The 72,089-nt window shown below is 38.9% G+C and overlaps 2 protein-coding genes across 2 annotated transcripts; both read right to left on the reverse strand.

Annotated features, from left to right (window-relative positions):
- Positions 1 to 7,891: 7,891 nt before the first annotated feature.
- On the reverse strand, positions 7,892 to 30,327 carry LOC109239046. The gene is made up of 15 exons (XM_019405549.1): positions 30,185 to 30,327; positions 30,017 to 30,104; positions 29,286 to 29,387; positions 29,075 to 29,175; positions 28,751 to 28,972; positions 28,350 to 28,609; positions 23,850 to 24,003; positions 23,154 to 23,263; positions 22,958 to 23,045; positions 11,152 to 11,487; positions 11,001 to 11,075; positions 10,135 to 10,745; positions 9,153 to 9,261; positions 8,878 to 9,057; positions 7,892 to 8,474 (listed from the first exon to the last, which is right to left on the reverse strand). Exons 5-15 carry the CDS (start codon positions 28,913 to 28,915, stop codon positions 8,298 to 8,300), a joined length of 2,265 nt encoding a protein of 754 aa, XP_019261094.1. The 5' UTR covers positions 28,916 to 28,972; positions 29,075 to 29,175; positions 29,286 to 29,387; positions 30,017 to 30,104; positions 30,185 to 30,327; the 3' UTR covers positions 7,892 to 8,297.
- A 7,674-nt stretch (positions 30,328 to 38,001) lies between these two features.
- LOC109239035 lies at positions 38,002 to 38,766 on the reverse strand. Its single transcript, XM_019405537.1, has one exon. The coding sequence runs from the start codon at positions 38,764 to 38,766 to the stop codon at positions 38,002 to 38,004; it is 765 nt and encodes a 254-aa protein (XP_019261082.1).
- Between the last annotated feature and the right edge of the window lie 33,323 nt (positions 38,767 to 72,089).

Consider the following 72,089-nt stretch of genomic DNA (forward strand, 5'->3'; position numbering starts at 1 on the left):
GTTTCCTTGTTGTTCATCATGTATTTACTCTTTGTTGCCTTTATCGCTTAAACTTCCGTTGTTAGCTTATATTATTGAACTGTTTACTTGTCAATTACTTCCCCACCTTTCATATTTAGACTGTGATATACTCTGTTAGTTCTCTTTTATCCTATTAGGTATTTTGACCTGGCCTCATCACTATTCTACCGAGGTTAGACTTGATAATTACTGGGTACCGTTGTGGTGTACTCATACTACGCTTCTGCATATTTTTTGTGTAGATCCAGGTACATCTGCCTGTGCTGGACGCTAGTGATTGATTGATTAGATGCTTTCCGGATACTTCAAGGTATTCTTGCTCGACGTCCGCAGGCCTCGGAGTCACCTTCCGTTATTTTCTCATTACTTTTATTTTCTTTATCAGACAGTATTGTAGTAGAGGTTTTAGAATATTCTGTAAAGCTTATGACTCAGTTCCACCAATTTTGGGAATTATGTTGTTGATGTTCTATTTTGGAAACTTATATGAGCTTATCGGTTGTATTTTTAATATCTCAGTTTAGTTATTTCTGTTAATCTATTATTAAATGTTAGGCTTACCTAGTCTTAGAGACTAGGTGCCATCACGACATCCTAAGATGGGAAATTAGGATCGTGACACTGAAACTCTAAATATGTATTTTTATACGAATAAACTAGACGAATATCTATAGTATTTATGTAGTTATTATGCATATTAAATTGAAATGCTTCTTATGATATAGGAAATGTTAACCCAAATCTTTCTTCTAGTTTTGCTTTTACGTATGCTATTATTGAGGAAGATGATGGTGTTGATGGTTTTGTAATTTGGTCTACACTGTCTTCTACACAAACTAGTAACATGAATATTGATGAACTCCAATTCTATTTGCCAAAGCAAACGGAGCCCCACACAAAGAAATTGCAACTATTGGCATGATACAAGGACAATAAAAAGCAGTTTTCTGTTCTTCGGTAATGGCCCGGAATGTGCTAAATATACCAATTTCAAGCGTTGCATCGGAAAGTGCATTTAGCCAAGCAAGGCAGTAGCTAGGAGACACCCGTCACTCATTGGGAAGCAACGCTTTGAAAGTTCTAGTATATGCCAAAGATTAGATTAGATTAGATCGGAGCGAAAAAATTAAGAACATGAAGACGTAGATAAATTGGAGGATGAGGAACGTGGAAATATATTAAGGAATGATTGACCATCTAAATTAAACACTCAAGATGCTGCCAAGAAATTCATATTGACATGAAAGAACTACAAACGATGATGCAAAACTTTTGAAGACTATATCCAAATTTGAATGTACTCTTTTTTTAATTTTATTTAGTTGTTGTAAAATATAAACTTTAATTTGCAAGAAAAACATGTAAATTATAAATGAGAAGATTTTCATGTTTAAGGCATTATTTTAGTGAAATATAAGGCTTTTAAGCTTTTGAAGTATTTATCCAAATATTATTCTTAGGGGTCGTTTGGTAGGATGCATTAGAAAAAATAATGCATGCATTAGCTTTTGGTATTACTATTTCCTTGTTTGGTACCTTTTTTCAGCCTATTTATTACTAATGCAAGTATTAGTTATACAACAACAACAACAACAACAACTCAGTGAAATCCCATAAGTGGGTCTGGGCCGGTAGGATGCACACAGTCTTACCCCTACCCTGGGAGGGAAGAGAGATTATTTCCGATAGACCCTCGACTAAAGAAGATGGAAGAAGCATTGATAGAAATTCATAGCAAGACGATATATTTAGAAAACTAAATTGAAGATAGCGGTAAAGAATATAAAAGAAGTACCGATAGCAAGTAATAGCAAGACAATCTATTTAGCGAAACTAAATCTGAGGTCTGAGAGCAATAGAGAATATGAAAGGAGCACTGATAGCAAACTAAAGCAGTAGTAGTGACAAGTAATAACAGAACAAGATATGCGAAAATAGCAAACTCGGGATAAAAGGGTACCATACTAACACTAACACTAACGAACTAATGAAGACAAAGAAAAACGTACGACTACCTACTACCCTAATCCTCAACCTCCACATCCTCCTATCCAGGGCTATGTCCTCGGTTAGCTCAAGTTGCACCATGTCCCGCCTGATCACCTCTCCCCAAGACTTCTTTGGACTACCTCTACCCTTCCTCTTACCTCCCAAGGCCAACCTCTCACACCTCCTGACTGGGGCATTTGTGCTTCTCCTCTTAACATGCCCGAACCATCTCAGCCTCGCCTCTCGTATCTTTTCCTCTACAAGGGCCACTCCCACCTTGTCCCAAGTAACTTCATTCCTAATTCTATCTAACCTAGTATGCCCACATATCCATCTTAACATCCTCATTTCAGCTACTTTCATCTACTGGATGTGGTAGTTTTTGACTGGCCAACACTCTGCCCCAGTCGGTCTAACCACTACCTTGTAGAACTTACCCTTAAGTCTCAACGGCACATTCTTATCGCACAACACACCGGAAGCGAGCCTCCACTTCATCCACTCTGCCCCAATACGATGTGTGACATCCTCATCAATCTCCCCATCATTCTAAATTATAAACCCATATACTTGAAACTCTCTCTCCTGGGGATGACTTGCGTATCAAGCCTCACATTCTCATCTGCTTCCTGGGTAACACCGCTGAACTTACACTCTAAGTATTCTGTCTTGGTCCTGCTCAACTTGAAATCCTTAGACTCCAGGGCATGTCTCCAGACCTCCAGCCTGTCGTTAGTTATACAACCTATTTGGTATTATCATATGTATAATTAATACGTAGCAAATCATGGTATTAGCAATACCAAGGCTATTAATACATGCACTAGCATGGTTAAAGACAAAATTGTCTTTAAAGTCCCTTAAAGCTAAAGAATATAGATGGCATTTTTGTAAACAACTAATGTTCTTAAAAATTATGCAATGCATTTTAATTTTTAATATACCACACTAAACAGTGGATAAGAAATAATCTATGCATAACTAATGCTTGCATTACTAACTCATGCATTGTTATTCTTGCATTAGTAATACACCTTATCCAGCACTATTCTTATACGCCCTACCAATCGGCCCCTTAGTGGTTACGTTTTAAGTTTACTTAATATAAATTAAAATTATTATTTAAGACTTTAAGTTTTCAATACTTTATTCATTGAAGTTTGATGTTTAATTTGTTTATTTATAAGTTAGAAGTTTCATAACATTCAAATTAAAATTACATTTTATTATATTTATGAACTTTATAACAATATATATATGTGTTTTTTCCAAACCCGACCCATTCCAGGCCAGATTTAGCACCTAAAAGATCGGGATCAGTTGATCCTGGTAAGATCAACCCGGTAATGGACAGATTTCGAGACCGGCCGGGCTTTTTTTCCAGGATTGGCTCGGATCGGCCCGACACATTGACACCTTTATTTTTAGCTTCTCCACATTTCTTGGAGATAATTCTTATTAGAAATATATATACATAAGTATTAGAACAATTTTGTTTCTTTCATGTTCCATGTGATGTGTTGTGAAACGTTTAGATTTATAGCGGAAAGTCAATTGGTCCTATGTACTAAAACTGTAGCTCCACATGAGTGCATATGTGGTAAACTAGGACTATGTATTTACAGAAAAAGTAAAAATTAATCACTTTCCTAAATGTAAGTCTATTAAGAAGAATATAGTATTGTCTTTATTGTCTTAGACATATAAGTTAGAACACTTCATCACATTGATACATACCTTTCAACTCCTAATAGACAAAAAAATAAAAGTAAATAAAATAACTATTCCCTTCTTTTTACTCCACAACCATAGCATGGATGTAGACTATTCATTCCTGTGGTTTGTTTTCACAAGAAAAAACCAACAAGAGTTGAAGGAGCTTCAACAAGACAGGTGGCAGTCAACTATAGGTTCAGAAATTTTGTCATTTTTCATACTAGTACCAATGCTTTTATTTATTTTACTGTTTTGGTAAATAGACGTGGAATTTCGTGTATATTTGTCTTCTTTTCCTTTGACCTCAACAATATGGAGTTCATATATAAATTTCATTTTCAAGCCTCACGTGAACTAAAATAAGTTCTTGACAAAAATAATTAAACCTTGAAACAAACACATATATTTGTGTTAAAACATATTTTCTTAAGAAGTCATTCAAACGGACACATGTTAGCCGTAGGAGGTATGGTTCCGAAAGTGACATTGGTTCGCCAGTTCAAGCTCAACTCCTCGCTTTACGTTAGCAACAGAGACAGGATTTTTGCCAAGGGTTCAAAAACAATTAAAAGAGAATATGGCTAGCAGGAATAGAACCAGCAATCTCAGAAAGGTTTTGAACTTCCTTGATCACTATGCTACAATTTTAGGCTGTATCAAAGAGATTCAAAATATTTTTTATATATATATATNTGTTCAGCAACTGCAGTATTATCTATAAAAATAAAAAGAACAATGAAATATATATATATATATATATATATATATATATATATATATATATATATATATATATATATATATATATGTTCTCCAAAAACCTTTTGAATAACTTTTTAAAACTAAATCCAAAAGCTACTTCAGAAATCAGAATACTATATTGAATCATCTTGCATAAATTGTACATGCTCCTATTTTGGATAATTAATTTTTTTTTTTTTACTTTTTCTAATTTCCAAACTAATTTAACAAAAGTCTGTCTTGTAGTTGTGCTTAAAGTTGCATGCCCTACTAATTTTTTTTTGGGTTGAAAAGTAGCATGTCCATGTGAAAGAACACTCAATGATTAATCTTTTTTTTTTAAGGAATAATAATAAATATATGAAAGTCAAACGTAAAACCCTATATACGTAGAAGGCGTACAGTTCTATATGTAATTATCTATTTTTTTTTAAGGACTAATCTTGGATAAATTATAAAATATACTCTTACAACTTTGCCTTTTAGTTTCTTTGGGACCAAAAGATAAACTCACCCAAAAGGGAGAAAAAGGCTGTCAAACCAACCACTCATTATAGATTATTGTATCAAAATGGATTCCTTTTGCCTTAAAAAAATTAAACAAATGAATTAAAGATTGTTTGTAGGAATCAATGATTATTTTTGGGGTAGTATTACTGTATTTGTACCTTTACACGTGTATATTGAAACTGCCAATTTTTTCGAAGCCCTTCAGAAAAAGTCCTTGGAAAAATAAACTACTCCAAAAAGTTATTTAAAATTCTAAATTTTTTCCTCGAGAAAACTCCATATAATTATTCCCCCTCTAACTTGGTCAATGATTATTATGTTCAGCAACTGCAGTATTATCTATAAAAATAAAAAGAACAATGAAATATATATATATATATATATATATATNATATATAATTTCTCTCGATTAGTTTATTCCCTCACAGCATATAATTTTATGCACCAACGAATGTTGGTAATATATTTTATTTTTCTTTCTCATAATCAACTCTCAAAGAGAAAATTCCAAAAGTTATTTAACATAAAACGTAATATTCAATGGTATCTGCTAAGAATTTTGGTGCGGTATGTGTATACCTAACAAGAAATGGAAAAAAAAGAAAAACATTTTATTTTCAAAATGATCTAATATGCCAAAAATAATATTAGGCTGCCAGCATCATTCTGTTTCTTTCTAATTATCCAACAAAAATAGAAGTTGGAAGATATAGGTTGTAACCTTTGGCTCCACCATTATTCATACAGACAACTGACTTACCAACTATTATCATACCAAACCTTATTATTAACCTAATATATTTATTGAAAATGACCACTCATATGTCTTAACAAACAGGCTTTTTCTTTTTTTGTTCTTTCTCTAATTCTTTCAATAATTGTACAAAAATAAAAACAATAAAAATAAAACGTCAATCGTGAAATTTGAGGTTTTATATATTTTTTACCGCAATGGTATCGGCGAAAAACTCGATTATTCCACTTAGTTCTTATTATCTCCATTAGTACATGTATTAGGTAACACTATACACCACACTTTAGGCACGTGAAAAAAAAAATCACCCTATGTTTTGTCATTGTTGGAATTTGACACTGTAATTTTCATGTTTGTTGCACTTTGTTGACCGCGTGACCACGTAAATACATATGTTCTTAAAATAAATATTTTTCTTTGTCCCATCGCTAATATTTTTTCAAATTTGTTGTGCTTATTCTGGATGGCTTCATGTATTGATTATTTACACTATTCCAAATTTCCAATCTTATTAGCAAATGCTTTCGTTCGTCGTTATTTTATTGAATTGGTATCTTTATCACTATAAAGCAAAAGGAAAATAATAAATATAAAATATTAGAGTTGCATGATTAAAGTATCTCACCAAAAGGCCTAGATGTTGATGTCAGTATCAGCTAACTAATAAAGGTCACTAATTGTCTTCTAATATACTTTCCATAATAAGTCCAATTACATCACACTAAGATACTATTAAAATTTTAAACCACCCCCCCCCCCCCCCTCCCCACAACCCAAACCACCCAAAAGAAAAATTAAATAAAGAGAAAGGCAGAAAGCTGCTGTACAATCAAAATCAGAAACTATTTACATTAGTTAGTCGAAAAAGTGTATAAAATTTATATAATTTTTGTATATAACATACAAAATGTATATATACAAAAGATATATATTTATTTGGTTATTATTTTGAGAGCGGCTATACAATGTCATTTTCCCGAAATAAATTATTTTTCTTTATTTAAGTATTGTGATTTGATCTTTTTTTCTTTTTGCTAAATCTGGCACATAATTCAATAGTCCATGTTACTCACTGTACAAATAGTTGGTATAAGTTTCTTTTTGGTGTTAGATGGAAAAAAATCAGTCCATATTACCAACCATTTTTTATTTTTATAAGATAATATAAAGAATTATGATCTCTATCCCACCTAAATGTTAGAGGATGTGAGGAAATCAATCGAACCACTAGACTATGAATACCAGAATTTCAAATAAAAACTTTTCTATCTTAAATTTGTACTAATAATTTATCATCTTTTCCAGAACTGAAAGGGAAATCACTTGAACTCGTTTTTAAATTCTCTACTAATAAGTTTTCCAACATATACTTTCTTCTAATTAGTATTTCTGTTTTTTTAGTTTTATATAGACTAAGAAGATGGAACTTCAGAAAATTTGTCGGTGTGCAACTCTGGGGGTATACGACTTCCTTCCTTTAGGCCTACTTGGCGATTGCATAGGTAAAATATGTATAATTCCTATGAGACTTGAGGTAAATATGATAAGTCTATACAAAGTCATGAGTGATGGTAAGGAGAACTTTAACCCCTCCATGGACGGGGAAAAATCAGAAATAACCTGATCTACAATTGCTAATTGAAAATTAGCCATAATTTCAAAAATAATTAAAATTTAGCCACTTTTCATGTAAAAATAAAATCCAAACAGAAACACCTTAAAAATCTGAAAATTTTCCAGCATAATATAATAAAATTCGATTATATATATATATATATAATGTGATGAGTTCCAACACAATATGCTGAAAGTTTATACGCAGTGGAGCTCCATAATCCATCATATTGTGCTGGAACTTTTCGTGTTTCAGCTAGGGTATTTTTATCTAGATTTTATCTCTGCATAAAAAAGCAGCTATTTATTTAGGACTTTGCAAATGCTGGCTATTTTTCAATTATCAATCCGAAAAACTGGCCAACCCATGCTATTTTCACTCCATGGACCTACTCGGCGAATATCGAGTGACTAAACAAAAAAGAAAAAAGAAAAAAGAAAATATCACCTCCACTGCAGCCATAGACCTACAACACCAAAAGACGATTGTACAAAATTTGTTGACAAAGACAAGTTGTTAAAAGGTCACTTTACTATTGCTGGGAGTTCACGAGCAATTAGGTCAATTTCACATCTAATATGGAATTAGTGTATAAAACATGTAAGTCATTTTCTTCATCACAACAGTACATGTGTACCCTTCCCCATCCTCTACCCAAAACATCCGACGAAAGGGTAAAGAATCTAAAACTTAAAAATTCAAAAGTAAAAAAAAAAAAAAGGAGTAAATTACTACATTCCTGTCTTATTAATCAACACATGTTCCAAGTTTCCTCAAAAACCCTATAGCTTATTTATGTCTGTTTAGCACAAATTTACCTGCATTATCTGGTTCTACTGTGCTTGCATGAAGTCACAAGGGTCATCTTTCAAAACTTTTGGACACTGAACAAAAGGTTGGTCTTCATGGGGGAACAAAGCGTTCAACTTTTTGATTTATGTCAAGGTGGCCTCAAGCAGTAACCACTGAATTTATCTCAGCAAGACAACGGCTATATTTTTGGTGGTCAGTAGTGCTATTGAACCCAGGAATGAAGTCTGAGAAAAATCTAAGAACTGCAGCCAGGTGTTGCGAGTCATTAGAAGCATAAGCTGCTTCAAGAAACAATGAAGGCTGAACAGTATTCACCTGAATAAAACTCAATTATGTCAGAATCCTCAGTCGTACAAGAATTTTTTTCTCAAGTTTTGTATAGAGTAAAATCACAACAGAAACGGAAGATAAAGCCCAGCCAGAAACCAAATAATATTGGCACATTAGTGAAACAGTGTAATCAATAGATGTAAAGTACTGTTGAAGTGGTCAGGCAGGTGTAGTGCTAATCTCAACAAACCAATCCCAAATCCAACATTGGCATCAAGTACAGAAGACTTACAAGAATGAAACCTTCAGGCTTTCGCACATGTAAACTTAGCATGCACATATAAAAGAGCTGAACTCAAGGTTCTTTTTTATCTTTATTATTCTAGTTCTTTGACAAGATTGATAGTTAGGTTTTGGAATTAGCGGATGCACGGAAACTTAAGAATACCTTAGTTTTCCGGGCATAACGTAAAGCTTCAAGATAGTATCCATCTTGAACAAGTAGCAACACATAGTCATGGTGTAATGTGAGCTCTCTGAGCATATCCAGGCCCAACTTCTTTGTTTGAAAATTCTGCCTGCCTGACGCCAATAATTGCATTGCAACTTCTTTTGAGGGCTCAATTATCTGAAACACAATAAACACAAGTTTAGGGCTCATATAAAGTGTTTATCACAAACTCTTGGCATTTCTTAAAATATAGACTACCACAATTTGCTAACCTTATTCATGATCAACAATCCAAGTTCCGCATAATTTTCGTTCCGTGCTAGCAGCTGTATCATCAATATATAAATATTCGGAGGCACTTTCAACCTTTCCAGGTTAGCACTGAAAGAATGGATACATGATCTATAAGATACAGAAGAACAGTTTATGCATCAAAAGAAGATAACTGGTCAGAAAGAAGAACAAGCAACTTTTTGTCCTTTTACCAGCAGTAAGAACATGGTAAAACTGTAGCAGTTCAGACGGATGAGGATTTAGTTATAGACAAGGTGAGTCCTATATTTTAGGAGAAATTTTGGATGGGGTTTGAACAGTTTGGTGGTAAATTTTCTTAATAAGTTTTCTTTCGGAAAATTTTCTGAAAAACAATCAGTGTTTGGATCCAAAAAGGATTGGATATTTTAACGATACTAAAAACTAATTGGCAATCATTTATTTTTTAAGACTATCAATCAAACATCCACATTACTAGTTCATCTAGATCATGTTAGCATTGTAACAATATTCCTGAACAACCATTAGACTAATAGTAAATTTCTAACATAAAACAACATAAAAAGAAAAATAAAAAGAAAACAGATAGTAACTTTTCTTTTAAACAAATACATGAACTGGAATAAATTATAAACTTTTTTGATTATAACAATATGGATATAATGTAGGTAACTTTTTAAAAAGGATAATAACGTATAAGAAAGGGAGCAAGGGGAAGAAGTGATATCATTTAAATACCTGTGACCTACTGTTGAGGTAAGATTGGTTTGACTCAAAACTTCCATTGAAAAAGTCTTGTATATTTTTTTCGGGGTCAAAAATGGATCCTCACAGACGAACTATCTTTTATTAACAGCAGAATTATTGCATCCTATATTAGTGAATGTAATATTCAAATTTTTTCTTTCTTTCTAAATGTGATTAGATAACGATGGCATCATGGCAGTTACTTATTTATGAGATAGCTCCGAGAGAGTGTACCTGCGTAGGAACTCAACAATGACAGCAACCAAGTAAGACGAATCCCCGGCTATTTCTTCTTCTACAGGAGCAAACACAAAGCTGCACAGATCATCAGGGGATATTGCAGCAGAAGTTACCAGAGACTCCTGCTGCTCATCAGTTCTTAGGGGAGTGCTACCTGGTCCAGGAGCTTGAGGTCGTATAACAGAAGGCTGAGCTTCAACACCAGATATATCTGTGCCCACCAAGTAACCTCCATCTTGTTTACTACTAGACAAATGGACATTTTTAGATTTGCCTCTATTTGGTGCAAAGCTAACATTGTCCTCAGTGTCCGACGTAAAGGAAGAGGAATTGACAATAGACTTGTCGTGCATGCCACTAGCGCTTTCTTGTTTTAGTGACTTTTCAGATGCATCTGCTTGATCGATGGATTCACCAACAGCACTATTAACATTAGAACCACTGGCTGTTGAACTTCTCTCCACTTTTGACCCTGCCTGATATATTCCAGTTTTTATTGAAAGAGAGAAAAAATTCACTAAGACGTCTATTGCCCTCGCTACCATGGGCACAGGTCTTCGTTCGAGAATAATTGTCCGAGCAATTGCCAAACACAACTGTTTAGCCTGAAACAGACAATTTCAGATGGTGAAAATATTAACTTAGTGCAAAATATTCAACAGACATTTCTGGGAGGTGCTATTGATACAAAAATATTAATGTCGCGATGGAAACTGCTTCTATCCCAACAAATAAACCAGAGCAAATCGTCCATTATTTTTTGCAACACAACATGTTCATGCATAAAACAGGAAAAATCAACATTTGTAAATGCGCAAGCAGCAGCTGCATTAAAAGAAATTAGAACCGAAAGATGAGACCTTATTTGCTTCCAATTTCCTCCTCTGCAAAAATTCAAGGATTGTTTGCACTTCTGAGCTGCTAGCAGAAATGGCCTGCAAAAGATAAAGACAGTAGTACAGTAACTTCCGTATCGTGATATTGACTAGCAATCAGAGATTCAGAATTTACCTCCAGATCTAAATGGATCTTCCACAAAACTCCATTAGCAATATCACATATAAGGTCTGGAACGAGAAATACCCACTCGTCTGCATAGATGACTGTTTCACCATGATTTGAGTCCTTTCCCGCCGGACCTTCATCATTTTGGCACATCAATTGAGAGGCTGCAGCATTTGCTCTAGAGAAACCTCTAACTAATAATGGAAGTGGAGCAGATATAGGTGCTCGAGAATCTGCAAATATATCATACATAATAACCACCTTCGCATCCACTTGGTGAACAAGCAGTACATTGTCTACCACACTGACAGCTATCTTATTGGAATAAACTGGCAAAGAACCCTGGAAGTATAATTAGGAGTCATCAGAGAAGGAAAAGTTATTTCCGACAAATATTAAATAAAAGTTGGTATCTGCCAATATAAATGCAAGCAGAGCAAATACCACATGAAATCCTCCAAAGTGTAACTTTCACCTATATCATTACGTTAATGCATTTATTTGACCTCAAGTTCTAGAAGAAAGCCAACCTCTCAGTAATACAATCAAAAAGCAGACCAATATATGTTTTAAGGACAAGAAGCTCTAGAGATGAACTAGAAGTACAAGCAATTAAACACAAGACATCATTTCAATTAAACAAAACCCAAAAAACTACAACAGCTATGGCAGGTATCTAAGAATTGAAGTTTGGGTAGGGGAAAGGAAAAGGGCAATTACCATCCCAGAGGTGGTCCATAAACAAATGTTTTAGAAAAGCCAGGAACTTAACCAAATTAAAGCACAAAATGAGCTCTGACTTGGGACTCGTGCCACCTCAATCTCTCTCTTTCTGATCTCCTCCTTCCGGTGAGTCCTCTCTCCGGTCTCTATGGGGAGGAAATCCTTTTTCATTTCAGGTGACAAATCTTTTGAGCTCGTTGAAGATTGCAAAGGAACTGACAGATGGTTCGTATGGATAGAACGTGGACGACGATTCACACGCCAAATCCAGATAGATGAGGATAATTTGAGATGGGTCTGTGATCAAATGCAGCAAGCATCGCGTGGTTATGGTAATACAGAAGATGGGGGAGGAAGATTCAAGCATACGTCTATAGAGTATACCAAAACTACAACAGCTATGGCAGGTATCTAAGAATTGAAGTTTGGGTAGGGGAAAGGAAAAGGGCAATTATCATCCCACAGGTGGTCCATAACAAAGGCTGGGGAGATATATCAGAGAAAATCTTACACTTTCCCGGGGAAGCATCAAATTACAAATTCAAGAAATTCACAGATTTACAAAAGAAATCTTTCAAAGCTGCTGCTGAAATATCGAGATGGCCTTTACAGCAGGTGGAAGATAGAACCTCAGGTGGAACAAAAGGTTTCTTAGCAAAATGTCTAGTCGGCTGCTTCAACGACCCATTCAATTCAAGCCCCAATCCAGAAGCTATACAGAAATGGTTCCTCACAAGGTGGAAAGTGACGGCTGGCCTCAAAATCACCCCGATTGCGCACAACAAATTCCTATTTGAATTGCCCTCAAAACAAGAAGCTGCTAGAGTCAAAGCGGGGGACTGGTACTGGAACGGTAGACGGCTATCCCTCGAATGGTGGTCGCCGGAATATGGGTCGTCACCAATGGAAAATAAAGCAGGGGAAAGGTGGGTCAAAGCTTTTGGCATCCCTTTACACGGCTGGACAACAGACTCTTTTCGTCAAATTGGTGAGCTCTGTGGAGGCTATGTTGATGTAGATGAAGATACTAAAAACAGAACACACTTTTACTGGGCAAGAATTTGTGTTCAAAACAAAATAAAAGTCACTCCCAAGGAGTTGGATCTGGTGTTAGATGGAAAGAGATTTAAAATCTCAATTTTGGATGATCAACTTACAAGAATCGTGGTGGAGGGTGAAGAAAAAACTGCTCAATTAAAAGGGAAAAAGGGTGGAACCACCGCCTGCAGCAGCCTCCTCAAGCCAATCGAAGACGTTACTGGAGAAACCAGTGGTTATTAACCCATCAGTTTATTCAAAGCAGCATAGGAGTCTGTGCCCCTTTAATTCAAATGGGGTTCACATGACCTCTTTCGATTTCACGCCGAGTGGGCCAGCCCTAATTAAAAAACCAAAGTCTGGCTTAGAGGGTTCAAACAGGTTGGGCCACAAAATGGACCAAGTCTATTACAGAAGAGGCCCAAAACCCATATTAAAATCAAAAGGGAAATGGCGAGCAATTGGGCCCCTTCTGGATCCATGTGTTAAAAAAAATAGCCCAGTATCTACTTCCAATCAATTTGATCCAATTGCAGCAGAATTAGAAGCCATAGAAGGGCTTCAATATTCTAATATGGCCAGCGACTTTACAGGCGAACCTGCATCAGAAGCAGATGACGAGGCAGAACTGTTGAAGTCAATTATACCATCTCTGCCATCTCTAAAGCTATTCGAATCTGTGAGTAGCTCTGAAGCTGAAGCATCCTCTTGTGAAACTCTCTCCCTCCCTTGGTATGAACTGGGTTCCACCAGTTCACAGCCTATCAGTTCCCCAGCAGTCATCGAAACTTCAAGATGGACCAAAGCAGTAATGGTCAAAGCATGCAAGGCATTTGGTATCCATTTTGCTGGGTTTGAGCACGAGATTCTGGGCATAGTATTGCGAATGGAACAAAAAAGACTGGAGCAAATCAATAATCAGAAAGCCTTAACCAAGGCCAGCGCGAAGGGCAAGCCAAAGCAAAAATTAGAGCTAGAAAGACTAAAATGGGGAATGAATTCGGACGGATCGAAAGAAGGGGTAAGGAGCAGGTACTACAAAGCTCTTTCTGGATGAAGATCAAAATCCTTAGCTGGAATGTGCGGGGTCTCAATGAAGCAGAAAAAAGGAGTACAATAAAGTCTCTAATTCACAAATGGAAGGCTGATATAGTATGTCTTCAAGAAACAAAGATTGCAGAATGGTCACCACTTTTGATCAGACAAGTATGGGGAAATAGATGGGTCGACTGGGCAGCTCTAAACTCACTGGGAGAAGTGGAGGAATCATCGTGCTTTGGGATAAAAGGCAATGGTCCAACAGGGGGGTTTATCAAGGTCATTACACAATTACATGTATGCTCGAAAGCTTACAGGATGATTTCAAATGGTGTTTCACAAGAGTCTATGGTCCTCATAACAATTTAGAAAGGGTCTTCTGGCATGAACTTGCAGCTATTAGAGGCATTTGGGAGGATCATTGGGTCATTGGTGGGGACTTCAATGTTTGTAGATTTGAAAGCGAAAGATACAACTGCATCACCAGGTCCAACGCAATGAAATCTTTCTCTGACATCATTCAAGACCTAGGCATCATAGATTTGCCACTTCAAGGTGCCAATTTCACATGGTTCAGGATGATTTCAAATGGTGTTTCACAGGAGTCTATGGTCCTCATAACAATTTAGAAAGGGAGGTCTTCTGGCATGAACTTGCAGCTATTAGAAGCATTTGGGAGGATCATTGGGTCATTGGTGGGGACTTCAATGTTGGTAGATTTGAAAGCGAAAGATACAACTGCATCAGCAGGTCCAGGGCAATGAAATCTTTCTCTGACATCATTCAAGACCTAGGCATCATAGATTTGCCACTTCAAGGTGCCAATTTCACATGGTTCAGGGGAGAGGACTCCTTGCAAGCTTCCAGAATTGATAGGTTTTTAATATCACCAGAGTGGAATGATAACTTTAAGGCGATCAAACAATTGGCCCTACCAAGAGTTGATTCAGACCATAGGCCTCTTCTATTGAAATGTGGTGACTGGCAATCAAATCCCTCCTACTTCAAGAAACATGTGGTTTCAAGTTGAAGAATGGTGGAACAGCTACACTATTAGGGGCAGCCCCGACTTCATACTGGTGCAAAAATTGAGAAGGCTGAAAAAAGACATCTCAGAATGGAACAGAACTACCTTTGGCCAATTGGAAGCTCAAAGAAATAAGCTTTTGGAAGAGCTAACTATGCTGGAACAAATTTCAGAAAATAGACTCTTGACTCAGACCGAAAAGGAACAATCAATGCACATAAAGCTCGATTTAAAAAAGTTGGCAAAGGCGGAGGAGGTGTCATGGAGACAAAAATCAAGGTGCTTGTAGCTCAAGGAAGGAGACAGGAATACAAAGTTTTTCCAAAAAATGGCCAACTCTCATAGGAGAAACAATTGTATTGACAAGTTATTGATTGCGGATGATTTAACTGAAGACAGTGATGAAATCAAAGATGAAATCTTAAGATTCTTTCAAGGGTTATACACTGAGAATGAGCAATGGAGGCCTTCAGTGACCTTTGAAGGATTGGCCAGCTTATCACCAGCTGAAAAAGTATGGCTTGAAAGATCTTTTGAGGAGGAAGAAGTACTGGCAACAATTAATTCCTGCGCACCTGATAAAAGCCCAGGTCCAGATGGTTTCACAATGACCTTCTACCAGCAATCATGGCCATTCATCAAAGCTGAAATTATGGGGGCTCTTTCCCACTTCCATCAACATTGCTTCATGGTTAGATCATGCAATGCCTCTTTCATCGCTCTCATTCCCAAGAAGAAAGGTGCAATAGAACTCAGAGACTTTAGACCAATAAGTCTCATTGGAAGCATTTACAAAATTGTTGCCAAAACTTTAGCCGAGAGACTGAAGAAGTAATTGGAAGCTAGTTTCGGGCGAGCAAAGTGCTATCTTGAAGAACAGACAAACCACAGACGCCTCTCTAGTAGCTAATGAAATGTTAGATGAGAGGCTGAAAAGAGGAATCCCCGGAATTCTTTGCAAGCTAGATGTTGAGAAGGCTTTTGACAAAGTTAACTGGTCATACCTTCTTTCAATGTTGAAAGCTATGGGGTTCGGGGACAGATGGGTCAGATGGATCAAATTCAGCATCACTTTAGTCAAGTACTCTGTTTTAGTGAACAGATCTCCAGTGGGCTTTTTCTCTCCTCAAAAAGGAATAAGACAAGGTGACCCTCTGTCACCTTTCTTATTCATCCTAGCTATGGAGGGCCTGAGTAAAATGCTAGATAAAGCAAAACAAATGCAATGGATTGATGGGTTCAGGGTTGGAATTAATGCAGACACATCCGTCACAGTCACTCACTTACTCTACGCAGATGACACCTTAATCTTTTGTGGGGCAGAGAGATCTCAGGTGCAATTCCTCAACCTGACACTACTCCTATTCGAAGCTATCTCAGGACTGCACATCAATATGTTGAAGAGCATGATTTACCCAGTGAATGAAGTTCCAAATCTGGAGGAGCTGGCTAATCTAATGGGCTGCAGTATTGGCTCCCTTCCTACAACCTACTTAGGACTCCCTCTAGGAGCTAAGTACAAGGCAACAGAGATATGGAATGGAGTAATTGAGAGAGTGGAGAAAAAATTGGCAACATGGAAAATGCAGTATCTTTCTATGGGTGGTAGACTGACTCTAATCAGCAGTGTTATAGATAGTATCCCCGCCTACTTTTTTTTTTTTTTTTTGATTTGCACCGGGTGTCCGAGTCTCTTAGAGCCCCGACTAATCCCGGGGGTGCACAGGCCCTCGGCAAGGAGTTTCCCGCAAGTGCACCACGGTTAATTCAGATTTTACCCAGTCCGATGGCCCTCAGAAATTGTTTGCACCCAGTGGGTTTCGAACTTGAGACCTTGAAAGGGAGCAAACCCCAAGGCTCAAGTCAATTGCCACCAGGCCAACCCCTGAGGGTTAGTATCCCCGCCTACATTATGTCCCTTTTCCCATGCCAAACAAGGTGCAAAAACAATTGGACAAAATTAGGAGATCATTCCAATGGGAAGGAAATAGTGAAGGCCACAAATTCCATCTAGTGAAGTGGCCAACAGTGATCATGCCAAAAAATCAAGGTGGTCTGGGAATCAAAGATTTGGCCAAGCATAACAAGAGCCTGCTCATGAAGTGGTGGTGGAGATATGCTCAAGAATCAACAAGCATATGGAAAGAGGTAGTAAATGCAAAATATGGGGTGCAAAACAGGTGGTGCACCAAGCAAAATAGAGCCCAACATTGAGTTGGCCCGTGGAAGCATATCAACAACCTTCAAGAAGCATTCTTTCAAGAAGTGTCCTATAAGGCTGGGAATGGCAACAACATTAAATTCTGGAAGGATAGATGGCTCAACAACCAAGCTTTAAAAGACTCTCATCCCGACCTATAACGGATTGCCTCAGACACCAACTCTTCCATAGCCCAAAATAGAGCAGGGAACACCTGGGATCTTCACTTCAGAAGAAATATGCAGGATTGGGAACTAAACCAGCTACTTGATCTTTACAGAACTCTTGAAGAAGCCAAAGGGGACTCTCAAGTCCCAGACAGCTTAAGGTGGGGTAACTCCGTAAGAGGTAACTACACTGTAAAGGCCGGTTATAGCAAACTAAGTGCATCTAATGACATGATTGAGCTTTGGCCATGGAAGCTGATTTGGAAGACAAGACTGCCCACAAAAGTCAAGTGTTTCTCCTGGACAACCCTCTATGAAGCTATTTTGACCCGGACAACCTTAGCAGAAGGAATTTTCAGTTGGCAAATAGGTGCTACATGTGCAAGCTCAACACTGAGTCGGTTAAACACTTGTTTCTACAGTGTGCTGTGGCATCAGACCTTTGGAACATGTTCTTAGCACTTTTTGGCTTCAACTGGGCAGTGCCACAGAACATGAGGGATGCAGTTCTTAGCTGGAGCCTATGGAAAGTTGATAGATCCATCAAAAAGATCTGGCAAATGATCCCATTCTGTATTTTTTGGTGTCTATGGACAGAGAGGAATCGTAGATGTTTTGATGGCATTTCAACATCCAACGGACACTTGAAGTCTAAATGTCTAATTAATCTTTTTAGTTGGAGTAATCTCTCCCCTGTAAATGATATCATCCCCCTCTTAGACTTCATTAGCTCTCTCTCAATGGTTTAGTGACCACTGATTTTTGCCCTTGGTTAACTTAAGGCTCTAGAATAGTTTTTTTGTCCTAACGAGTTAACCAAGCTCTCTACTGTAATCTCTTGCATCTTCTTGATGCCTTTAATTCAATACATTACTTCATCAAAAAAAACCAAAAAAGGGGATGAAAAAATAGAATGTCATATGAATATCAGATACACCATATTCCTCTCAGAAATGTTTAAAAGAGACATTTCTGCCTACACTTGGTTCTGATGCAGTTGGTCACCTGAATGTTGTTCATTCCTAAGAACTAGTTCAGCAACACTAGTAAAAATCAAATTAGGAGCAACACACACAAATCTATACAGATTATAGAAAATTAATGTACTAGCATTTTTAACGTCAGATCAAGAGCGGATGGGAAGAGCCAAATGATCTGGTCAGAAAATTTAGAGAATAAGCTAAAGACAAAACTAGAAAGTTTGAGAAGGCATGAGAGATGTTAGATTAGGGCTTCAGTCAAACCCTCCACGCCCCGGCCCCCACAAGAATGCTACCAAACCCTCCATGCGCCATCATGCACCGCCAGAAACTCCTAGACTTTGTCATTATGCAATGACTAATGAGTGTAGTCTGCCTCGATTAGTTTCAAGTCCACTTTGTTGGATTCTTGGTGGTGGACTCCTCTTCCAACTTCAACTTAATTTTAAACTTCCTGGTGGTTGGAACCCTATTCCGCCAATGTAGACTTTCCATGGGAATCGTTCACTTTCTAGCCATTCCAGTCTTTTCCATACTGCAGCTCGAGGGTCGATTCAGGCCATTGTGCAAAATCTTTTGGCTACTTTCTGGAAAAAAAATTCCAGCAATTTCCTTTGGATTAAAATTTCCAGCAAGTTCAATTTAGGTGGCATTTGTTTTGAAAAACTAAAATTCTTTTTCAGTTTTTGCAAAAGGCATTCACAAAAAAGGAGGTGTTAGAGAGTTAAATTGGTGATGGAGTCAATTTCAAAAAGGACTACAGTGCCCTCGGATAAAGGAACCGGGTTGGTTGAGTAGGATGAATCAGTTCACTAAGTCCAAAACTGCCTCAATACCCAAAAACCAAATGGTTTAAAGGACCAAAATCAACCTGATATCAAACGCAGGGGAAAGAAGGGAGGTTAAGGATGGATCAAGGGGAAGGAAGGAGGGGGAGATTAAGGATAGGAGGTCTCCATGAGAGTCAATTAAAGCTTGGAGCATGCAGAAACCGATGCAAAACAGTTTAACTGGGGGAGAAAGGTGGAGGACAGCTGTGGGTAGACTCTAAAATTTAAAGATCCTTCCTCGTTGGCCTCTAATCTCGCAAAACCGGCCTCCGAAGGATATTGCCGCGTCACTAATGGTTTGCTGCCAAGTCCCAGTGGCCCCAAACAACGTGGGTTCTTCAGTGAGACCATTAAAACAGAATGTGTTGAAGGAAGACGTAGGGGGCGGGGGGTTATCTACGTGGTCTTGGGCAGTGAGGGAGAATTTTCAATTGGGTGGAGGTGAGCATTGGAAGTGGTTTGGTAAAGGATCAATTGGTTGAGTACATGGGTAATCTTAGAGGAGAAAATGTGGAAGTGGAGGAGAATATCCACTCTTAGCAATCTTCAAAGGTGGAAGGAGATTGTTCAAATTGGCGAGGGAACAAATACCTCAACTTTGGGGAATTTTTGGGTGTTACTTTTGAGGGTCTATTGGAAACAACCTCTCTGTCCTTCAAGGGTAGGAATAAGGCTGCGTACATCTCACCCTCCCCATACCCCACTTGTCGGAAATACTAGGCTCGTTGTTGTTGTTTACTTTTGAGGGCAAGGAGGATAGGGCCATACAACTTCTACTTGACATTGAATATGACCCAAAGGAGGTAGTGGCGAATAGGAGATAGCAACAGAGCGGGAGTTGACTAGAAGACATGAAGGGAGGGGGGAACATTATGGTGTATAAGACAAGGTTTAGGGACAAAAGGAGGGGAAAGAAGGAGGGAGGGATTAAGGATGGGGGAAAGGAAAAATAGTAGTTAATGGATATTAAAATCATTACATGAAACGTGAGGGGGATCGCAGTGTTATCAAAGAGGCGAAAAGCATAAAAAAGCTCTAAGGTCCATTGGGGCTTTAAGCGCAAAGCGCAAATAAAGCGTGGGCTTTACTGAAAAAAGGCGCAAATGGAGAAAAAAAATACAAAATATATATGTGTAGTCCAAGATTAATAATTATAAGCAAGAATAACAAGTATGTACAAAGAAATTGAAAAAAAAATTACGATAAAGTAAAATATTAATTGTTTAGTGTCACCTCTTTAGGATTACACTCGTTGGCAAGAAAACTTATGCCTTAGAGCGTAGATTACGACACTGAAGCGCTGGCTAAGTGAGGCGAAGCGCTCAACATGTTTTTCGCTTGCTTCAGGGTTTAAGCGCACCTTTGACAATAAGGATGAATGAACCAAACAAAAGAGTCATTATCAAGGTGGGAGTTAAGGAATTTGGCGCGGGGGGGGGGGGGGTAGGGGGGGGGGAGACCATCCTTGTACTTCCAAGAAACTAAAATGTGAGAGATGATAGATGCTATGGAACCTAAGACCTAGAGAAAAGTCGCAAGATTGGCAAATAGAAGAGTCCAAATCTCCTCAAATCATTTTAAGGAAAAAATGATCATTCATGGATCCGGACATGGAAGGGAATATAGCAAAGAGCTATTCACGCTGAAGTCTTTTCTATCCTAAGCTGCTGGTGAGGAAAACCAAGGCTTTCCCCCATTGTTCGGAGTGGCTCTAAGAACACCTAAAAGAAGTATGTTCTTTTATATAGCTACCAGCATGTAACAACTGCGAACTTGAGAAAGAGGAAAAGAGTTCACATAAGCTGGTCTTTCATGAGGTTTGTTTTTTTAAAAAAAAAATCATGAGCTAGCTATCAGGATAAAATTGAACTATATGTTGCTTCACTATCAGGTACCACACTAGTTATGGAGCATAGTATGAAACTTGTTCGAAACTGAATGTCAATGTCAACCACAGTAAAAGATTTGCTCAAGCTGGACTCTTAGGAGGAATAGAGCACAGGAAGTAGACCCGTACGGACTCGTGAGGACTATCTGGAAGGAAAGACACAGTAATCACAATAACTTAGCCCATTTAGTAATATATTTTGTGAATTTTGGAGCACCTATGATTCTGACTAGATAGTCTTTGAAGAAAACCACATTTTTGTGTGAGATTTTCTACTTTTTGTATCCCATTTTATATTGGGACAATCATAACTTCATCACAAATAAGCTGTTGAAGGAAGTAGAAAGCTTGAGAATACACGAGAGCAGTTTTTCTTAGAGCCCTTGAGACTTTCAAGGACACCCAGTCGCATTGATAATGATATACAATTCCTACTTGACTTCTTGATTTCTCTAACTACGGGATAACCATAGTTTTGGGTGACCTATTCACAATCAACCGAAACTATTGCCTTCTAATCAAGAAAATGCCCACTAAACTCAGCCTCATTTGAGCAACTAGGGTCTCCTAATAAAGAGGCGGATCTAAGATTTCTAAAATATGGGTGCACCACTAAAGAAATGAGAGAGAAAAAAATATTAAGGGGGAATCGATCCCTATTCCTTTGAGTAAATAACTTAACCTTCAACCAAGTGCACCATTGAACCTTCTCGGAGCATGGGCGCCAGTAGATAATATTAGATAAATTTGAGGAAATATATACATAAAATACCTAGTTTGACGGTGAAAGCATGGGTTACGTGCACCTTTATTTTGGGCTAAATCCGCCCCTGTCCAAATTTGACTTTTTTGTCCATCGATTCGTGTTGAAGACCTTTGACTAAATAACTTATACTTATAGCTAGTTGGTTCAAACTCCCTTACGCAGTTTGCCAGCTAACATTATTGAAGGAAAAAAATTTAATCCTCTTGACACAGCAACAATTACAACTAGTACTCAGTCCCAAACAAAGTTAGGGTCAGCGATATGAATCCTCAATTCTTTCTTTAAGCTCAACTCATATGATCGTCATGCCAAAATAAAATAATAGTTGGGAATATATATATATATAAGAACAATAAAAGTTCTTTAACAAATGTAAAGCCTATTCCTATCTAGTAATTATAACCTATATGGATCTTTTTTTTCCATTGTACACTATCTTTAGCTAAGTCTGCATTGATTTCAAGGATTTGTAGGTCTTCCGAGACAACTTCCTTCCATGTGATTTTACGTCTATCTCGTCCATTTTTAACACCTTCACTCACCATAATTTCACACCTACGGACCAATGCTTCTGTTATGCGACGCAAGACATGACCAAACCATCTCAAACGACCTTCTCTTATTTTATCCTTAATGCATGCTATTTGCACCTTCTGGCGAATTTGATCATTTTTAATTTTATCTAATCTTGTATGACCGCCCATCCATCTTAGCATCCGCATCTCTGCCATACTATATTGCGGATATATTGGACTTTAGCAACCCAATATTCACTACCATATAACTTTTTAAAATAGATATGATAGTTCATTGGAAATAGCTTCCAGCAAATGATCGGTGTATAAGTGTTTTTTCCCTTCTTTTTGATCGGTGTATAAGCTTATTTATCCATAAGTTATAAGAAGCATATTCAAATTTAGACCTTTCTGCTATTTTGAGAAGCTACAACACTGTCTCTTAGACAATTAGAATCATCAGTACCCTTTTTTATAAGTATTAAAACAATCAGATACCATAATCATAGAGCACTAGTTTTCTCTTAATCTATCTTTATAGCCACTACTACTTCAATGTAATTTCTAAATCTCAAGGGTCAAGAATGATATGACGTCATTGTGTAAATATACGTATATCTTGGTGTTGGTAATAGCTTACCTGTTGTATAACGGCATCCCGATAAAATCTGTAACAATGGAGCTGCATTGCTATTCTATCAAGTTGCAGGCAGTAAATCCTACCATAACTGCGAATTAACAGGGAAACACATCTTAATTTAGGTGAAAAATCTACTTAATGAAGAAGATTAGGTGAAAGATCTCACTTAAGGAAAGAAAACAGGAAAAGCTCTTACACTGTGACGATGTGAATGTCTTCTGTGGCAAGGACAGGCTTATTATTTGCGTCAGATTTTGCCATTGCCATGTCAAACCTCGGCAATCGGACTATTCCCACTGATGAAATCTATAAAACAGAATCAAAACTGATGTCAAACTATCTAAATCAAAAGGATTTCCGTGATGAATCACACATCTCACGAATTCTGAATACAAAGGATTGCCTCTATTTTAATCATACAAGGCATAATAGGACAATGATATGCCGAGTAAACGAAAACATCTCACTTCTAAAAAAAGAATTCAGCTAAAAGCGGGCTTATCAGAAAATCTGAATAACCAGTAATGATCCTGAAAGGTGAAGACATGGATATTTCTTCCTTAGAGAACAGATAGTGCTTTCCTACCAGTGAAGCTTCATATACTTCAGCTCTGAAGCTTAAGCTTGAAACCACCAATCATGAGAAACCTTAAAGACTAGGTTGGTAAACTATTCAACCCCACTATAATTTGGATCTAGAGATTATTATACCAACCAAAGCAAAAAAAAACTCTGTTTATGTTTACTATCAAGAGACTTTTTAACTGTTGCTTCATTTAATTTATCATGTATCGTCAACAATCATGCTGAATTCTGCAAAGTGATGTAAGGTATTTTCATCCCAACAATCTAGAGATCTAAACAGAAAAGGCACGACAGACTATAAATAAACCTGATATCCTGTAAAGCTCTTGCACTGCATTCCCGAGGCAAGGAGCACCAATCTACTCTCATGAGTATAGACATACCAGCTCACATTCAATTTCTTAGTCTCTGCCAATTGAAGTGATCTTGATTCAAAATTGCATGAGAATAACTCCAGTCCGCTGCAGTTGCAATCTAGATCAGAGATGTATGCCAATAATGTTGAAAATGTTCAAAATCATATATATTTTACTAATTTAAGCAAAGCTTGTTTGGAATTGAGACGTGGTAATAATTGTTGTTATTGAATAGCGATGCTTATATGATATAATGGCGCGATATACGATATAGTTGTAATGCTTATAAGCAGAAGGTTTGATATCCATAAGCATAAGGGAAAATGTCAAAATTTGCTCCTATACTATCCGAAATTGCTCAATTTTCCATCCACCATACTTTGGCCCATTCATACCATTGCCGTTAGCAAATAGTCTCGTACTGAGTGGACTCCACGCGTTGAAATCCTCCGAAAAAAAGGTCCAAAATTACCGACTTGACTATGGTTTAAAATTACCACCTGCTTGGAGCTCCATTAGGGGTCAAGAACAAAAATGAGACCTTTTCCTAATGGCCAGGGTAATATGAGACCAAAAGTTAATGGAGGACAAAGTTGCTCAATTTCGGATAGTACAAGGGCAAATTTTACCCTTTTCCCTAAGTAGAAAGCATTCTACTTTGCATTTCTCTGAGAAACCTTTTTCCCTCACTTAACCGTTAACACAACAAAATTACCAATACCTTGTCCACAGGAGAATCAAATATAATACAAAAAAAACTTTTCAGTAACTATCTACCAGAATGCTCACGTGGACAAACTACAAAGATTTCTAAAGAGGAAAAAGGGCAGCCCAGTGCAAAAAGCATCCCACGTTCACGCAGGGTCCGGGGAAGGGCCGCACCTAGGGAGTGTGATATAGACAGCTTATCCTGACGCAAGCATCAATTGTTGCTTCCACGGCTCGAACACGTGACCTATAAGTCACATGGAGACAGCTTTGCCGTTGTTTCAAGGCTCCCTATCCGACACATATTCTCTATTCTTCCTTGCTCTCCATTTTTAATCTGTCAATAGTCTTAAGTTACTTCGCAATTTCTAATCGCCATGTCTTACTCCCTTTATCTATTGCTATCAATCACGCCCATAATTTTCTCTTTCTCTGTCCTCATAAATATGTTACATGTAATCTTCATTTGCCTTGACGTACTTGTGCGGAATGGGTTCGTGATATTTAAGAATATACGAAAAACTTACTTAAGGTTTAGTATATCTATACCGAATAATTACTCGTGCATATCTCAGTTATCACTTGTATTTACTTTGATTTTAAACAATTTTGTTTCTTTAGTTTAGGAACTGAAACCATTTAAGCATCCTTAAATCATTTTTTTTCCTTTTATTTAAAAGCAAAGTATTCTCAATGCTCATTAAAAATTTCATTTTCATTAGAGCACTATTTCTTTTTCCTTTCTACACTAGAACAGTTGAACTCTTTCGCTTCCATTTTACTTAAGTAAAAGAAAATCAAATAATTTAAACAGAAAGAGTGTTGCTGGCAAAGCACAACTAGTTAGGACGAATTAATTATCATGCAACGCGAATATTAGCTACCAGGCACATAGAGCAATGCTACAAGATTTCTAGTTGGATCGGGGTGCATAAGCTAGAGACAAGAGGTAGTTACTGGAATAAATTATGGGATTTGGGGGGGGGGGGGGGGGTAGGGGGCGTACTAAGGTGCAGTTTAGCGGTCTGACAAACACGGAATGTGTCCGCCTATTTCAAGATAAAGTTTCGCCAATGCTTGGTGTCGTAATCATATTTACCATAATGTCCAGTCCAATGTTATCAAACGCGCGCTTAAGCCCAAAGCGAGGCTTAATACACGTTGAGCGCTTCGCCTCGCTTAACGGGCGCTTCAGTGTTTTCATCAAGGCACTAAGGCATTCTTTTCCTCGCCAATAAGCGTAATCCTGAAATGGTAGCACTAAACAATTGATATTTCACTTTATCGTAAATTTGCTTCAACTTTTTTGTCCATATATTTGGTATTCATGCTTATATATATTAGTCTTGGACTACACATACATATTTGTAGTTTTACTCTATTTGCGCCTTTCTTCCTTAAAGCCCACACTTAATTTGCACTTTGCGCTTAAAGCCCCAATAGACCTTAGAGCTTTTATGCACTTTTCGCCTTGGATAACACTAACACGGGTCCGGTCCAATACGTTTTGTGATATTACTGCATTTTAAAATTCGGTCCAACTGGTATGGAATGTGTCCGCCTATTTCAAGATAATGTTTCATCCATTGTAATCATATTTACCATAATGTCCAGTCCAATAAGTTTCATGATATTGCTGCATTTTATAATTCGGTTATAGCATTATTTGGACCAAGTTTGCCCACTCAAAATTCAAGTTCACATTTAGACAAATTCATTGTGCAAATTATGTGCAAGAATCTAGGCATCCAACATAGCACCTTAAGGCCATGGGTGGAGATTGTGGAGTAGGCGCAAGACCTTTATAAACCCCTTTGGACGCCCTTATACAATCCATGAAGGATTGTGCATGTGTAACCCAAAATGGGGTTCAAACATGAACAGTAAATGCAGAGGGGTGACCTCTAAAGGCAGAGTTATGGATCTGAGAATGGGCTTACAAAAGGTTCTGATACCACGTAAAAGAGAAAATGACCAAAATGGTCCCCTAAGATTAAAAGTTGATCTAACTTTGTCCTTCAAATTTCATATTGAGCATAAAATGTCCTCCAAGTTTGCATTTTTTTGGGTCACTTTTGGTCTCTAGCAAATGGAGAGTGTTAACTTTAACAGAAGAAAACTAGAAACATGCAACAAAATGCAGCCATTCTCCTTCATGTGCGGAAACTTCTTCCTGCTATAGCAATTTTTGCCTCATATAACCCATCTATAACAGATGATAATGAATTAATAGCAAAATTTTGCTCTTCTTTAGGAAAATACTCCAGCTTATCCCGGAACCCTCAGGGGTTGGCCTGGTGGCAATAGACTTGAGCCTTAGGGTTTGCTCCCTTTCAAGGTCTCAAGTTCGAAACCCACTAGGTACAAACAATTTCTGAGGGCCATCGGACTGGGTAAAACCTGAATTAACCGTGGTGCACTTGCGGGAAACTCCTTGCCGAGGGCCTGTGCACCCCCGGGATTAGTCGGGGCTCTTAGAGACTCGGACACCCGGTGCAAATCAAAAAAAAAAAAATACTCCAGCTTATCCCGTGCAGGGTTAACCTTTTCATAAGTATCGAAGCACGTCTAATCAACAACTTATTAGAGATTGGGTATTAATATATTTTATCATCTGCCAAAAAGTAAACCAAGGTGCACATCTTTATACTTATTTCCTTTACATATATAAAGAGATAATCTTTCCCACTTTCTCAAACAACTTACCAGCATCGCGTCTTCTCACAACCCAGTCATAGATTGAACATCTAGAAGGAGTACTCACTTTATAGCAGAATAATCGGTGTCAGCATTTGGTGCACATCTCAACTTTACAATACATCCAACCTTGACAATTAAGCAAGCAAGTCACTAAAGAATCTCAGTACTTGGACCTTGTTTTTCTTTTGTCCAAAGTTCTTCACCATTTCCCAAAGAGCATAGGCATTCCACCTTCGCTGCAGATTGCCTAACCAAGCAACTTTATTGCCCTTTCAGGCATAGGGAACTTTTTTCCACCTATACCCACTTGGAAAAGGAATCAAATTCTCCCCAGGGGAAGAGAGGCTCTTCGGGACTGACCATAAACTTTGCAGTTATAGCCAAACTCATTACCTCAAGGCTAAAATTTAGTGATCCATCAATCACACTGCTGCTCTGCAACAGAGGCTAATCACACTGCTGCTCTGCAACAGAGGCAATACACTCAAATTTCTGCCAATCCGCTTCTTTTATCCCGAAAGACTGCATTATTTTTCCTTCCATTTCAATTGATTCAGCGTTATCTCTAAACCCAAAACCACTATGAACTGCAACATTATTCTCCAACTCCATTAAATAATAACAAACATTCTTTCAGGCTTCACAATAACAGGCTGTTTAGTTTGGATTTTGAAATTGATTTCTAGATAGTTGATTATTGCCTCATTAAACAATTGTCAGGTGTTTGCTGAAAAGTGCTCTTTTCTCTTTGTACCAAACTCTAGTTATGAGCATGAAAACAACTAAATTCTGAAATAAATAAGGTAAATATATCCAAACTAAACATGCGAATATACCGATAGTCATAAAGATCTATCTGAGGAGGTTAATTTTAAAGTCAATTATACCAATTTCAGAAAGACAAAAAGTAGCTTGAGTTACTAATACAAATCCATTTTTTCTTTTCTTGGGTAAACATTTAAGAACCATGAAGTAATCAAATAGTTATGTTTGAAAGCCAATAAAGACAAGAAACTTAAGAGATAAGTATTTGTGCTATATACCTGGTCTTCACAAAGACAATATCACACGTCGGAGAATCTGTCCAAAAGAATCCAAGAATCCTTTCTGATTCAGACCTGCACTTGTGACTGAAAGTATCCCCACTCTCTCTGTTCTGGATATGAACCTCATGAGGGGATCGTTGTACAGCTAAAAGCTTTAAATCTAAAGAATATCGAATGGACAAAACTGGACTTTCGCCTATTAAATCAGAGGATGGAGTCACATTTGGATCAAATGGAGTTGTTTTCCAAGAAAAAACCTGCAAAAGGAGTGACCACTATTTAGTTCAATGATAAGAGGCTGCAAAGAAATATTGCAGCATCACTTGTCAAAATATCAATGCCGACCATGTTTGATTGAGTATAAATTTTGAGTTCATCTTTCCTTCTCAGCATTTTACCTGATCAGATGTGAGTACAATAAGCTGTTTCGTGCCATCATCATAAAAACTATTTCTTGCTCCTGGGATTTTGCTTCTTAAGGGTGGATGCTGGATATACACATGTGATAGAGCACCAGAACTACCAAAACCAGAAGGCTGAGAAGAAGATGCTTTTGCTGACATGTTTCACTTCCCCCTATGTAGAACTACTGACCTGAGAAACACCTAAACTATGCTGAACTGCAAATGAAGAAACAAATAAAATAGTGCAACGAGTTATATGCTAAAACATTACAATTAAACGAACAATATTATCCTTCAAAAACAACTAAAACGTCAAACCTTTTCATGGATGATTTAACTTTCAACAACAGCTGCTTTTCACTCTGACATGCATATATATATACACACACACTATTCAACTTTCAACACTTTCTTCTTAGCTGTTAAATAAACAAGGTAAACATCAGCAAACGAAGGAATGACATACTACCCTGTGGTACAGACTTTGAGAACTTTTCTTTATCAAATAATGATGGTGAGTTTATCATACCACACTCTGCATGCAGCTCCTTAATTCAAGGAATTCTTTTAAACACATATCACGTTCTACTTCTGGAACCTTTGCTGCAACACAACTGCCGTACACTTTCGCCTGTGTTTTATGAAGAGCAACAGTAATAAGTTGTTAAAATATCCTGATGCTTTCAATATTCTTCAATCTCTGACAAAAGGGTTATGGAAACAATTGAAACACAACAAGCAGGATCAGCTAGGTCTGGGTGGCAGGTTTCATTTTAAGTAATAATTCATCTCCTACATTATCCGTAAGTCATCAGGTCATAATTAAGATACACACATAAAAAAAATCCCTCCTTCTCCTTCCGCCCTTTCTAAAACTAGAGTTAATTCCAATTACCACAAGCCTCAATTGTCATGTAACAAAGTCTTGTAGGAAAGACCACCAAATATATCTTTTTATATGTCATAATTCTTTGAACTATCCTACTCATTACAAATCAAGTATACATGATCATATAAAACCAAAGAATATCAAGAAAACATAAAAAATTCACCAAAGAACAAATAAATTTAATTCTTTAGCTATATGTATAAAATATAAGAAAAAACAAACAATGAAAAGAAAGGATATCAAGAAAACATCAAATATTTACCAAGGGACATAAAAGTTTACTTTTTTAGCTATATGTATAAAATTTAAGAAAAAACAAACAAACAATGAAAAGAATAAAGGAAGTTAAGGGATACCCATATTGGACAAACCTGAGCTGAACAATTCAACAATACTTTCTTGAAAATTGAAGTAGTAGCAGCAGCAGCTGTTGGGTTCTTCTCTTTCATCATCACATACCTAAAACACACACTTTCCGATCCTCAACAAACATTTCCTCAAATAATTCAAAAATTAACAAAATTAATGAATAAATTCACCTAAATCGTTGAAAGTTAGTTAGGGCTGTTAAGCGTCTGAATTGAAACTAGTGCACTTTTTTCTGACTCTTTTCCGAGGTGAATTTCGAGAAAGGAAGGAGAAAGCTGAAGGTCTACCTAACAATCTTCGCCTCATGTAGGCCTGATGTCGATTTGGCCCAAATTAGTCATGTTAAGGGCCGAGTAGACATGGCGTGGCATAGCCACTTTTTAATATGATATTTAAGCTTTATCTAATATTTTTAATGTTGAGTAAAAATAGCCACTAGTCTATTAAAATTAATATAAAAAGATATTTTTTTCCTTTCTTCACGAGTGCTGTGTAAATAGTCCTTAACGTTTACATTGCACACATGAAGGTAAGGACGTCATGTCCTTAATATTTATACTGCACATATGAAGTTAAGGACATGATGTCCTAAAGTTTAACAAGGGAAGGTGGAAATATAGGACGCTTTGTCCTTAATATTTTCATAGCATTCATGAAGTTAGTAACACCATGTCCTTAATATTTACACAGCATTCATAAAGTTAAGGACACTATGTCCTTAACATTCACACTACACACATGAAGTTAAGGACACCATGTACTTAACACTTACATTGCACATATGAAGTTAAGGACATTCCTAAAGTTTAACAACAAAATGTGCAAATACAAGTTAAGGACGCCATGTCCCCAACATTTACACTGCACATATGAAGTTAAGGACATGATGTCCTAAAGTATAACAACGAAAGGTGCAAATACATGACACTTTGTTCTTAATAGTTACACAGCATTCATAAAGTTAAGGACACCATGTCCTTAATATTTACACAACACCCATGTCTAGCACAGGGGTAATTTCGTTCGGGTGAATAAAAATTTATTAAGCACTGGCTAAAGAGTAACTACATTTTAAATAGTGGCGAAAGAGTAAAGACATCTCTAATTAGTGGCTAACTGTGCACTTCCCCAAGGGACGAAGTGCATAAATAGCCCTTTTTAGGACCTTTATTTAAAGAATAGTCAAAATTTATAATTTTAAAGTTTAATAGCCTATGGATCAACTTCAGACATACCAGTTTGAAGTTGAAAATAGTGGGTCCGAAATTTTCAAATTAAGTATTATGATTATGAAGTTAGGATTCGCAAAACTTGAAGTTCAAATTCAAACCTTGAGTAGAGGTTTGAAGTTAAGCCTTTGCAGCGCCTACATCCACACGTGAGATCTGAATTTGAAGTCTTGCTTTATATCTTTAGACTTTCGAGTATGAGTTTAGGCTTTTACAGAATCCAATTTTAGATTCGAGGGTTTGAAGAAAGAGAAGAAGAATAGGAGGAAAAAGCAATGCTTTTAGGTTAAGTCTAAAGTTTGTAAAAACTGACTAAACTTTAAAAAAAAATTAAGAATTGAATATATTTTAATTAGTATTTTAAAGATATTTTTCTAGGCGTGCCTTGGTGCGAGGCGTACCAAAAACGCACTGAAGTATACTGGCGGGGTGTAAGTACCATAGGACGTAAGCCTCGACATTCCGATCGTTTGCCTAAGCATAAGTTCCAACGTTCTAGGTGTTCATTTGGTGCATAAGCCCCGGGAACTTTTTCAAATTTGAGCTGAAATTGCTTAATATTTTTATTTTAACTTAAATATCCAAAAGTTAACTCTATTAAATTTCAAACTAAAAATCTCAAAGGCTAATTTTTTCTTTCTAATTGTTTATTTTAATTTCATAATTTTAATGAGTAACAAATACACTTTAGACCTTTGTTTGCATTGTGCAAATTATAAACAAAGAGCTTTGTCCTACAATTCTTAGTTTGCTTTTTTATTTTTGGGTCAAATATCAAAAGATTTTATTCAACCAGTAAAGATAATTACATCTCCTCTAGCTCCTTTGGACTAAAGAGCTAGACTCAAGAACAACAACCAAAATTGTTATGTACATTTCAATAGTCTCTCTACTACTTATACTATTGAGTGCCAACTATTCATAGAGGAAAACTATTTACACCTTCTAATATCTTCTTCCATTTAGCCTTCTGTTGTCCTTTGATATGTAGCTGAAGGACAATATTCCGAATTCTCTTTTTGGTATCAGTCTTTTGCCCCTAAAATCTACGCATATTTCACTCTATCCATGTATGATAAACCACAACTGCAAACAAGAATGCCAATATGCTATTTCGAGGCCTACCATTTTTTGTTCTTGTCTCCAGCCATAAAACTTCCTCTTCCCAAAGTCCAACTGGATGTCTCTCTCCCAACCATTTGAGCATTGTACTCCAGATGGTCCTTGAGTATTGACATTCAAAAAAGAGATGGGCCATAGTTTCTGTTTTCCCACTATTGCACAATACACATTCACTTGCTACCTGTATACCCCAAGCTGCCAGTCTATCAATAGTTGTAAGCCTGTGATGAAGTGACAGCCATGAAATGAAGTTTTGTCTAGGTATAGCATTTGAACCCAGCATTAAAGGTTTCCAATGAACCTTTGGGTATTGAGGCCTCGCTAATATGTATGTCTTCTTAATATTTAATTGCCCCTGCCTGTAATAATTGTTGATGTTGGCAAAAGAGTCTATGCCCAGGTACCATTCTCTTGTATCAAACACTTTCCTTACAAGCCAGCATGTTTGCCTAGGAGAGTTCATTGAAGTGAAGTCCTGCTTCTTTATATAAACATTGTGAATCCATTTTATCCAAAGTGCATCTTTCTTTACATGTATAGCCCACATTAGTTTACAAATAGCTGCTTTGTTCCACCATAAGAAGTTGATGACGTTTAGTCCACCAGCTGAAGTAGGCATACATATTTTGTCCCAGGAAATCAGTGCCCTCTTTGAGAGGTTTTTTCTGCCTGTCCATAAGAATATCCTGCACGTAATAGTCACTAGTTAAATGATCTTTTTTGGCATCAGAAATACCTTCCCCCGATATGTTTGCATTTCAAATAAGACACTCTTTATCAGTTGTAGTCTTCCACTGTAAGAAAGAAACTTTGATGTCCAGCACTTGATTCTGTTGGTTATCTTCTCCACTAATGGCATGCATTGCTGGAGTGTCAGCTTTCTTGATGATAGAGGCACCCCCAAGTATTTGAATGGTAGGCCTTCTGTCACGCCCCAAATTCGAGGGACATGACCGGCGCCCGACCGGGTAGCCCCAGTCAAGCGGACCTGGGTGTCTTTCCTAACCCACGTGTTACCCCATGTTTTCCTTACTCAATATTCCAAGAATTAGCCATATAATTAACTTAGAACACCTTTTTGCAAAACATATATACGTACATAATAGTTAATGAAATTACAAATTCTTTGCCCAACACATGAACATAGATTTACACAAGTTCTTAACCCACATCTACTGTCCACGGAGCCTCTAAATGTACAACAAGATAATATAGTATTTGCCGGTAACAAGGCTCCGGCTATACCTTACACAAAAATCAAAATAAAACTCCGGAAACAAGCGGCCTGAGCCACGCAGGGCCCCGAGAGGAAAGGGGCTCACTAAAAAGCTGATGGAGGACGAAGGGGAGCTACGATCGGTGGACTGGAGTACCTGCTATGGACCCACCTACAATCATAACACGAATGTAGCGCCCCCGGCAAAAGGGACGTCAGTACATTTGAATTGTACTGGTATGTATGAGCAAACCTTGCTCCAAGTAAACTCGAACCATAAACAAGTATGTAGCAGTAATAAAAACAACAATCAAATCAACAAAGAGGTAACAACTAAGCCGAACAAGTATACAATCTCTCCTGCTTCCTCTTCCACACTTCCACATCAATAATTTCACAATTTATAAGCAAGTATGTAATCGTAATAGAAATAACAATCAAATACACAAAGAAGGAACAATCAAGCCAAACAAGTTTACAATCTCTCCTATTTTCCCCTTCCACATTTCCACATCAACAATTTCACAATTTGTTCATAATTTCATTTCAATAGTGATTTCGATCACTTTCCACCCTTATTACCTCGGCCACCCTTATTACCTCGGCCACCCTTATCACCACAACCCACACCTTATTACTTCGTGTTGCGGCGCGCAACCCGATCCCACCGAGCAATCACAATTCACAAACAATACCACAGCAATGACAATTTACAAGGAGAACAACAACAAGTTTCAGGAACAACAACAACAAATCCCAATAACAACGACAACACATCTCAAGGAACAACAACACAACTCACACAGGGTTTATATGACTATCAATGCCATTTCCATCTTTTTCAACAGCCCGTGGTATCATTTAAATCACAACAATAATTTTCCACAACTAGCCACAAAGGATGTTACCACAGTTATCTCAATTTCACCAATTTCGATTCCTTTCCATCATTTATTCCACAGTTCTTACCACATAACACATTCGCAATCACAACTTGGTTTATTGCCATTTACTTACACAATCATATCGGACGTCTTAACCAACAACGTTTAAGGCACAATATTTACATGAATTCACAAATGGTTCACACAAGTAAACACATATTACTAGCAAGAGTTTAACTTCACAAATAACCCACGTAGACAACACGTACCAAATATTGAACACCAAGCAAGGTGATTTTACAAAGATCAAAGTTAGCCATACATACCTGGAGTCGAATTCCCTTTTAACTTCTATTTCCAATTCATCAAATAATCTAGCAACGTCAATCTAGTGCACATTTAATACACATAACTTAGAATTGGAGTTCACAAATGCTTCTCAAACTTATCTAGGTTATCAGCCCCTTCTTTGTACAAGTCTTTGCTCCCATCCAACTACTCCTACTAGATTTTAGGTTATAGAAAGGCATGCATGTATGAGTTCAACCATTATTTTCAAGAACCAATGCATGAGACTCCCCCCCCCGTACCCTTAGTTTAACCTGAATTCAATGAAAAGGGTTAGGAATTTTTACCTGCAAAAAAAGGGGGATGAAAGATAAGCTTGAAATTTTCCGGCCCGGATAGTTTTGAAGAATTAAATTTTGGAGAAGATGACTTCTCTCTCAAGACCCTCTCTTCCTCTCTCTTATTTGTGCAGAAGATCGTTAAAGAATGAGGGGGATGGGTGTTTATTTTTCAAAGGGGTCGGGTTTTAAAATTTAGAAAATAGAAGCCCGAGCAAGATCTGCGGTCGCATTCTGCGATCGTAGAACCGAAATGCGGTCCGCAGATTGGACCGCAGAAGTGCCCCCAAAACTCTGAGGAGTCTGTTCGGCGTCTGCGACAGGAATGCGGTCCGCATTCTTGTTATGCGGTCGCATTGTGCACCGCAGAACTGACCTTCACAAATCCTTGAGGAATTTATGCGACGATTATGCGGTCCGCATATTGGTTATGCGATCGCATAATAGACCGCATTTTCAACATTAATTTTGACAACTCTTCTGTTTCACTCTGCGGTAGGAATGTGGTCCGCATACTAGATCTGCGACCGCATTCTGGGCCGCAGAATGGCATTTTCTGGAAAAATTGATTCTTTTGATTTTTACAAGCTTAGATCAATACCAAGGGTCCGAACCGAAGAATTCTACGCATTCCTAACACATATTCGGAGTCGACACCACAAGATACTAGGTTTTGAGCCAAAATTTTTTACGGGGCCTCACACCTTCCATCTTGAACTAGTAATCTGAAGTGATTATATCTTTGAATCCCTGAGACACTCCAGCTACGTAGATAGAAATCTTGTCCAAATTTGCCATGAGCCCAGACACCTTCGAGAAAATGGTTAAACTTATCAAGCAGTTGAATGGAAATCTTGTCAGCTCTGCAGCACATTATCAAATCATCTGCAAAGTAGATATGTGTAAGGTTCAACTTTGCACATCTTGGGTGGAAGTTGAAGTCTGGGATGTCCTTAAGAGTCGTTAGAGTTCTATTCAGATACTCCATTACTAGTACAAACAGATAAGGGGACATTGGGTCCCCTTGTCGCACTCCATTCTTGCTTGAAATCTACTAGTGAGTCCACTATTGATCAGCAGAGAGTAGTTCATAGTAGTCACACATTCCATTATCCACTGAACTATTTTGTTAGGTATCCCATATTCCAGTAGGACCATACGTAGGAATGGCCATTCAACTAAATTATATGCCTTCCTTATGTCCACTTTTATGATGCACCTAGGCGAGACTCCTTTTTTATTATATCCCTTTGCCAGCTCATGGGCAACAATTACATTATCTAATATGCTTCTCCCTTCTTTAACCTTATTTTAAGGATCTTGGCAATGGGCTTGTATAGATTGGTACAACATGCTATTGGTCGAAATTCTTTTACAAAAGAGGGAGTTGAAACCTTTGGCACCAATGTAACAGTAGTACTATTGACATTCTTCAGAAGTTCCCTGTTTCAAAGAATTCCTTTACAGCTTGCATAGTTTCTTCTCCAACGATGTCCCAATATTTCTTGAAGAACTCAGCTGGAAAACCATCTATGTCAGGAGCTTTGTCACTTGGCATATCTTTAAGTCCCTATTTGATTTCTTCCTCTAATATAGCCTTGATAAGTACATGTTGCTGTTCTCTATTCAAGCATGGTCCATTTCTGGCTATTGTAACATCAACGTAAGGTATTTCAGTAGCATTTGTTCCTAGCAAGTTTTTGAAGAATGATATGAACTCTTGTTCTACCTAGGGAGGATCAGTCAGTTTTTGACCAAGTTCACTACAAATGGTAGAGACTTTATTTTTTGCTTGTCTTGCTTTCAGCTGTGCATAGAAAAACTTTGTGTTGGAATCCCCTGCTGATATCCAAATTGCCCTTGATTTCTATCTATACACCTTCTCTTGGATGCCTTCCCATTTCTCTATTTGCATTAATATCTCCTTCTCCTCCAGTATCAACTGATTGTTGAATAGGCCAGCATCAATCTCACTTTGTACCCTCTGCAGCTTCCCCTTGAGATTGTCTATCCTTTTTTCCACTGAGTTGTAAGTTCTATTCATCCCTTTTGCTTTGCTTCCTAGGTCCTGCAGTTTCTTTGAAGCTGAATACATAGTATAACCAGGGATAGATTTATTCCATACCTCTTGAACCATTTGGTTGAATTCTTCATCCTGTAGGAGCACATTCAACAGTCTAAAAGGTTTTGGCAAACAATTCCTAGTAACCTCAGTATACAATATTATGGGGGAATGATCAGATACCCCATAGTTTTCATACACTGCCTCTATACTGCTATATTTCATGAACCAATGAGAGTTTCCCAAGGCCCAATCTGTGTTACTATAAATTCTTTCTGGAGCCTCCCTTTTGTTGCACCATGACCATTGGCAGCCTTTTCTATTCGACTATCCCAACCTAGTGCCAGCGATACATTTTTGGAAATCTTCCACCTCAGTTTGACTAATAGGATTGCCATTGATTCTATCACTGACAGAGATCATGGTGTTAAAATCTCCTAAAATAAGCCAAGCCTCCACCATAGTACTATGTATTTGTCTTAGCTGTGTCCATATTTTATGTCTCTCCGCTATTGTGTTGTACCCATACACAAATGTTAAGCAACAAGTAAAATCTGAGTGTTTATCCCTGACTTCACAGTGCACCAACTGAGCTCCTACAAGTATTATTTTGACTTCTACATGCTGAGTCTTCCACATTATCCATATTCTTCCATTAGGAGCATATGTGTAATTTGCAAACACTTCCCAATCATTTCAAACTTTCCTTCTAACTTTTTTTTCATTCCAGGTTTTTACTTTTGTCTCAAGGCACCATAGAACTGTTACTTTATTTTTAAGCAGAAAAGCCTTGAGTTCTTTCCACTTGTAGGTCTTGTTAAGTCCTCTAATGTTCCATGAACTAATAATCATGGAGATTGAGCAAGGGGTACTCTTCCCTCCTTAGATTCCTGACTTGCATCCTCCTTTTCATGAATTCTCAGTGCACTAAATCTGTTTTGGTGCAGCATAGCTTCAATATTTGCATCAGACAAACCATCCCTTAGTGATGTTCTCACCTTGGGACTTTGCACTTGTTTCCCTTTTGTTTTGGCCAATTGGAATTCAGCATTTTTATTTTGTACAGTCCCTTCAGAACCCTCTTCTTGCCTTGTCACTATTGTTGTAGTTGCTTTGTTAGTACTAGGTTCATCTCTTGCTTCTTGCCCTTGAGTTTCCTTGGCTGCATTTGGCTTTACTACCCACTTAGTGACTTGTTTCGTTCCCTTTTTGTGTTGTTCTCCTTGTTGCTTTTTAGTCCCTGCCTGACCTTTAGGAGCAGGGCTAGTTTTTTGTATCATTTCTGCTTGTGCACTGCATTCACCTGTATGATGCCCTATTTGAAGGCAATCTTGACAGAAAGATGGTTGCCAATCATAGCTCAATGTCTGCTCCCTGTGTTTGCCATCAGCAGTTTCAATCAGCACTATCTCAGGCAATGGTTGAGACACAACCATTTTGATCAACATGCGTGCATAAGATATCCTTGCTTCTTGGACTGTTAGTTTATCTGTGCAAATTGGTATCCCTATAGAGCTTGCTATTCTTCCCAGATTTTCCACCGTCCAATATTGTATAGGCAACCCAGGGAAATTCACCCAAACTGGGATATTGTTCGTAGCTTCCTTGCTCATTTGGAAATCTGGCTCCCATTGCTTCAATATCTATTACATCTTGTGATTTTAACAACATTGACACTGTTATATACGTTTGATATGGTATTTTGAGTGGACCATTTTTGTAAAAAAAATGGTTTGAAAAATATGATTTTATATAGTTATTAATATTACTACTTTCGTGTATGTTTAAATTATACACATAATATGATACAGTTTATGAGATTTTCTTGATTGTAAAGATAGAAATTATTTTCTCACAAGAAAAGAAGGTTATCTTTTTACCATTTTAAGAATTAAGCGTACAAGAATTTGTATTCTTTATATGAGATTAGGAAAATTAGAAGTTGATAAAATATATGTATTTTTTACATGGATGTTTTAATAAAATAGTAGTGTATGTATTGATTTTATATGGTACCACATGACCATGATAGTATGGTGTATAAAGTGTATTAAAAATAAGTAAATTTCTAGATAATTTGAGATAATTCTTAATTATGTGGATAAATTTTATATACATTAAGTACTAAAATATGAGGATAAGCATGTGATTTATATCTTTTGTTTTAATAGGAATTATGTGTCATAAATGTAGGTCTTCCACCACCAATACATGGCTAGGTGGAAGCCAAATATTTAATGACCATTTGTTCTCATTTTTGGAAAGACGACATATATCATTCACATATCATTTGGTGAGAAGAAGGATTTAAGAACGTTCAGCACCTCTTAGTTAAGGACAACATTCTTAATTCAAACCATTTTGTAATCTCTTAAGAGTGTTTCAACCAAGGAACATAGCAACACTATTAAAAAAGAGTTTTAGCCAAGATTTTCTTTGCATAGCAACGTGATTGCTTCGAGCTTTTCATACGGCTTGTTTTGTGTTTTGTCCCAATTAACGTGTGTTAAAGGATTGACAAGAGAATCGTCTCAGGTATGTTAAGGCTAATCCTCCTTTCTTTTGGCATAATCCAAGTTACGATACGTAAACGTAGTGTTATTCCATAAGTGGTTCTACTCTTAGCAGTTAAAGATGTCTATATTATGCATTCATATGTTGTGATATTTTCTAGTGAAGGTCTCATAAATAGTCTTGTTCTCATGTTGTGTTTATAATTGGTTCCTATCAGTAAGATTGTCATTTCATTATACAATCATAAATACCTTTAGGTGTTGGATACCAATGCTTGTCACTAAGATTAAAGGTTGGGTACTTCTTGTGAATTTGAGGATATGACTCAGATCTAATCTCGTTTAGTTTAGTTAACTGGTCCAAAAAGAGCTCTTTTAATTTGGTTTACCCTGTTAGGCATGATTTAGTTTCCCAATTGCTATTCAAATTCAAGTGTTTTTTGGCTGAAGTTCAAGGTTGGTCTTTTCCATGCACGATATTCGTGGGCAAATCTATCTCTAGAGCAAACTAGGTCATTTTATGACGTCATTTACATCAGTCGGTCCAATTTTATTCAAGCATTTCTAGGTATGTTCTTAATTCTCTACGAAGGTCTTTGTTAAAAATATTAAAGTTTATAATATAGTAATACATGCATCTTCCTGCATATTCATTTACCACTGGGCTACCGCCGGTTGGGCAGTTACCACCGGTTGGGCAGTTACCACCGGCTGGGCAGTTATGTATCATTATTTACCGCCGCTTGGGCAGACATGCATATTCATTTACCACCGAGCTATGGCCGGTCGGGCAGTCATGCATTTACCACCGAGCTACGGCCGGTTGGGCAGTTACACATTTACCACCAAGCTACGGCCGGTCGGGTAGTCATGCATTTACCACCGTGCGAAGGCCGGTCAGACAGTTACCACTGATCAGTTGGGCAGTCATGCATCATACATTTGGATAATAGGCTCAAAGCTAAGCATTGTATATATGTAAGTATATTAAGTATGCATATACGGTGGCACTTCAGAGATTCAGGTTGATTCTTATATGTCTTTAATTAATGTTGACTTATTGTTATGTTTCAGTTCTTCCTTACATACTCAGTACATTATTCGTACTAACATCCTTTCGTTGGGGATGCTGCATTCATGCCTGCAGGTATAGATAATCCGTTTGACGAGCCCTCATGGTAGACGAGGTTAGCGTTCAGCAAAGGATCGGTAAGACTCCACCTCTTTCGGAGTGCAGCCAAGTCTATAATTCATCGTGTCAGAGTTTTGGCTACAGACTTATGGGTAGGCCGGTACCCCGTCCCATTTGATGTCAATTAATCTAGAGGCTTTGTAGACAGATGTTCATTTTGTACAGTATGTTAGAGGCCTTGACGGCCCATATGTATTCATGTTTTAAGAAAATGGTTCAGTGATACAGTGTTGTCCACTTATAGTTATACATTACGAGTTGTGGCCATGTTGGCCCATGATAGTTTTAAAGAAGAAGAAAAAGTTGCAGAGTGGTTCGCTCGGGCCAGTGCGGCACTGGGTGCCAGCCACGCCTCCCCAGGTTGGGGCGTGACAATATCATTGGCCTTTTGTTTAAAGTGTATGTTCCATTTCGAAGCACTAGATCTCTATCTTCATCAGAACTGAATTTGAAGATAAAGTAACCTTCGTCATGGAGTAATACCTGTAGTGTCGATACAAATTGCCACACACCATACACAAATTTCAGTATCTCTTTAAATAGAGGGGGTCCACCTATTACACAGCCAATTAGGCTTGTCCCCCATTTCCTATTTTGCTCCTCAACCTCTGTGTAGTTAGTCTAACTATCTTTATTCTGTCCTTAATGATAGGAGGATAATAGTTCAATTCCAATCGTTGCTGTAGTGACCTATTGCCTTGGACAACGTTAGCTAGGGTTGGTTGTGGAGCCCCTAATCCCGTCGAAAATGTTAATTTTCTCGCCATTGTAGCCATATCTGTCTCATTTTGTACTGGATCTGTAGGGGTTTTTACCACCGGAGCTTGCAATTCCACCGGTGCCGTTGATTCCTTCCTCACCTGGCCGTGTAAGATACACTACCCATTCCTTTCATCCAATGGAATAATTGGACAGACCCTAGATTTTGGGGGATTCCCGTTTCCGGGGTAACAAGCCTGGTATCATCTTCATCTGCCTTATCTTCTTCATCCGTATTCTTTGCCGTAGCAATGGAGTTCCTCCTTCTTTTAATGAGCCATCTCTACCAGCGTATGTTAGCGATCCTTGCTTAACATTATGCGCCCAGTGATGCTAAGAAGGAGGAGACCAACGAGAAAGAGAAGAGCTTGAACTCTCTTTTTCTCAATCATTGAACCTTACTTTGCTTTCATACTTGCATTTTTCTTCTTCATACTTCATTTTCTTCAAGTTTTTTTTATTTATATTTTTTATTTATTCTTTTCAAGTTAATTTTTGTTTCTAGAATTTCTTTCAGTATCTTTCTAGTCCATCTATATCTATATATATACTACATTAAAAGCACAAGCCTCTATTGAAATATTGTTCACCTTTTTTTACCCATTTAGAATATGTTTTACATAGTATAAAATTATAATTATAAATTAATTATTTTTTTAATATTTAAAAATTTCAATCAACTAAAATATTAGTTATTAAAACATTCCTTATTTGAAATTATGCCAAGTACCTAATATTTAGGAACCTCATTCACATAAGGAATTTATATCGTTAACTTTTCCTAATTAGACTATCCAAGACCGTACGTGTGGTGGATTTTCATTAATATAATAAAACTAATAGGAGTAACCACAACAACAACAACAACAACAACAACAACAACAATAATAATAATAATAATAATAATAATAATAATAATAATAATAACAACAACAATTGAAAATAACACCGATCAATATTGAAAAAACCACTAAATTTAGGTGGTTGATAGATTCAAGTACATTAATGATTCTACAAACACAAAAATTCAAAAAGTGAGATATCAAATTATTTTATTTTACTGTTTGATAATATAACTTAGATAAAATTATAATTATAACTAATTATTTAAAATTGGATGAGCTAATACGAAGAATTTGAATTAACAAAAAATAATTATCTTTTTAATATTAAGAACAAATAATTAAGCCTTTGAATTAACTAATTAACAAGAATAAATTTAATTATTTTCGAATTCATCATATAAGTAAGATTATTTTCAAATTGACAAATCTCATAGGATACATAAATTTGTCATGATAAGAATAGCATTAGCATATGGAAAAATTGGTTATAATAGTATTGAGAGTCAAATTCGTAAAAATAAAAACTAGAAACAATAGGAGAAAACAATAGAATACAAACTATATTCAGAATGATTTGTAATTTTATTATTATTATTATTANATGGACAACTATATATTTTACTTTTAAGAGAGAGACGCCAAAGTTATAGAAAATATACACAAAAAACGTCATCTATAAAGAAGTATTAGACATGATATTGACACACTGAATATTTATATTTATACACTATAAATTAGATATTTTCTAACTTAACTAAATTGATCATCTTTATAGGTTAAGTCGATATCATTTTCGAATTCAAGTATATTTTTAGTATTTAAATGATTGTTGTATTTTTATCATGTTAAATAATTTGTTACTAAATTCAGTTAGTAATTTTTTCACATAAAAGTTCAGACTAAAAATTTACGCGCAACGCACGTACATAGTAACTAGTTATACTAAAAGCACGAATGTCCTTAGCGAAATATCGTTCGCCATTTTACTCTCTTAAACTAGAGCTCACATTGGACAAAATAGTCATTTGATTATTTTTTTAATATTTAGTAATAGTAATCTAATTAATTTCTAATATTTAGGACTTTGATATCAACTAAAAGTTTAATTATTAAGTCTTTTCTTATTTGAATTAGGTGAAAACTACTAATCTAGGTATTTTAAAAAGGAGTAAAATGTTAATTATATAAATATCTTTCTTTTGGTATTTATTACTTTGACATGAAAGATATTAAACAATCGTAATTATTTAATAAAATGGTAAGTCTTTGTACTAAAAATTATTTCTTTCCAATTTTTTGCATCAACAAGCATCCGTATATATTTGGAATGTTCGCTTCGATATGCTTTTATGTTTTTGTATTCTTTTCACCTCTATGTTTCTTGTGAATTTATTTATGTAAGTTAAAAGTTCTTATCAAATTATTTTCTAGAATTTTTTAAGATCAAATGTGGCTCACTAATATTTTTATTTGCACGAAGGCCCTTAGCGGAATGGAGTTCGCCTTTTTTACCCTCTTAATCTAGAGTTCACACTGAAGAAACTAGTCATTTAATTAGTTTTTTAATATTTAATAATAGAATCTAATTAATTTCCTAATATCTAGGATCTTGATATCAACTAAAAGTTTAATTAACAAATTTTTCCTTATTTGAATTAGGTGAATACTACTAAAATGTAATTTCCTTTGATGTTGGGAACAAGTATTAAGCCTTTGAATTAACTATATAACAAGAATTAATTTAATTATTTTTCGTATTCATTATATAAGTAAAATTATTTTCAAATTGACAAACTGAATATGATACATAAATTTGTTTTGATAAGAATAGCATTAGCATATGGAAAAATTGGTTATAATAGTATTGAGAGTCAAATTCGTAAAAATAAAAACTAGAAACAATAGGAGAAAACAATAGAATACAAACTATATTCAGAATGATTTGTAATTTTTATTATTATTATTATTATTATTTTACAAATGACAACTCCCCTTATGTTCTATATAAATTATTTGTTGTAAAAAATATAAGTCATTTACACTTTATGTTTTCTCTTATCAATTTTTTCTATAAGCATAACATCAACCTCTTCATTCCCAAAATGACAGAGAAATTCAAAAAAATTATGCTTATTTTGACAAATCTTTGTTGATAAAAGTATTTATATATTTTTTGTTTATTTTTGTATTAGATCATAGAAATAATAATATTCTTTTATAAGGCATCTAAGTATGAAAGGAATTTATCAAGCCAGCTAAATATTCATTTTCAAGAACTTATACATTTTTTGTTTATTTTTATTTTAAATATCAAACACATTGTTTATTAATTCTTTTGTAATTTTTTGAAATAGTATATTTTATTGATATAGGGTACACACGCAAAGCGCGTACTCTAAGACTAGTATTATGTTAAAACCACGAAGGCCTTTAATGAAATATCGTTCGCCTTTTTTACCCTTTAAAAAATTAATTTCACACTCGACAAAATAGTCATTTTATTATTTTTCTAAATTTTAAGACTTTAAAATCAATTAAAATTTTGCATATTAAATTTTTCTTTATTTGAACTTTTACGTAATTAATCCTAACTAATATTTAACTCACGTACACCATAAGCATTAAGAATCAAAACGAAATATTTTCTTTTCTGAGGAAAAAGACAACTTAAGGTTTAGCATAGGTTGAAACTTGCTTCGGGGACCAATGAACGAGATAATCATTTATGTCCAAATTTTAATAAGAAAACATATTCAACCTTGGACAAACTTTATTCTAAACATATCTTCGTTATTCCCTTTTTCAGTTGTTCGAATAAATGATAATTTCCTATATCATTTATATATTTCATGATTTATTGTAAATATTAAAGTCAGTTATGTTTAGATTTTATATTATTACTTATTAATTTTTTATGAGCTCTATGGCCAACCTTTTCATTTTCATAAGTTCAACAAATTTTTAATTTGTTTTGTTTGAAATCTTAATAAAGTATTTTTCTGTTATTATTTATTTTTTGTATTAGGTCATAAAAATAATAATATTTTTCATAAGATATTCCAACATAAGCCACAATAAGGTCTAAGAATTTTTTGTAGCAGTATTTCTTCTATGATTGAGTTAGCTAACTGCGATCAATGTTTGTCATTTTCAGGGTTCTTATACATTTTTCTTTAGTTTAGTTTTTAATCTATAAGTCAAATATATTATTTAATAATTTTAAAAATATATATTCATTGATATGGGGTACACGCGCTAAAACTAGTTTATATATTAGTTTGATGACTTTATTTTGGCTATTTGTACTATACCATGAGTATTTGTAGTTTGTTATCTAATTTTAGGGTTTTAAATAATAACATTATATTATTTTGATTTTTATTTTTTGAAATATTAGGAACTAGAGTATTATTTTCATAACTCTAAATATATTCTATCATAGTTGTAACGATCCGGCCGGTCGTTTTATGATTTCAACCCCGTTTTCCCCATTTCTGCTTCTTTATGTCTTGTTCAGCTGTATTATGTGGTATCAGATTGGTTGGTTAGAGTTCGGAGTGGTTTTGTGGTGGAATGAGGCACTTAGTCTCTTAAGTTGGCCATTTAGTTGGGACAAAAAATCAACCGGAAGTTGACTTGTGAGTAAACGATCTCGGAATTTGGTTTTTATGATTCGGATAGCTTCGTGAGTTGATTTGGGACTTAGGGGCGTGTTCGGAATGTAATTTGGAGGTCTGTGGTAGATTTAGGCTTGAATTGGCGAAATTGGATTTTTGGCGCTTTCCGGTTGGTAGTGAAAATTTTGGTATCGGGGTCCGAATGGAATTCCGGAAGTTGTAGTAGGTCCGTTGTATCATTTGTGACGTGTGTGCAAATTTCAGGTCATTTGGACGAGGTTTGATAGACTTTTTGATCAAATTCGGAATTCGGAAGTTTTTGGAATCCTTAGGCTTGAATCCGAGAGTGATTTGATGTTTTGATGTTGTTTTGAGCGTTCGAAAGGTTGGAGCATGTTTGAATGATGTTATGTGACTTGTCAGTATGTTCGGTTGAGGTCCCGAGGGCCTCGGGATGGTTTTGAGGGGTTGACGGGAAGTTTGGAATTTGAGTTGTGCTGCAGATTTTGCTGTTCCTATTATTTCCGCACCTGCGGATTGGGGACCGCATGTGCGAGGTCCGCATAAGTGGTTATGTAGCCGCAGGTGCGCAACAGGGGTCGCAGGTGCAATTTGGTCCCCGCATCTGCAATGACCGCAGTAATTTTCAAGAGGAATCAAGGATTTTCAATGGGGTAAGTTGCTTGGGCCTTATTATTTGTATTTATGATGATTTTTCCATTGTTTAATCATGAAATTAGTGGGATTTAAAGCCTAAAAATGGAGGATTAGGGCTTGAGTTTTGGAGAGCTTTGAGTGGTGATTTGAGGGGCCATTTGAGGTCAGATTTTGATGTTCTTGATATGTATAGACCCGTGGGAGGATACGAATTTTAGTAATGTGATTTTTATCGGAATTCGAGGTGTAGGCCCGGGGGTCGGGTTTGACCAATTTCAAGATTTGTGATGTAATTTGATTATTTTTGCGTGGGCTTTGTTCCCTTAGCATGTATTGATGTTATGGTTCTGATTTTGGTTAGATTCGGGGCATTTGGAGGACGAATCGAGAGGCAAGGGCGTTGCGGGCTAGGGTTTGGCTTGACTTGAGGTAAGTAACGCTTTCAAACTTGGTTCTGAGGGTTCGAAACCCCGAACTATGTGTTCTATGATTACTATTGAGGTGACGCAGATGCCAAGTGACGGGCTTGTGGGCGTGCACCGTGAGAATTGCGGCCTGGATCATTCCATGGCACCGCTTAGTGACTCTTTCTTGTTGATATCTGCGTTGTAATTATGTGATTAAGTTAATGAGCTGCAAATCATGCTAATTATCATGTATAACCCCACCTGGTATAAAGCCACAATGGCAAAGAAATGACTCTTGGTCACTTTTGCCAGATGGCTAATTAACCAACACATGACTTAAATTTAAGTCTTATGAGACTTGTGAGCATTATCCAAGAGAATTGGTAATCAATTCATAAAAGATCAAACAACATTACATTCTGTCTTTGGTTTAAAACCAAAAACGTTAGAAGCAGAACCATTTCGTCCAACATTTCAAATCCTAAGCCAAAATTTCGTTTGAAAATTTCAAAGAAGCAACCACAATTTCGTTCAAGGATTCCGAAAGCAGAAATCTGATTATTTTTTCTAAGTTAATCAACGAAGGTTCTCCAACGGGATATTATACAGAGTTTTCCCTATTCCAGGTATGTTAAGGCTATCCTTTTTTTCTTTTGGCATAATTCAAGTAACGATACGTAAATATAATGCTATTTCATAAATTTTTCTACTCTTAGAAGTTAAGGATGTCTACGTTGTTTATTCCTGTAAAAGTGACACAAGTTTTTCATTCAGATTCCGTCACATGCATATTGAAGTACTTCCTTCCATTTAAGGTGTCAATCATTTGAATGTGTGCTGTATATTCACTAGGCTGTGATGATCTATACAGTTCAATAAGCTTGGAAATTTGTACTAATCATTAAGCTTAGTCTTTCATGTAATTGAAGGGTTTTAGATTTCACTTAGATTTTGTACTTTAATTATCCGGACTTAGTTTAATTTGGATTTTTAAGAAATTTCGCAGCCTAATGGCTAAGATGGATTATAATTTGTCCTTGTTTCGCTAAACTTTCTTTAGTGCTTATGCATGAAGGTCGATTATGTTAATCTATATGTTAAAGAAAAACAAAAAGTTTCTGTTGCTAAATGCTACTTGGAGGAGTGGAAGTAAGGTATTCCTGTATTTTGGTTTTTCATGAAAAAGATGTTAATATTAATAGTATTGTGATATACGCATGTTCGTTTACCACCGAGCTACGGCCGGTCGGGCAGTTACAGTTACCACCGGTTGGGAGGTTATATATTATTCTTTACCACTGGTAGGGCAGTTACGCATTTACCATCGAGCTACGGCCGGTCGGGCAGTTACCACTGATCAGTTGGGCAGTTAACCTCACAAAGAAGAGGTAACTAGAACTATTATATTATAGTTTTATTTATATATACGAGTTCTGATTTATTCTGTATGTTACGGCCGTCAGAGGCAAGTCATAAGTTATAAGTTGACTTTTATCTATTCCCGAGATAGTATTTTATTATTATTATTACGTTTCATTGCTTCCTTACATACTCGGTACATTCTTCGTACTGACGCCCCTTTTTTCTGGGGCGCTGTGTTTCATGCCACGCGGGTGTAGGTAGGCGAGGTGAGGACCATCCACTGTAGGCTGCCTCCTGATATCAACTTTGGGTTGGTGAGCTCCACATCTTCCTGGAGTATTGCCGAGTCACATTTCATATATGTTACTTTGTTTTATGAGGACGTCGGGGACCCTGTCCCGTCTTATATGTTATGGTCACATTTTCTTAGAGGTTTTGCAGATAGTGTCCTGTGTATAGCTTTAGGTGTGACATGTCAACGGCCTTGTCGGCCCCTATGTATCTATATAAATCCTTTTGAATTAGTTACGTGAGTTAAGTTCTAATATTGTTAATTACATATATGGATATGGCCTATCATGGCCCGTGACGAGATTTATATATAAAAAAAGGAATAAAGTACGTGGCGCTCGGTTGAGTAGGCACCGGGTGCCAGTTGTGGCCCTCTAATATGGGTCATGACAAAGTGGTATCAGAGCAGTTCTGTCCTAGGGTTGTCTGCAAGCCGTGTCTAGTAGACTCTTGTTTATAAATGTGTTGTGCACCACGTTGTATAAACAGGAAACTACAGGGGCATTTAGGGACTGGTTACCCTTCCTTCTTGATATTAGATCGTGCAATAGAGCAGAGTCATAGGGAACAAAGCCCTTGACCTTTGACTTGTTTTATATATGCAACAATGCTTATGACCAGGAACGCTACGACTAGTCAGAAGGGTAAAGTAGTGGCAGATGAGGTCATGAGTAGAGTACCAATGTCTAGTGAGGGCCAGAGTGAGGCCCCGAGGGGAAATACGACACCCTCGCATAGTTCTCCGATTTCGTCAACACCCGAGGAGATGACGAGGAACCCAGTACCTCCACCTATTGTTCAGGATGAGGATATGGATATGCGGAGTGCAGTACAGTTGTTGACTAGGTTGGTAGCCGCTCAGGCTCAGCGCCAGGTAGGTACAAGTGTTGGTCACGTTAACAGAGTAATTAGCGTGAGAGTTCGAGACTTCATCAACTTGGACCCTCCAGTGTTTACCGGATCCAGCAAGGATGAGGACCCGCAAAACTTTATTGATAGGATGTAGAGGACTTCGACGGTAATGCATGCATCAGACACTGAGTCAGTAGAGTTGGCCTCATACTGATTGCGGGATGTTGCGGTTCAGTGGTATGAAACTTGGGAATTGGGACAAATGCATCTCCAGCAGTATGGGAAGAGTTCTCAAGGGCTTTCTTGCGTCATTACTTGCCGGAAGAGATTCATCAAGCAAGGGTAGACAGATTCTTGGCTCTTAAACAGGGGAATATGAGTATGCGGGAGTATAGTCTCTAGTTTGATTCCTTGGCAAGGTATGCCTCCTCGATTGTGGCTGAAATTAGTGACCGAGTGCATCGGTTTGTGGTAGGACTTGGGCGACACCTGATTAATGAATGCTCCACGGCCGCTCTGCTCGATGGTATGGATATTTCCTGCATCCAGGCTTATGCTCAGAATTTAGAGGATCGGAAACGAAAGCAATACGAGAATCCTGATGAGGGTCAGCGTAAGAAGGCCAAGTCTGCTAGGCGACCTGAGGATTTTTCGGGTGATCCTGTGTCACCATACCCTGTCGATAGTGTCCGACAGTTGTAGAAGCCGTATTATGAGGGATCTGTCTATTCTGAATCAGGTCAGGGCTCAAAAATTTCGGGTTTTCAGAATCGGAGGGATTCAGCGCAGATGAGGGCGCCTCCTCCGCGGTGCAGTCAATGCGGTAGAGCTCATTCTGGAAAATGTCGTCAGGGATCTAATGTATGCTATACTTGTGGAAACCCTAGTCATTACATGAGGGATTGTCCTATGAATGAAAGAAGCAGGATGGTTCAACCCGCCAGATCTATAACAATCTCCTCCTCTTCAGTACGCCCTCAAGAGCGAGGCCCTCAGGCATTAGCTGGTAGAGGTAGAGGAAGGGATGGAGCATCTAGCTCCGGCGGTAGTCAGAACCGCATATATGCTTTGGCAGGTTGTCAGGACCCAGAGGCTATACCGGATGATGTGTCATGTATTGTGATTATTGGTAATGTTCGATCTTATTAACGCAAATTGTCCAATTAATATGATTAATGTAAGAGTAAGTTGGTATTACGCCTGAAGGGTTAAGTGTAACGACCCGGCCAGTCGTTTCATGAGTTACCACTCCGTTTCCCCCATTTCTACTTCTTATTGCTTTATTTATCGGTTTTATATGTGATTGGGTTGGTTGGCTCGGGTTCGGAAAGGTTTTGAGAAGGTTTGAGACACTTAGTCTCTTTTAAGAAAGCTTAAGTTGGAAAAGTCAACCGAATATTGACTTATATGTTAGAGGGATCGGACGTGAGTTCCGATGGTTCAGATAGCTTCGCGAGATGATTTGGGACTTAGGAGAGTGATCAAAATGTGTTTTGGAGGCCCGGAGTAGATTTAGGCTTGAATTGGCGAAATTGAGTTTTTGGCGTTTTCCGGTTGATAGGTGAGATTTTGATAAAAGGGTCGGAACGGAATTCCGGAAGTTGCAGTAGCTTCGTTATGTCATTTGGGGTATGTGTGCGAAATTTCAGGTCATTCGGACGTGGTTTGGTATACTTTTTGATCAAAAGCGGAATGCGGAAGATTTTAGAACCTTAGGCTTGAATTCGATGTGTTTTGGTGGTTTTGAGGTTGTTTGATGTGTCTTGAAGGTTGGTATAAGTTTGTATGGTAGTATAAGACTTGTTGGTGCTTTTGGTTGAGGTCCCAGGGGCCTCGGGGTGATTTCGGATGGTTGACGGAAGGTTTGGGATTGAGTTTGAGAGCTGAAGCCTTTTGGCTGCTGTCATAACCGCATCTCCGGTTGAAGGATCGCAGGAGCGACCCCGCAGATGCGGGCGACAAGTCGCAGAAGCGCAAGAGGCCCAGGAAGGCTGTGACCGCAGAAGCGGTTGATTGACCGCACCTGCGATGGCGCAGGTGCGGAGTGAGCATCGCAGATGCGATTTTTGGCTGTTTAAGTGGAAACCACAGGTGTGGCGCTTGGGACCGCAGAAGCGGTCACGCAGGTGCGACCTCTGGACCGCAGGTGCGAAAAGCCTGGGTAAGAATGTTTATATTTCTTCCTTCGCAATTTTCAGAGGGTTTCACCATTTTTAAACACGAATTTCTGGAGCTTTGGGCGATTTTGGAGAGGGAATTCAAGGAGACTTCATTGAGGTAAGGTCTTGGACTATGAAAATTCGTTTCTATGGTATTAATTCACGGGTTAGAGCTGTAATTAAGGTTAGAATTTGAGAAACTAGGGCTTGGAAACTTAGGCCTCTGATTGAGAATTTGAAGGACCATTTGCGGTCGGATTTTGGAACTTTTGATATGTATGAACTCGTGGGGAGATAAGGAATCTAATGACGTAAAATTTACCGAATTCCGAGACGTGGGACCAAGTGTCGGGTTTGGTTAATTTCGGGATTTGCATTGTTTTTCGATTATATTCGAGTGGCCTTTGTCCCTTTAGCATATTTTGATGACTACGTTCTGATTTTGGGTAGATTCGGAGCATCCGGAGGCCGATTCGAGGGGCAAAAGCATTCTGAGCTAGATTTTGGGCCGGATTGAGGTGAGTAATGATTTTAAATGTCGTCCTAAGGGTATGAAACCCCGAATTTCACAGTATTAGGCTATATTGAGGTGACGCACACACTCGATGATGAGCGTGGGGTCGTGCACCGTTGGGGATTCTGACTTAGTCTATCCCGAATAACTGTTTTACTGCGTATTTGATAGTTAATTGTTTGATATTGTTATTTTTCGGGCTAAATGTCATATTTGGGCTTCGTGCCAACTTTTGGGCCTTTAGGGGATCTTTATGATATTTTTCCTCACTGTTTGAATTCATACTTGTGCTCAGTCATGCCATATTTTACTGTTTTCAAAACTCAGCCATGTTACTCTATTTTAAACACTTTAAATGATATTTTAAAAGATATTTTGAGCTAAACATCATGTTTACTGTTGCCCGAGGGGCTTATGAGATTCTGACTGAGTAGCCGAGGGCCTGTATTGTGAGATTACTTTTGGGTCGGGCTACACGCCGCAGCGGTGATATACTGATTATGATAATAAGGCCGAGGGCCTGAGATTGTACGCCACGAGGTGGCTTGTGATTGATATGAGGCCGAGAGCCTGTTTATGATTCCACGAGATGGCTTGATATTGCGCATGGGCCCAAAGGGGGCCCTCCCGAAGTCTGTACACCCCTAGTGAGTGCGGGTACCCATTGTGATATGAGATATAGCCCGAGGGGATAGTATTGTTCTGTGATATTGCACGAGGGGCAGATTCTGTTGTTATTGTGCCCGAGGGGCGGTTCTTATGTGTTTACCTTTTCTAGCTGCATTTCCTTTAATTGTGTAACTGCTTAAAAGGTGCCTTATGGGATTTCACTGTTTAATTATTTTTACTGATTTTTATCCTGCCTCTTATAGCTTATTGTTGTGTTTAACGTGATTTTATATCACTTAGTCTTCATTTATTGTTATTACTCACTGAGTTGGAGTACTCACTTTACTCCCTGCACCCCTGTCTGGAGATTCGGGCGCTATAGGTCCTGCTAGCGAGGGTTAAGAGCTGTCCAGTAGATTTCCGGAGATTCACTAGGTAGCTGTCGGCGATTCACATCCCAGTGCATTCTCCCTCCATCTTATTTCCTTCTATTTCGGTTATGTAGTAGTGGAGTAGACTTTCAGACTTGTATTAATATGTTAGATGCTCATGACTGGTGACACCCCGATGTCGGGCAGTATTGGTTTTAATTCCACAAAATCATACTATTCACTACTTATTTTGGGATTTTATCATGTTAAAGACTTAATATTTATTATTTTGATTGCATTAAATGAATTGGGAATGTGTCGGCTAGCCTTGTCTTCACGAGAGGCGCTATCACAACTGGGTCCGGGTTTAGGGTCGTGACAAGTTGGTATAAGAGCCTAGGTTACATAGGTCTCACGAGTCATGAGCAGGTTTAGTAGAGTCTCGCGGATCGGTACAGAGACGTCTGTATTTATCCTCGAGAGGCTGCAGAACCTTTAGGAAAATTCCGTATTCTTGAAATTCTTGTTGTGAGAATTTGTTGATCCGAGTACTAAACTTCTGCTATTCTATTCTCTCACAGATGGTGAGGACACGAGCGACCGGTCAGGATGGACGACCACCAGTACCACCAGCTGGAGCCACCAGAGGCCGAGGACACGATCGAGGCCGTGGTAGGGGCAGAGGTGCAACCCACACAGCAGCTGGGGCAGCACCTGCAGATCCACCAGCCGCCCCAGTTCAGGAGCAGGTCCCAGTTGTGGATACTCCAGCAGCACCAGCTCAGGCACCAGCTGTGCCCATTGTGATTTCGGGTCTTCAGGAGACTTTGGCCCAGATTTTGACAGTATGTACGAGTCTTGCTCGGGCAGTCGTGGTCTTTACTGCCGCAGCCACTTCTCAGGTAGGGGGAGGCTCTCAGACTCCCGCCGCCCGCACGCCCGATCAGGTGGTTTAGGGTTTGCAGACACCGGAGGCACCACTAGCCCAGCCGGTAGCAGCTGCTCGGGGTTACATAGCTCCAGTTATGCCAGAGGACGAGCAGCGTAGATTGGAGAGGTTTGGCAGACTCCAGCCTCCTACTTTCAATGGTGCTGAGGGCGAGGATGCCCAGGGTTTCTTAGATAGATGTCAAAGGATTCTTCGCACCGTGGGTATTCTGGAGACCAGCAGGGTTGCATTCACGACCTTTTAGTTTACCGGAGCTGCCTTCACTTGGTGGGAGGCATATGAGAGGCGTAGGCCTGTTGGTTCGGCACCTCTTACTTGGCAGCAGTTCTCCGCTCTATTTTTTGGAGAAGTATGTTCCAAAGTCCCGTAAGGAGGAGCTGCGTAGGCAGTTCGACCAGTTGAGACAGGGGGATATGACTGTTACTCAGTATGTGAGGTTCTCAGAGATAGCTCGACATGCTATTTGGCTGGTTGTTACGGAGAGAGAAAGGATCAGGAGGTTTGTTGATGGCCTCACCTGCCAGTTTCGGGTTCTCATGACTAGGGAGAGAGTGTCAGGTGCTACGTTTGAGGAGGTTGTGAATATTGCTCGTGAGATTGAGTCAGTTCATCGCCAGGAGCGCGAGGAGAGGGAGGCCAAGAGGCCTCGAGGTCATGGTAGTTATGGGGGCGCTCCTTTGAGTGGCCAGTATCAGCACGGCAGAGGCCGTCAGTTCAGGCATGCTTAGTCAGCTCGCCCAGGTTATCGTGGGGCATCATCAGGCCATAGTTCTCACGGTTCTCAACAGGGTCATTCCTCACTCAGTGCACTTCCAGCCCAGGGTTCGTCCCGTGCTCCATCAGTTTAGGATTCTTCTACGCCAGGTATGTCTGCTAGTCATTCCGGCACTAGGGGTTCCCATCAGTCCCCATCTCCAGCACTCAGGAGTTGAGTGTGGAGAGATAGGTCACATGTGGAGGCAGTGTCCTCGTCGTCTTGGGGGTTCATCTCAGCAGAGGGGTCAGCCATCACCTTTAGCTCCAGTCACTTCACCATCCACCCAACCAGCTAGGGGTGGGGAACAGTCATCTAGGGGTCGCCCCAGAGGGGGAGGTCGATCCGGTGGTGGTCAGGCCTGCTTCTATGCACTTCCAGCTAGGCCTGATGCGATTGCTTCAGATGCGGTGATTACAGGTATTATCTCAGTCTGCCGCAGGGATGCTTCTGTGTTATTTGACCCTGGTTCTACTTTCTCTTATGTGTCGTCTTATTTTTCCCATTATTTGGATATGCCCTACGAGTCCCTCGTTTCTTCTGTTCATGTCTCTACGCCGGTGGGTGATAAAGTTGTGGTAGACCGTGTGTACCGGTCGTGCGTTGTGTCTATTGGGAGTCTGGAGACCCGAGTGGATCTATTGTTGTTATGTATGGTGGACTTCGATGTTATTTTGGGCATGGATTGGTTATCTCCGTGCCGGGCTATTCTGGACTGTCATGCCAAGACAGTGACGTTAGCTATGCCGGGTGTGCCACGGATTGAGTGGCGAGGTTCGACCAATTATGTTCCCAGCAGGGTGATTTCTTTCTTGAAGGCCCAGCGTATGGTTGGGAAAGGTTGTCATTCATATTTAGCATTTGCGAGGGATGTCAGTGCAGAGACTCCCAGTATTAATTCTGTTCCAGTTGTGAGGGATATCTCCGATGTGTTTCCTGCAGACCTGCCGGGCATGCCACCGGACAAGGATATTGATTTTGGTATTGATCTGGTGCTGGGCACTCAACCTATTTCTGTTCCTCCGTATCGTATGGCACCAGCGGAGTTGAAGGAGTTAAATGAGCAGCTTTAGGAGCTCCTTGACAAGGGGTTCATTCGTCCTAGTGTGTCACCTTCGGGTGCGCCGGTTTTTTTTTTATGAAAAAGAAGGATGGAACAACGAGAATGTGCATTGATTACAGGCAGTTGAACAAAGTAACAATTAATAACAGGTATCCCTTGCCTCGTATCGATGATTTGTTCGACCAGCTTCAGGGAACGAGAGTGTTCTCCAAGATTGATCTCCGTTCAGGTTATCACCAGTTGAAGATCAGGGACTCAGATATTCGTAAGACAACTTTCAGGACCAGATATGGTCATTATGAGTTCTTGGTGATGTCCTTCGGGCTGACCAATGCCCCAGTAGCGTTCATGCATTTGATGAACAGTGTGTTCCGGCCATATCTCGACTCGTTTGTCATAGTCTTCATTGATGATATTCTGGTATACTCACATAGTCAGGAGGAGCACGCGGAGCATTTGAGAGTGGTGTTGCAGAGATTGAGAGAGGAGAAGCTTTATGCAAAGTTCTCCAAATATGAGTTTTGGCTCAGTTCAGTGGCTTTCTTGGGGCACGTGGTGTCCAACAAGGGTATTCAGGTTTACCCAAAGAAGATAGAGGCGGTTCAGAGTTGGCCCTGATTGTCCTCAGCCATAAAGATTCGCAGTTTTCTTGGTTTGGCGCGTTATTATCGCCGGTTTATTCAGGGATTTTCATTTATTGCATCGCCCTTGACCAAGTTGACTCAGAAGGGTGTTTCATTTTAGTGGTCTGATGAGTGTGAGGAGAGCTTTCAGAAGCTCAAGATTGCCTTGACCACAGCTCTAGTGTTAGTTTCGCCATCAGCTTCAGGTTCTTATACCGTGTATTGTGATGCTTCGAGAGTTGGTATTGGGTGTGTTCTGATGCAGGAGGGTAGATTTATTGCTTATGCTTCTCGTCACTTGAAGCCTCATGAGAAGAACTACCCCGTTCATGATTTGGAGTTGGCTGCTATTGTTCACGCATTGAAGATTTGGAGGCATTATTTGTATGGTGTGTCTTGTGAGGTATATACTGATCATCGTAGCCTCCAGTACTTGTTCAAGCAAAAGGATCTCAATTTGAGGCAGCGGAGGTGGTTGGAGTTGCTTAAGGATTATGACATTACTATTTTGTATCACCCAGGGAAGGCCAATATGGTGGCCGACGCTTTGAGCCGAAAGGCGGTGAGCATGGAGAGTTTGGCGTATATTCCAGTTGAGGAGAGACCTCTTGCAGTGGATGTTCAGGCTTTGGCCAATCGGTTCGTGAGGTTGGATATTTCAGATCCTAGCAGGGTATTGGCTTGTGTGATTTCTCGGTCTTCCTTATATGAGCGCATCAGAGAGCGCCAGTATGATGATCCTCATTTTCTTGTCCTTAAGGACAGAGTTAAGCATGATGATGCCAGAGATGTGACTATCGGTGATGATGGGGTGTTGAGGATGCAGGGCCGGATATGTGTGCCTAATGTAGATGGGCTTCAGGAGTTGATTCTGGAGAAGGCCCATAGCTCGCGGTATTCCATTCATCCGGGTGCCGCGAAGATGTATCAGGATCTGAGACAGCATTATTGGCGGAGAAGAATGAAGAATGACATTGTGGGATTTGTAGCTCGGTGTCTCAATTGTCAGCAGGTGAAATATGAGCATCAGAGACCGGGTGGCTTGCTTCAGCGACTGGATATTCCAGAGTCGAAGTGGGAGCAAATCACCATGGACTTTATAGTTGGGGTCCCACGGACTTTGAAGAAGTTCGATGCTATTTGGGTGATTGTGGATCGGCTGACCAAGTCTGCGCACTTCATTCCTATCTATACTACTTACTCTTCAGAGCGGTTGGCAGAGATATATATTCGGGAGATTGTTCGTTTGCATGGTGTCCCAGTTTCCATCATTTCAGATCGGGGCACTCAGTTTACTTCACAATTTTGGAGGTCTGTACAGCGAGAGATGGGTACTCAGGATGAGTTGAGCACAGCTTTTCACCCGCAGACGGACGGGCAGTCCGAGCGCACTATTCAGATATTGGAGGACATGTTACGCGCTTGTGTCATTGATTTCGGAGGGTCATGGGATCAGTTTCCACCGCTCGCAGAGTTTGCTTATAACAATAGCTACCAGTCGAGTATTCAGATGGCTCTTTATGAGGCCTTGTATGGGAGGCGGTGTAGATCTCCAATTGGTTGGTTTGAGCCGGGCGAGGCCAGGCTATTGGGTATAGATTTAGTGCAAGATGCTTTAGACAAGGTGAAGGTGATTCAGGAGAGGCTTCGTACAGCGCAGTCCAGGCAAAAGAGCTATGCTGACAGGAAGGTTCATGATGTGTCCTATATGGTTGGTGAGAAGGTTTTGTTGAAGGTTTCACCCATGAAGGGTGTTATGAGATTTGTAGAGAAGGATAAATTGAGTCCACGGTTCATTGGGCCTTTTGAGGTACTTCGTAGGATTGGGGAGGTGACTTATGAGCTTGCTTTGCCACCCAGCTTGTCGAGTGTGGATCCGGTATTTCACGTTTCTATGCTCCGGAAGTATATTGGGGATCCGTCTTATGTCCTGGATTTCAGCATGGTTCAGTTAGAGGATGATTTGACCTATGATGTGGAGCCAGCAGCTATTTTGGAGCGCCAGGTTCGGAAGTTGAGATCAAAAGCTATAGCTTCAGTGAAAGTGCAGTGGAGAAGTCGGCCCGTGGAGGAGGCTACCTGGGAGACCGAGCGAGAGATGCGGAGCAGATATCCTCACCTATTTGAGGCTTTAGGTATATTGCTTGACTCGTTCGAGGACGAACGTTTGTTTAAGAGGGGGAGGATGTAACGATCGGGCCGGTCGTTTATGAGTTACCGCCCCGTTTCCCCCATTTTTGCTTCTTATTGCTTTATTTATCGGTTTTATATGTGATTGGGTTGGTTGGCTCGGATTCGGAAAGGTTTTGAGAAGGTTTGAGACATTTAATCTCTTTTAAGAAAGCTTAAGTTGGAAAAGTTGTGTTAGAGGGCTCAGACATGAGTTCCGAAGGTTCGGATAGCTTCGGGAGATGATTTGAGACTTAGGAGCGTGATCGAAATGTGTTTTGGAGGTCCGGAGTAGATTTAGGCTTGAATTGGCGAAATTGAGTTTTTGGCGTTTTCCAGTTTATAGGTGAGATTTTGATATAGGGGTCGGAACGGAATTTCGGAAGTTGCAGTAGCTCCGTTATTTCATTTGGGGTGTGTGTGCGCGAAATTTCAGGTCATTCGGACGTGGTTTGGTATACTTTTTGATCAAAAGCGGAATGCGGAAGATTTTAGAACCTTAGGCTTGAATTCGATGTGTTTTGGTGGTTTTGAGGTTGTTTGAGGTGTCTTGAAGGTTGGTATAAGTTTGTATGGTAGTATAAGACTTGTTGGTGCTTTTGGTTGAGGTACCGGGGGCCTCGAGGTTATTTCGGATGGTTGACGGAAGGTTTGGAATTGAGTTTTAGAGCTGAAGCCTTTTGGTTGCTGTCATAACCGCATCTGCGGTTGAAGGATCCCAGGTGCGACCCCGCAGATGCAGGTGACAAGTCGCAGAAGCGGAAGAGGCCTAGGAAGGCTGTGACTGCAGAAGCGGTTGATTGACCGCACCTGCGATGGCGCAGGTGCGGAGTGAGCATCGCAGATGCGATTTCTGGCCGTTTAAGTGGAAACCGCAGGTGCGACGCTTGGGACCGCAGAAGCGGTCATGCAGGTGCGACCTCTGGACTGCAGGTGCGGAAAGCCTGGGTCAGAATGTTTATATTTCTTCCTTCGTGATTTTCAGAGGGTTTCACCATTTTTAAACACGATTTTGGAGATTTGGGCGAATTTGGAGAGGGAATTCAAGGAGACTTCATTGAGGTAAGGTCTTGGACTATGAAAATTCGTTTCTATGGTATTAATTCACGGGTTAGAGCTGTAATTAAGGTTAGAATTTGAGAAACTAGGGCTTGGAAACTTAGGCCTTTGATTGAGAATTTGAAGGACCATTTGCGGTCGGATTTTGGAACTTTTGATATGTATGAACTCGTGGGGAGATAAGGAATCTAATGACGTAAAATTTATCGAATTCTGAGACGTGGGCTCGGGGGTCGGGTTTGGTTAATTTCGGGATTTGCATTGTTTTTCAATTATTTTCGAGCAAGCTTTGTCCCTTAAGCATATTTTGGTGATTACGTTCTGATTTTTGGTAGATTCGGAGCATCCGGAGGCCGATTCGAGGGGCAAAAGCATTGCGAGCTAGATTTTGGTCCGCATTGAGGTGAGTAATAATTTTAAATGTCGTCTTGAGGGTACGAAACCCCGGATTTCATAGCGTTAGGCTATGTTGAGGTGATGCACACGCTAGGTGACGAGCGTGGGGTTGTGCAATAACTGTTTTACTGCGTATTTGATAGCTAATTGTTTGATATTGTTATGTTTCGAGCTAAATGCCATATTTGAGCTTCGTGCCAACTGTTTGGGCCCTTAGGGGATCTTTACTAATATTTTTCCTCACTGTTTTAATTCATACTTGTGCTCAGTCATGCCATATTTTACTGTTTTCAAAACTCAGCCATGTTACTCTATTTTAAACACTTTAAATGATATTTTAAAAGATATTTTGAGCTAAGCATCATGTTTACTGTTGCCCGAGGGGCTTATGAGATTCTGACTGAGTAGCCGAGGGCCTGTATTATGAGATTACTTTTGGGTCGGGCTACACGCCGCAGCGGTGATATACTGATTATGATAATAAGGTCGAGGGCCTGAGATTGTACGCCACGAGGTGGCTTGTGATTGATATGAGGCCGAGAGCCTGTTTATGATTCCACGAGATGGCTTGATTGTGCGCATGGGCCCTAAGGGGCCCTCCCGAAGTCTGTACACCCCCAGTGAATGCGGGTACCCATTGTGATATGAGATATAGCCCGAGGGGATAGTATTGTTCTGTGATATTGCACGAGGGGCAGATTCTGTTGTTATTGTGCCCGAGGGGCGGTTCTTATGTGTTTACCTTTTCTAGCTGCATTTCCTTTAATTGTGTAACTGATTAAAAGGTGCCTTATGGGATTTCACTGTTTAATTATTTTTACATATTTTTATCCTGCCTCTTATAGGTTATTGTTGTGTTTAACGTGATTTTATATCACTTAGTCTTCATTTATTGTTATTACTCACTGAGTTGGAGTACTCACTTTACTCCCTGCACCCCTGTCTGGAGATTCGGGCGCTATAGGTCCTGCTAGCGAGGGTTAAGAGCTGTCCAGCAGATTTCCGGAGATTCACTAGGTAGCTGTCGGCGATTCACATCCCAGTGCATTCTCCCTCCATCTTATTTCCTTCTATTTTGGTTATGTAGTAGTGGAGTAGACTTTCATACTTGTAGTAATATGTTAGATGCTCATAACTGGTGACACCCCGATGTCGGGCAGTATTGGTTTAAATTCCGCAAAATCATACTGTTCACTACTTATTTTGGGATTTTATCATGTTAAAGACTTAATATTTATTATTTTGATTGCATTAAATGAAATGGGAATGTGTCGGCTAGCCTTGTCTTCACGAGAGGCGCCATCACGACTGGGTCCGGGTTTAGGGTCGTGACATTAAGGGAAACCAAGTCTAGCTTGAAAGCAAAGCATGAACCTAGTTATTAAGATTAAAACTAATAGGTGTGAGCGCCTAGAAGATAGGTTAATAGAATCATAGGTGATGACTGGATTAGGAAGTAGTTTTAGGGAGGGACGACGTCCTGACCCCGTGAGAGCCTAATATTTGTTTCATTGAAGTTTAGCCCGGGAAGACATACACATTTATAATAGATGGATATGTATGTAAATTTTGCAAGTTTAAACATTCGAGGACGAATGTTTCTATGGGGGGAAGGATGTTACATCTCGCGTTTTCGTACGTTAAAAGTTTTGTCTTCAGTTAATTGACGTAGACTCGGGGGTGAGATTATCTTAAGGTTAACGTATTTACGCTAATTATTACAAGCAATAAGTAAGTGTCAAGAAGGATTAAGAGTACACGAATTAAAGAAAACGAGTTTTGTTGAAAGTGGCCAATTTGGGATAAAATACGGTTCGAGCGATAATACCCGATGATTATGGACTAGTACCATACAAGGTACCATATGCCCGTAATAGTACGATGTATAAAGTATATTAAAAATAAGTAGAATTTTATGTAATTTATAGCAATTTATAAATTATGCGGATAATTGATTAGTTATCGGGTAACAGGACATTACCCAGTTAACTAATAAATGGATAAAAATTATAAATTATACCCCCCACGTCATAAAACCACAATGGCAAAGAAATGACTCTTGGTCAGTTTTGCCAGATGGCTAATTAGCCAACACATGTCTTAAATTTAAGTCTTATGAGACGTGTGAGCATTATCCAAGAGAATTGGTAATCAATTCATAAAAGATCAAACAACATTACATTCTGTCTTTGGTTTAAAACCAAAAACGTTAGAAGCAGAACCATTTCGTCCAACATTTCAAATCCTTAGCCAAAATTTCGTTTGAAAATTTCAAAGAAGCAACCACAATTTCGTTCAAGGATTCAGAAGACAGAAATTCGATTTTTTTTCTAAGTTCAATCAGCGAAGGTTTTCCAAAGAAATATTATATAGAGTTTTCCCTACTCCAGGTATGTTAAGGCTATCCCTTCTTTCTTCATGATCCAAGTAACGATACGTAAATATAATGCTATTTCATAAGTATTTCTACTCTTAGCAGTTAAGGATGTCTACAATATTCATTCCTGTAAAAGTGACACAAGTTTTTTATTCAGATTCCGTCACATGCATATTGAAGTACTTCCTTCCATTTAAGGTGTCAATCATTTGAATGTGTGCTGTATATTTACTAGACTGTGATGATCTATACAGTTCAATAAGCTTGGAAATTTGTACTAATCATCAAGCTTAGTCTTTTATGTAATTGAAGGGTTTTAGATTTCACTTAGATTTTGTATTTTAATTATCCGGACTTAGTTTAATTTGGATTTTTAAGAAATTTCATAAGAAATTTCGCAGCCTAATGGATAAGGCGGATTATAATTTGTCCTTGTTTCACTAAACTTTCTTTAGTGCTTATGCATGAAGGTCGATTATGTCAATCTATATGTTAAAGAAAAACAAAAAGTTTCTGTTGCTAAATGCTACTTGGAGGAGTGGAAGTAAGGTGTTCCTGTATTTTGGTTTTGCATGATAAAGATGTTAATATTAATAGTATTGTGATATACGCATGTTCGTTTACCACCAAGCTACGGCCGGTCAGGCAGTTACAGTTACCACCGGTTGGGCGGTTATATATTATTGTTTACCACCGGTAGGGCAGTTACGCATTTACCACCGAGCTACGGCCGGTCGGGCAGTTACCACTGATCAGTTGGGCAGTTAACGTCACAAAGAAGAGGTAACTAGAACTATTATATTGTAGTTTTATTTATATATACTATATGTGATTTATTCTATATGTTACGGCCCTTAGAGGCAAGTCATAAGTTATAAGTTGACTCTTATCTCTTCCCGACATAGTGTTTTATTATTATTATGTTTCATTGCTACCTTACGTGCTCGGTACATTCTTCGTACTGATGCACCTTTTTTCTGGGGCGCTGTGTTTCATGCCACGCAGGTGTAGGTAGGCGAGGTGAGGACCATCCACTGTAGGCTGCCTCCAGATATCAACTTTGGGTTGGTGAGCTCCACATCTTCCTGGAGTATTGCCGAGTCATATTTCATATATGTTACTTTGTTTTATGAGGACGTCGGGGACCATGTCCCGTTTTATATGCTATGGTCATGTTTTCTTAGAGGTTTTGCAGACAGTGTCCTGTGTATAGCTTTAGGTGTGACATGTCAACGGCCTTGTCGGCCCCTATGTATCTATATAAATCCTTTTGAATTAGTTACGTGAGTTAAGTTCTAATATTGTAAATTACATATATAGATGTGGCCTATCATGGCCCGTGACGAGATTTATAAAAAAAAAGGAATAAGGTACGTGGCGCTCGGTTGAGTAGGCACCGGGTGCCAGTCGTGGCCCTCTAATATGGGTCATGACAAAGCGGTATCAGAGCAGTTTTGTCCTAGGATTGTCTGCAAATCGTGTCTAGTAGACTCTTGTTTATAAATGTGTTGTGCACCACGTTGTATAAACAGGAAACTAGAGGGGCATTTAGGGACTAGTTACCCTTCCTTCTTGATATTAGATCGTGCAATAGAGCAGAGTCATAGGGAACAAAGCCCTTGACCTTTGACTTGTTTTACATATGCAACAATGCTTATTACCAGGAACGCTACGACTAGTCAGAAGGGTAAAGTAGTGGCAGATGAGGTCATGAGTAGAGTACCAATGTCTAGTGAGGGCTAGAGTGAGGCCCCGAGGGGAAATACGACACCCTCGCATAGTTCTCCGATTTCGTCAGCACCCGAGGAGATGACGAGGAACCCAGTACCTCCACCTATTGTTCAGGATGAGGATATGGATATGCGGAGTGCAGTACAGTTATTGACTAGGTTGGTAGCCGCTCAGGCTCAGCGCCAGGTAGGTACAAGTGTTGGTCACATTAACAGAGTAATTAGCGCGAGAGTTCGAGACTTTATCAACTTGGACCCTCCAGTATTTACCAGATCCAACAAGGATGAGGACCCGCAAAACTTTATTGATAGGATGCAGAGGACTTTAATGGTAATGCATGCATCATACACTGAGTCAGTAGAGTTAGCCTCATACCGATTACGGGATGTTGTGGTTCAGTGGTATGAAACTTGGGAATTGTCTAGAGGGACAAATGCATCTCCAGCAGTATGGGAAGTTCTCAAGGGCTTTCTTGCGTCATTACTTGCCGACAGAGATTCGTCAAGCAAGGCTAGACAGGTTCTTGGCTCTTAAACAGGGGAATATGAGTGTGCGGGAGTATAGTCTCCAGTTTGATTCCTTGGCAAGGTATGCCCCCTCGATTGTGGCTGAAATGAGTGACCGAGTGCATCGGTTTGTGGTAGGACTTAGGCCGCACCTGATTAATGAATGCTCCACGGCCGCTTTGCTTGATAGTATGGATATTTCCCGCATCCAGGCTTATGCTCAGAATTTGGAGGATTGGAAACGACAGCAATACGAGAATCCTGATGAGGGTCAGCGTAAGAAGGCCAAGTCTGCTAGGCGACCTGAGGATTTTCCGGGCGATCTTGTGTCACCATATCCTGTTGAAAGTGTCTAACAGTTGCAGCAGCCGTATTATGAGGGATTTGTCTATTCTGAATCGGGTCAGGGCTCGAGAATTTCGGGTTTTCAAAATCGGAGGGATTCAGCGCAGATGAGGGCACCTCCTCCGTGGTGCAGTCAATGCGGTAGAGCTCATTCTGGACAATGTCGTCAGGGATCTAATGTATGCTATACCTGTGGAGACCCTAGTCATTACATGATGGATTGTCCTATGAAGTATAGAGGCAGGATGGTTCAACCCACCAGATCTATAACAGTCTCCTCCTCTTCAGTACGCCCTCAAGAGCGAGGCCCTCAGGCATTAGCTGATAGAGGTAGAGGCAGGGATGGAGCATCTAGCTCCGGCGGTAGTCAGAATCCCATATATGCTTTGGCAGGTTGTCACGACCCAGAGGCTACACCGGATCATGTGTCAGGTATTATGATTATTGGTAATGTTCGATCTTATTAACGCAAATTGTCCAGTTAATATGATTAATGTAAGAGTAAGTTGGCATTACGCCTGAAGGGTTAAGGGAAACCAAGGCTAGCTTGAAAGCAAAGCATGAACCCAGTTATTAAGATTACAACTAATAGGTGTCAGCGCCTAGAAGATAGGTTAACAGAATCATAGGTGATGACAGGATTAGGAAGTAGTTTTAGGGAGGGACGACGTTCCGACCCCGTGAGAGGCTGATATTTATTTCATTGAAGTTTAGCCCGGGAAGATATATACATTTATAATAGATGGATATGTATGTACATCTTGCAAGTTTAAACATTCGAGGACGAATGTTTCTAAGGGGGGAAAGATGTTACATCTCGCGTTTTCGTACGTTAAAAGTTTCGTCTTCAGTTAATTGACGTAGACTCGGGGGTGAGATTATCTTAAGGTTAACGTATTTACGCTAATTATAACAAGCAATAAGTAAGTGTTAAGAAGGATTAAGAGTACACGAATTAAAGAAAACGAAAGTGGCCAATTTGGGATAAAATACGGTTCGAGCGATAATACCCGATGATTATGGACTAGTACCATACAAGGTACAATATGGCCGTGATAGTACGATGTATAAAGTATATTAAAAAAATAGAATTTTATGTAATTTAGGGTAATTTTTAAATTATGTGGGTAATTGATTAATTACCGGGTAACAGGACATTACCAAGTTAACTAATAAGTGGATAAAAATTATAAATTATACCCCCACTTGGCATAAAGCCACAATGACAAAGAAATGACTCTTGGTCACTTTTGCCAGATGGCTAATTAACCAACACATGACTTAAATTTAAGTCTTATGAGACTTGTGAGCATTATCCAAGAGAATTGGTAATCAATTCATAAAAGATCAAACAACATTACATTCTGTCTTTGGTTTAAAACCAAAAACGTTAGAAGCAGAACCATTTCGTCCAACATTTCAAATCCTAAGCCAAAATTTCGTTTGAAAATTTCAAAGAAGCAACCACAATTTCGTTCAAGGATTCCGAAAGCAGAAATTTGATTTTTTTTCTAAGTTCAATCAACGAGGGTTCTCCAACGGGATATTATACAGAGTTTTCCCTACTCCAGGTATGTTAAGGCTATCCTTTCTTTCTTTTGGCATAATCCAAGTAACAATACGTAAATATAATGCTATTTCATAAGTTTTTCTACTCTTAGAAGTTAAGGATGTCTACGTTGTTCATTCCTGTAAAAGTGACACAAGTTTTTCATTCAGATTCCGTCACATGCATATTGAAGTACTTCCTTCCATTTAAGGTGTCAATCATTTGAATGTGTGCTGTATATTCACTAGGCTGTGATGATCTACACAGTTCAATAAGCTTGGAAATTTGTACTAATCATCAAGCTTAGTCTTTCATGTAATTGAAGGATTTTAGATTTCACTTAGGTTTTGTACTTTAATTATCCGGACATAGTTTAATTTGGCTTTTTAAGAAATTTCATAAGAAATTTCGCAGCCTAATGGTTATGATGGATTATAATTTGTCCTTGTTTCGCTAAACTTTCTTTAGTGCTTATGCATGAAGGTCGATTATGTTAATCTATATGTTAAAAGAAAAATAAAAAGTTTCTGTTGCTAAATGCTACTTGGAGGAGTGGAAGTAAGGTGTTCCTGTATTTTGGTTTTGCATAATAAAGATGTTAATATTAATAGTATTGTGATATATGCATGTTCGTTTACCACCGAGCTACGGCGGTCGGACAGTTACAGTTACCACTGGTTGGGCGGTTATATATTATTATTTACCACCCGTAAGGCAGTTATGCATTTACCACCGAGCTACGGTCAGTCGGACAGTTACCACTGATCAGTTGGGCAGTCAACGTCACATAGAAGAGGTAACTAGAACTATTATATTGTAGTTTTATTTATATATACGAGATGTGATTTATTCTATATGTTACGGCCCTCAGAGGCAAGTCATAAGTTATAAGTTGACTCTTATCTCTTCCCGAGATAGTATTTTATTATTATTATATTTCATTGCTGCCTTACATACTCGGTACATTCTTCGTACTGACACCCCTTTTTTCTGGGGCACTGTGTTTCATGCCACGCAGGTGTAGGTACGCGAGGTGAGGACCATCCACTCTAGGTTGCCTCCAGATATCAACTTTGGGTTGGTGAGCTCCACATCTTCCTACAGTATTGCCGAGTCATATTTCATATATGTTACTTTGTTTTATGAGGACGTCGGGGACCATGTCCCATCTTATGTTCTATGGTCATGTTTTCTTAGAGGTTTTGCAGACAGTGTCCTGTGTATAGCTTTAGGTGTGACATGTCAACGGCCTTGTCGGCCCCTACGTATCTATATAAATTCTTTTGAATTAGTTACGTGAGTTAAGTTCTAATATTGTAAATTACATATATGGATGTGGCCTATCATGGCCCGTGACGAGATTTATAAAAAAAAGAAAAGGAATAAGGTACATGGCGCTCGGTTGAGTAGGCACCGGGTGCCAGTCGTGGACCTCTAATATGGGTCATGACAATACTTGGTCTGTTTTACTGTTCGAGCTGTTTATTTAAGTGAAAGCATGCCTATGTTTCTATATATTATTTCTGTTATCCTTGAGGAGGTTGAGTTCGTCACTACCTATCAGTCCAAAGGTTGGACGTGTTACTTACTGAGTTGGTGTACTTACGTTACCCCCTACACCTCATGTGCAGATTCAGGCACTTTGGATCCAGTGGCGGATATTTGATCGAGGCTTTTGACTTAGAAGATTATTGAGGTACCTGCACGACGTTCACAGGCCTTGGCTCTCCACCTTACTTTCCAGTTATATTTCAGTTGTTCCCTTAGACATTATATGAGACTATGTATTTTTCCTTAGACGCTCATGCACTCAATGACACCCCAGTTTTGGGCTGGATTGTATTTATTCTTAGAATTTCCTATGTTTCAAATAGTTCTTTGACTGTTAAAAACTTCCGTAAATGTTTTCAAACTTATTATTATCGGGTTGATTGTTGAGTTGAGGCTGACCTAGTTTCACGATAGGTGCCATCACGACGGGTCGGGTTTTGGGTCGTGACAAGTTGGTGTCAGAGCTTAGGTTACATAGGTCTCACGAGTTATGAATGGGTTTAGTAGAGTCTCGCGGATCGGTACGGAGACGTCTGTACTTATCTTCGAGAGACTGCATAACCTTTAGGAAATAAACTTCACATTCTTGAATTTCTATCGTGCGACATTGATTCAGCGTGAAGCTTAACTCCTTGAATTCCTTCCACGCATTTATGTGCGCGCATGAGCGCTCGGTATCAGCTGTGCATCGACGGCTTGTGATTCCCTGATCGAAGGGCGAGATGTGATTTCTGTGTGTTAATGTTGGGCCAGTCTGGAGGACTTTAGGCCGAATTTTTGCCTATAGCTTGAGCGCTGAAGTGTTGATTGTGTGGACACGTGCTTCTGGATTTGTATGTTCGGTAGTGTCCCTGTTAGTGGAAGTGATGACGAGATGGCTATGTGGTGAGTATGATGTGACTGCGAGATGTGTTCATATGAACTGAATGTGACGAGAAGGGTCTGCTTGAGGATAGAAGGAACTATTAGGTGCTTAGTTTTCATCTTGATTTGATGTAAACCCGAGTTATGAGTGTGTGAAGGATCTTTTCATGTGGTCTAGTTGGGGGAATGGAGTAGATTTCATGTTACGATATGTCTGCAGACTCAAGAAGATCTGGTGATTGCGTGATGTTTATGGCGGTGGAAGGGTATAGAGAGAAGTTAGTTTGAGGCGGAGCAGGTGGGTTATCTCCTGCAGAGTGTTCAGAAGTGGTGTGAACCCTATGTTGTTTGTTGAAAGTCCTCTTTTACCAGTGAAATATATGTGTTGCAGTTTGAGTTCGCGTACGGGAGTTGTCTTGACTATTACGAGGGTGAACGCGAGAATTGCAGATGATTTGAAACACTAGATAGGTTGCATTGCATGAACTTATGAAGGATTTAGTTGAATCTCACTATGGTTTTATGGCAGAAATAGAGTAGGGGCATTGTGAGTTTTTAGGGTGTTTTGGTCTATGGCTTTGAGCCAAGTGGGGGAGTCCGCTATTGATTAGTTGATTGCACGGTTATGTGTTGTATTGGTTTCAGTTTTGAGGTATATCAGTGAATCAGTTGTGGCTTGCAGGGGTTGAGATCGAGGATAGCTTGAGTAAAGGAAAGTTTGGATAAGGGTCGTGTTATGCTTTGAGGTCATATGAGAGACGTCGGATGAATTAGTTGTTATTGTAAGGGATGTACCAGATATGGAGTAGGATATCACTCGATTACTTAGAAGGATGGGTTACTTCTTTAGGTGTTGCTGATGGGGCACAGGTCGTTCGGTTCGTTTGATCAGTGTAATTGAAACCTGAGTAGAGTGGATGACTCCCAAGAATGGTTTTAATGGATTCGAGACTTATATGTAATAATTGGAGATCTTCAGGGGGTGCATTTGACTAGAAACTGAGGTTTACATTGGAGAGTGTTAAGACTTGTGGCATTTCTATATCATTATGGATTCTACATATCAGTGTCAGGAAGGTGAAGGTAATGGCTTTAGATTCGCAGGAAGTCTCTTCAGGGTAAATATTTTGAATGTGGTGCTTTTGGGAATATTTAAGAGAGTATCCAGCGGCTTAGGAGCCTTACACGATGCGGTTTCATGCTTGAGTCTCGTGTGGTGAGTCTGGGTTGAGGATTGCGATATTATGGCAAGGGGAAATATCAATTTGAAAGAAATTTAGAATTAACTTGGATAAATAGGACAACATGGTAGTAGGCCGGATCGGCATGGTAAGGGATATGATTAGTTCTTTGGGTGCTTATGAGATAATGAGTTTCTACAGGTGTATCGTGGCAATGCTCTTGAGTTTTCGGTGGCTCGCGTGGCTTGTTTGAGATAGTTAGATTCAATTTTGACGGTTTGGTTTTTGTGCAAATGGGATTCGGGGAATTCTTGATGGTTTCTACCACGGTTAGAGATGTATAATTTCTACTGGCTTGAGGAGCATGTGATGTATAGCAATTTTCTTCTAGATTGGATCAAAGGGAAAGTTCTTGGCTAGTGAAGTACGCAGTTGCTTGTGACTCGGAATGGATTATGAAGTTCTCATATTTGTCATAGGATGACATGGTATATGCGGTGTGTTGTGTAGGGTTGAGATGGGCATGTGAAAGGTCACAGTTCAATTCTGAAAGGACGGTCATAAATTCTTAGGCAGCACGGGTAGTTTCAGATGATTAGGCAAATGATATTGTGAATTGTGCGGCTTGATGAGGGTAAACATTTCAGGAAGGGCAATGTGTTTGAGTTAAGGGTACTTCATTGGTATTGCGGCGCTCTTTTGTTGGGCAGACTGCTGATATTCAAGTTGCTTGGTGGCACAAAAGAGTTATAGGAGTATCCCTTATAGAATGATTGAGTATTAGAGGTGTGTTATATATTCGAGCGGTAGAGTTGGGATCAAATATAGTGATTCATACGCTTTATGGATTTGGGGACTGGGAGTTCTCATAAACAGGTTATGTTGTGGTTGTGGACCGCGTATATCAGTCTTGTGTGGAGACTATTGGGGGTTTGGAGACCCGGGTGGATCCTTTGTTGCTTAGTATGTTCGATTTTGATGTGATATTGGGTATGGACTGGTTGTCTCCGTATCGTGTTATTCTGGATTGTGCGCTAAGATGGCGATGTTGGCTATGCCGGGGATGCCACTGATTGAGTTGCGAGATTCGACGGATTATGTTCCCAGTAGGGTGATTTTTATTTTGAAGACCCAGCGGATAATGGGAAGGGTTGTCTTTCTTATTTGGTCTTCGTGAGGGATATTAGTGCAGAGACTTCTACCATTGATTCAGTTCCGGCGGTGAGGGATTTTTCCGGATGTGTTTCCTGCTGCTGGGCATGTCGTCGGACAGGATTATTGATTTTGGTATTGATTTGGTAGCAGGGCACCGTATCGTATGGCACCGACACAGTTAAAGAAGTTGAGGGAGTAGCTTCAGGAACTCCTTGATAAGGGGTTCATTGGTAGGTCAATATGGATGTTCGTTCTGCATCGAGTCGGCCTTGTTGACTCCGAGTTGCTATTGCCGAGGGATGTGTTGATTCGATTGTTATTGAGCTTATTAGTGTTATGGGGAGATCTATAGGTTACCTTTCCGTGTTGCGGGGCGTTATGATTTGTTGGTTGTAGGCACATATGGTGCAGTTCTATTGGGGTCTCATAGTGGAATTCGAGCGGGAAGAGTATTGAGTATTTCTCGGTGGATAATGTATCGGTTGCGTCCTTTCGAGTTTGTGTGGTGTTATGTCA

Source organism: Nicotiana attenuata, unplaced genomic scaffold, assembly GCF_001879085.1.
Source record: "Nicotiana attenuata strain UT unplaced genomic scaffold, NIATTr2, whole genome shotgun sequence".
In the NCBI taxonomy this organism is placed as follows: Eukaryota; Viridiplantae; Streptophyta; class Magnoliopsida; order Solanales; family Solanaceae; genus Nicotiana; species Nicotiana attenuata.

Coding starts and splice junctions, on each gene's coding strand:
- LOC109239035 (XM_019405537.1), bottom strand. CDS start 38,766: ATGAGCAAGGAAGCTACGAACAATATCCCAGTTTGGGTGAATTTCCCT.
- LOC109239046 (XM_019405549.1), bottom strand. CDS start 28,915: ATGTCAGCAAAAGCATCTTCTTCTCAGCCTTCTGGTTTTGGTAGTTCT. Junction 23,046..23,153: donor GACATTCACATCGTCACAGT/GTAAGAGCTTTT, acceptor GTTAATTCGCAG/TTATGGTAGGATTTACTGCC. Junction 8,475..8,877: donor GTTATGCCCGGAAAACTAAG/GTATTCTTAAGT, acceptor AGTTTTATTCAG/GTGAATACTGTTCAGCCTTC.